The 71533-nt window shown below is 41.2% G+C and overlaps 4 protein-coding genes across 7 annotated transcripts in view; 2 read left to right on the forward strand and 2 right to left on the reverse strand.

The window, feature by feature from the left end:
• Window positions 1–10586: 10586 nt before the first annotated feature.
• zmp:0000000529 (WD repeat-containing protein 20) lies at window positions 10587–16848 on the reverse strand. Its single transcript, XM_020938672.2, has 4 exons — window positions 16191–16848; window positions 15443–15625; window positions 12199–13572; window positions 10587–11749 (listed from the first exon to the last, which is right to left on the reverse strand). The coding sequence occupies exons 1-4, from the start codon at window positions 16572–16574 to the stop codon at window positions 11702–11704; spliced, it is 1989 nt and encodes a 662-aa protein (XP_020794331.1). The 5' UTR covers window positions 16575–16848; the 3' UTR covers window positions 10587–11701.
• A 146-nt stretch (window positions 16849–16994) lies between these two features.
• LOC110172735 (mitogen-activated protein kinase kinase kinase kinase 5-like) lies at window positions 16995–56439 on the reverse strand. The gene is made up of 31 exons (XM_055147827.1): window positions 56225–56439; window positions 49424–49481; window positions 48875–48965; window positions 48746–48810; window positions 44236–44291; window positions 42985–43032; window positions 42422–42464; window positions 41223–41295; window positions 40408–40539; window positions 40151–40213; window positions 39466–39547; window positions 38689–38805; window positions 38532–38610; window positions 38401–38453; window positions 38286–38329; window positions 38171–38215; window positions 37877–37994; window positions 37684–37753; window positions 37479–37564; window positions 33008–33049; window positions 31284–31362; window positions 30981–31057; window positions 30744–30804; window positions 29743–29836; window positions 29555–29613; window positions 21343–21443; window positions 19763–19940; window positions 17937–18005; window positions 17721–17795; window positions 17511–17637; window positions 16995–17413 (listed from the first exon to the last, which is right to left on the reverse strand). The coding sequence occupies exons 1-31, from the start codon at window positions 56330–56332 to the stop codon at window positions 17323–17325; spliced, it is 2484 nt and encodes an 827-aa protein (XP_055003802.1). The 5' UTR covers window positions 56333–56439; the 3' UTR covers window positions 16995–17322.
• Window positions 56440–58761: 2322 nt separating this feature from the next.
• Window positions 58762–69046, forward strand: eif3k (eukaryotic translation initiation factor 3, subunit K). Of its 2 annotated transcripts, none has more exons than XM_020938614.2 (8): window positions 58762–58949; window positions 60551–60649; window positions 61419–61539; window positions 64508–64585; window positions 64670–64736; window positions 64805–64882; window positions 64952–65077; window positions 68935–69046. In XM_020938614.2, exons 1-8 carry the CDS (start codon window positions 58888–58890, stop codon window positions 68964–68966), a joined length of 663 nt encoding a protein of 220 aa, XP_020794273.1. In that variant the 5' UTR covers window positions 58762–58887; the 3' UTR covers window positions 68967–69046. The 2 variants fall into 2 exon arrangements, with proteins under 2 accessions (XP_020794273.1, XP_020794274.1); XM_020938615.2 differs by having other exon boundaries at window positions 64511–64585.
• Window positions 69047–70899: 1853 nt separating this feature from the next.
• Window positions 70900–71533, forward strand: part of zgc:85932 (uncharacterized protein LOC405875 homolog) — a 20930-nt gene continuing 20296 nt past the window's right edge. For all 3 annotated transcript variants that reach the window (XR_002319131.2, XM_020938616.2, XM_055147942.1), the window contains exon 1: window positions 70900–71209. Coding sequence is in view for 2 of the 3 variants with exons in the window: in XM_020938616.2 (XP_020794275.1) it covers window positions 70928–71209 (282 nt within the window). In the remaining variant the exon portion in view is untranslated. The remainder of the gene's footprint in view (window positions 71210–71533) is intronic.

Raw genomic sequence — 71533 nt, forward strand, 5'->3', positions numbered from 1 at the left:
CTGAACCCCCTGCCAGCCAGGTTAAGGGTAAGAAATACTGTCCCTACTGTGACAACAGGAAACACTCCCTCAATAACTGTGCCTTTACTGTAACTTTAGTCAGCTCACCACAGTCAAGCACCAGAGCTACATTAAAGGTTGTATGGAGGATTTTTTTTTGTTTTGTTTCAAATTGTCAATGATAGCATTATAGAGGTGCAGTAGCCTTGTAATTATGATGACCAAAAAAAGGAGAATAAAAATTCATCAACTCTGGACGTGGTGGGGCCAGCTAAACATTTGAAAATAGATAACGACACTGCCTCGTTATCTGTTAGCTGACAGGCTGTCAATCAAACTCCCTACGTTTCTAGCGTAACTGACTTGCCTGCGCGCTGCCGTTACGTGGTTTGCGTACGCCTGTCACGCAGTCCACAGACGCACAGACGCAAGACGCACAGACGCTGTTTATTCCACCAACGCAACAGTTCTTAGCGGCTTTTTTGACCTATATCTTCCTCGCAGTTAGCACAAAGTTTGTTGCAATGGCGACAAGAATCCAGGAGCAGTTAGCCACAAAAGAAGTCAATTTTTGAGATTGCTGAAAGAAGAAGACAAGGGGAAAAGCAGCGAAACCAAATCTGTACAGCCTGCAACAGGCGCCACTTGCTGCCACTCCATAGTGTCAATGCATAGAATGAAGGATTTGCCTCTGAGCACTGTGAGGCAAGACTTTCAGTTACTTCACAGGGCAGGAGTGTCCCTTATGTTGGCTACCCAGCCACACAAGGTCTACCACATCAAAGGTGCCTTCACTGCCAAGAAGCTGGGACTAGCAGAGCACATCCAGTTGATGTGCTCATGATAAAGTAGACCTTCGAGGTCTGCTGATACAGGAACTAGACAGAGCTCATCCTGTGCTCCTCATTGGGTCTGACTACCCCCATCTTGTCACCCCCATTGAGCCTGTACGTCTCGGTCTCCCTGGCAGCCCAGCTGCTGTCAGGACCCACTAGCGGTGGACACTGCAGGGTCCTGCTCAGAAGTTATGGAACTGGAGTACAGATCCTCAGTGTTACCTCACAATGATTCAAGCTGCAGCAAGTAACCTTTCTGTCCCAGCAGAGCAGAAGGAAATATTTCAATGGTGCAGCCCCAAGGCCAATGCAAGTCCCCAGCATGACCAGTTTGCCCTGGACTGTCCCAGTGGGTCAGCAGTCCTGCAGTCCTCCAGAACTGACTACAAGCAGACCATTGCGACACAGTTAGTTAACAATATAATCACCATACCACTGCATGATGTTCTTCTGGGGACAGAGTCAGCCCCAGAAATCACAGACAGTGTTGTTGCACCAAGTGACAGAACAGAGCTGCCCAGACATCCCACCTGCAGCTCACCTTGATGGTGCTGAGTTAATGACTCCACACCACTGCACCAGTCCAAGCCCACCGGCACCTGCCACGAGTGCCTACAAGCCCTTGACAGAGCCCACCGAGGCATTCCACCAAGGTCTTCACGGGGTGGCTAATAGCTCTTCATGTGCCTTCATCTACAGGGAGACAGAACCCGCAGCAGGCATACAATGTCTAAAATAGAGTAGAGTAGTAAAGTAGTAAAGTAGAAAAGTAGAAATTTGTCTTGGGACAGGGGACCACATGCTTTATCACAAAGACAGAACAACACAATTGTGCACCTCTTTAAAACAATCAGTGACTTTGGGCCATTCTCTGGATATAAAATGAAAGAGTGAAACTGTCTCACTCATCCGGGGGCCCCACTTGCGGTCCCACTGCCAGAGGGTAAAATGTGCTGATTATCGTTCATATTGCTCAAAAAGACTGGAAACAGATTATGCTTCGTGTTAGAAATCATGCCTTCGGACACTAAGTCAACTGTGAACACAGTCGCGGATCTGAGATGCAAAGTGAACCAGTTAGCACCCAAGGGAACGGGGAAGCTACCAATCCTACCGGTAACGCTAAACCTGGGCTGTCACAGTTGCAGAGGCCACTGGGGTGCTTCCTGATTTTAAATAAACACACAGAAAATCCACAGCACCCTAATCGCAACCTCGTTAAGGCCACTTCGTCACTTCTGTAGCTGGACCCACCATTCCTGCTATTTTGTATTGACGGCTGACAGGCAAAAAAGTGCCTGCCCCGCTGTTCCTCCTCCCATTCTTTTTGCCATTTATTAATCAGATGTTGTTTACAGACACTGGCATTCCTGCTTCGCCAGTGTAACGACAAGGTCTATATTCTCATTCTGAAGTGCCTTTTTGGCCAGGACATCAGCTTCCTCGTTCCCCAATATACCAGCATGTCCTGGGATCCAAACAAATAATACTCTCGATCCCGAGTTATCGATACGCTTTAGACAGCATAGAATCTCAAATATTAGATCAGGGCAAGTCTCAGATGACCTGTGACTAAGGGCAGATAAAGCTGCCGCAGAATCAGAACACACTATATAGTACGCAGGGGGGAGTTCTCCAATCCACTGTAATGCCCACAAAATAGCAAGAAGCTCAGCTGAGAACACTGAGAGGTCATCTGACACACGCACACTTTGCCTAACCTGCGCCTCAGCAACATACATTCCAAAGCCCACCTTCTGCCCCTTTTAGACCCGTCAGTAAAAATATGAACAGCTTCACTCTCACTGCTCAAAAATTCCTTAAAGCACAAGCTGTTCTTTTGTCAAGCCAGAGTAACTCGGTGCTAACCTCTGGCTCAGGTAAGTTCCACAAAGGTACAGGAGGCCACACCAGACTCACTACCTGAGTTTTCCGCAACCCCATAGCTTCTGGCACTTTTGCACTGTGGGCAAAAAAACAGGCTTTGTCTGGCCTCTTTTCAAACTCCCAACAATGATCAAACCGACACGTAGATGCTAAATTGCTGTGTGATCCTGCCACCCTAGCCCAATAATGGACCCCTAACTTGTCCCGTCTAAGCCTCAGAGGACATTCACCCATTTCAACCAGTAAAGCTGGGCTAGTGGTTAACCTAAAGGCACCACAGCAGACCTGAAGCGCTTTTGACTGTACCCCATCTAGTATTTTTAACGCAGATTGAGAAGCAGCCCCAAATACTACACACCCGTAGTCAAGAACTGGTCTAACCATGGCTCTGTAGATCATTTGAAGAGTGACCCGCTCTGCACCCCAGTCACTCCCTGACAGGCTCCTCATAATGTTTAACTGTCAAAAATAGGTCATCACCTCTCAGACATTATTTATCGAGCAGTAGAAACATCGATCAAGATCAAGACTGCGCATGTTTAAGTTTGTAGAAGAGGGTAAAAACAGAGTAATGGCACAACAAGGAGCTACAACAGCGATCAACAAGTGGGTTTATTAAAATGTATTGTAAAAATGTCTTGTCTTGCCACATTGAATTTGTATGGAGTAAGAAAGCTTTCAAAAATATTTGTGCGCATAGAATAGAAATCCGTGCGTATTTGGTAAATCTATGCATATATGGCTGTAGTTGCGCATAAAATAAATATTTGTTAACTCTCAAATGAGTTCAGTCATCCAGTCCAGTGGGTATTTTAGTGGAGGATTTTTAACTTAGTTTTATAAAGCTAAGGTTATTTTACATCCCTTGGAGTTTTAATGGTTTTATCCAGTGGTATATAAGGCGCCTGATCGTACCATTCTATATTCTGCTGCTGGAGTGACCTGCTGCTCCCTGCACACCCTGCACCTTTTGGTTTTGCACTACACTTTTTTGCACTGGCACTTTTGGAGAATTGGAAAAAAAAATATATTAAATTGTGGACTACGCCAACCCTGCCTCCATCATCTGTACCGTGTTTCTCACTGCAGTCCAGCCTCTACCCATCTTGGTCACACACATGTTCTTCAGAAGTTTAAGGACTGAAGCCAACCTCCCTGGCCGCGGCTGCAAGAGGATAATTTATGACAGAATTGAAGAGATGGATCATATGAATGGAACCAAAGTGCCCAGAACAACCTCCAAAGAAATTTAATGTGAACTTGAAGGGCAAAGTACATCAGTGTCAGATCACACCATCCATCAGTGTTTGAACCAAAGTGGACTTCATGTGAGGACACCACTGCTGAGAGTAAATCATAAAAAAGTGAGACTGGAATTTGTCACAATGCATATTAACAAGCCTCAAAGCTTTGGGGAGAATATCCTTTGGACAGATGAGACAAAACTGAATCACTTTGGCAAGACACATCAGCTCTATGTTCACAGATGCAAAAATGAAACACACCAAGAAAAGAACACTGTTCCTACTGTGAAACATGGAGGAGACTTGGTTTTGTTCTGGGGCTGTTTTGCTGCATCTGGCACAGGGTGTCTTGAATCTGTGCAAGGTACAACAAAATCTCAAAACTATCAAGGTATTTTGGACCGAAATGTGTTGCCTAGTGTCAGAAAGCTTGGTCTCAGTTGTAGGTCATGGTTCTTCCAACAGGATAATGACCCAAAACACACAACTAAAAACACACAAGAATGTCTAAAAACCAAAACCAAACATTGGACTGTTCTGGAGTGTTCTTCTGTGAGTCCAGATCTCAATTCTACTGAACATCTGTGAAAGGAGCTGAAACATGCTGTCTGGAGAAGGAACCCTTCAAACCTGAGACAACTAGAGCAGTTTGCTCACGTGCAGTGGGTCAAAATACATGTTGACCAGAGCAGAAGTCTCACTGACATTTATAGAAATCATTACTTTGCAGAGTTTGCATCAAAAGGTTGTGCAACAAATTATTACGTTAAGGGTAGTGTCAGTTGTTGTCAGTTTCAAGTTATTTCAGTGATGATTGTTGATTTTTCTTTAATTGCCAGAGGGAACCAACAATTTTATCCACGACTGTATATAATTGTTCATTACTATTTAGTATCATCATTATTGTTTGCATTGTTTTTTATTGTATTTATTTATTTTTTTCTTTTATGTACTTTTTACATTTATATACATTTTATGTGTGGAAGAAAAGACTGGGCATATATACTGTGACTTATGTGGACAAAAAAGAAAAAAAAAAAAAGCACTGAATAAATTGCAAAAAGACTGTTCTTTCTCTTTTCATAAATCCTTATGAAATTTCAATGAAATTAACAGTTTACAATTTTACAAAAAGACCTAAGATCAACCTCAGGAAACTTTATTCCTAGAAGGAGCGGCGGAATGGGCATCCCTGATATATTCTTACTACCTCTCCCTTCGTGTCCACTAAGAGACAAAGACAATACTCAAAAAGGTGGAGCTGGTTAGGGGAAAAATTGTAACAAACACATGTAAAAATATTAATATCTCATCCTTTGGTATAATCCAAAATATGCCAAAAGGGTTAAAAAAAATAAAATAAATAAAAACCTAACCTCTTGTGGAATTGCAAAATCAGAGACTCAAAATTCAGGGTCATTCTCTCGAATTTTGTCCCATCTGGAACAACCCTTTATTTACAGCTCTTATTCACTTATTAATGAGTCATAGAAAAACAAAACCATGACTACACTGGGTCAATTACTACATGAGGGAGAGAGAGAGATATTGCCATTCAACAGCTAAATAGTTTGTTTATACAATAAGCATTAAAATCAAATTTCTATAGACTTTAATTTAACTATAATTAAAACTATACAAGTTGCTCTTATGATTTTTTTTTTTTTTTTTTTTTACTGTGATAGAACAATTATGGAATAATGTGACAGTGACCAAGACTAACAAAAGAGCAGTGGGAGTCAATCAAGCTGTATTTCAAAATGTATTAGATATAAATTGATATAACTCAAAATTCTATTTAGATCATACACCATTTAAAGAAAATACACAAGATGAATTGTAATATTCCAGATTCATATTGGCACGGCTGTGGCTGACTGACTCTGCCTTCAAAAACTTCTGTACTGGGGTAAAAGACTATCTGTGTGTGTAGCGGTCAAAACTTGCCCTGTGCAAGGTCCGCTATGGCTGCAGCGTGTGTGGCGTCTCGGACGCGTGTCTTCCATAAAAAGAGTCCAAATACCATGTTCCTCAATTAGTTTATTGGCATACCTTCTAGCCACCCAACAATACACAGAGTCAGCATTCAATAGATCACGACGATGACGACGGTCAAAAAACTGTATACCTTCACGGTGCAACCCCTGTGTGCGCAATTTCCTCCTCTTTTATAGGGCAGGTACTTGCATAAATTAGAAATAGCGCCTCACAGTGGCAGGAGGTACAGACAAGGCTCCAACAGTGTAAATTATTGAAGGTTAACTTTCAGCTCAGACCAGCTTTAGCCTTATTGGGGGAAAACACGAGCAATCCGTATGAACTGGAAAGTGCGTAAATCAAATTATTATCAACTGGATAAATGGAAGTCAGAATATCAAGGGCAAGTTTCCATGCAGCACTTGCTCTGGGTGACCTAGTGCGATGGTGTGGGGTCGGAATGCCCGCGTGTATGCCGATAAAAGGGCACCGCTTTAGTATTTCCGTCCCTCTACCTGAGCACAGCCGGGCCGTCCTGGAGCCAGACCATAGCCCAAGATACGAGAAAACTATAGGCCTCACCTCCCGATTAGGCGCACCAGAGCCCCCGTGGAATGACGTCAAGCCCAGCGACTGGAGAAGGTGTGCGGACGTGGTCGGTTAGGTCAGTGAGCGTCTTTGCCCTGTTTATTTAACCTATTGGGCGTGCGTCTGTAGAATGCCGGCTCGGTGATGGATCCCCCTCGTGTGGGTGTCCCGTGTCAGTGCAGGAGCGGTGCACCTGTGCACCACCTACAATTGTTCTGAAGGTTTGTAAATTCTCGTCCATATCAGTGACCCATATCCTCCTGACTACCCATAGAGCCAGTGGACACCAAAAATATACTCCCTGCACATTACCTAACCACCTCTCTGTGATAAAGAAGACATTCAGAGCTTTCAAAGATACCAAATTTATAAGGGTGGAGCTTTGAAAAGACCCTCCTCCTTTACAAGGAAAATGGCTGCCATCAACACAACCACATTTTATGGAAAAAAGAACAGTAAGTGGTAAACTTTTTTATTAAGCAAATTTTGATCAAAGTTGCATTGTTATATTTTTCTGAATGTCTAATGAACACATTAAAACCATTTTTAAAGTAAAGTAGCAATATTTTACAATGAAATTTGAGTTTAACAAATGTCCTCCGAAGTGGACATTTGGAGTCATTTATTTTTTTTCCAATTTGAAGGAATTGGTTCTAGGTCAGAGGCAGAGAAAATATTACTACAAATGGGAGAAAACTCAGATATTGAGTTGTCTGATGATGACCAGGATCTATTGTTTGAGGGAGAGGCTGAGAATCAGAGAGCTCTGAGATGAGGATGAGGTTGAGGAAGAAGAGTCAGTGTCCAGTCGCCGTCCGTGGAGCAAGACCACAGTGTACATCTTGATCTTGTACTCTCTTAGTATTATGTATTTTACAATGTATTTTATATATTTAGTTCATTCAAATCATTTTGCAAAAAAAAAAAACTATTCAGAATAATTCAGTTTTGTAATAGTTTACTATAACAATCTTTCATCTTTAAAATGATATTGATATTTTCCTTAAGATTCAACCCCCAACTGGATGATCTTCCAATTATTCTAAGCAGTGATGCCACAACACGCCAAAACTGGACCCCACTTTGTTATTTTGAACAGCATATTGATGACACTGTGTTTGAAAAAATGGCTATGTGCACAAACCAACGTGAAGTCCTTCATTCTGGAACATCACTAAACACTACCCCTGAAGAGGGGGACTTTCTTTGGGTGCTCCACCTACATGGCCTGTTTGGGTTATCCAAACATTCAAATGATTGGGCTCAAAGACACTATGGAGTGCTACATCTCGCAAAAATGGTGGATGAACCACATGCATCAAGGTGTCGTAGATCTGGCTGTGCAAAACCTATGGGATGTGCACTAAGTGCAGTCTTTCTGTGCGGAATTGCTTCCTCTCACACAAAGTAAACCAGAGCAAAGTTCAATGTTCCAAAATAATGCACTACAGATCTGAAGGTGGTTGACATAAATCCTGACACTTACTCTCAATTGAATTCTATGAAATTGTTTGTACAAAAATTCTCAAGTCCATATCAGTGACCCATATCTGTGCAAACTGCGGTTTATGAATATGCAAAAAAAATATATATATATAAAAAAAAAATAATTTTAAAAAGCAAGTGAGGTTGCTCCTCTTGACTGGTGACTTTTAGTTATTAATATGTGTTGAGTCTAAACTGGTCAATTAAGCCCTTCTGTGATATGTGCACAAACGACCAGGAAAGTGGAGATGACAGTCATGGTGTGGTCCAGAGGTCCACTGGTTTGAAGGTCTGAAGTTCTCAAGGTGTCAAGAATCAGATGAGCTGAGCCAGACAGAAGCCACATGATCTAAACAGTAACTCCAGGTTCAGACAGTTTCCGGCTGAAGGAATGCTGTCTGAACTTGGAGTTACTGTTGATGAAGGAATGCTGTGCTGCTCATCACACACTGTCTGATGTCACAGATTAAGGCCAATTAAATCAAACGTCTACTGAAAGTTTACTAAAAATGCAAATATTTTTATTTGGAAAAAACACGAAAGCCTCGCTTTGCCAGTGCTCTGAATGGAGAAGGGTGACATTAAGTATTGACTTCAAGATTGTAATTTATGGTGTGATGTGTAATTGTACATGAACTAAAATTAATGTATACATGCATGTGCAGCTGTGCATACATTTATGTGTATGTTACACTGACAAACTACAAACTACACATGTACATGTGCACATACATCCACAGTTTCGAACTACTGATGTTTGTGTAATGTCTGTGTCTTTGTCGTTGTATAAAAGTCTGTCCATAGCGCCCGTTTAGTCTCGTTACATTATTACATTATTGAGTTGTTGTTCATTTTCATACCTTTTTGCACCACAAAGGGGCGCGCTTGCACACCAAGTGAGTCACGAACACTTTAGTCAATATGGATGCATGACGCTTCGTACATCGACTATGAACAAATCCACATTAGCCATCCGTGTGTGTGTGTGCGTCTGTGTGTGCGTGGTGCGTGTGTGCGTATTTCCCACTGTATTAAAACTGGGTAGGTCCTAATTTAATTTAGGTCCATTTCTGTTACAACTGTACTGTACATACAGGCTCCCTATCGGCCACTTTGTAAATGTGCAGCCTTATGTAAATAAACACACGGTCGTTTGTTGTGTAATTACCATTTTAATTTATTATTAATAATATTATTTGTCTTTGTTTATTCTTTCTCTTGTAGATAACCACACACGTATGTACGCACACAGACATTAACGAAACGTTCTACTTTCACCTGGATGTGGACTCCCTCATTCTTCAAACTCATCAGAACATCTATTATTGCTGTCCTGACTCGACACCCTGTAGTGATTACTGGCCAGCACTCAAGTTTTCAAACATTACAGTCCTCATTACAGTCGTTGCACGTTGTAAGTCTGGCAATAAGGCACAATTCAGACTTAAAATACATCAGTACTGACAAACTCTAAAGCAGAAGGAGGCCCATACGTCTTTGAGCTTTTTGTGATCACATTCAATATAAACCTTTTTTTTTTTTAATGTTTTAAAATAGTCCTAGCAAACCCAAAATCTATGTTAGCCCCAGTGCCATATAGACAAGACCAGCGGACTTTCTTTTACATTAACAAGCAGTTACACACTTGAAAAGCTTCCCATCTCTGGCTAATTTTTCACCAACATTTACTTGGAAATTATACTTCACAGCCTAAAAAAGGAGAGTTATGAGTACAATATGAGGAAATGTATTTAAAATCAAACTACTATGACTACAAATTACCATACAAAGTTGACAAGCTGACAGTAAGCTATAACCAACCCTTAAAATAAGATAATAGATGTGCTAGAGACTTACCCATCTCTTTCCTGCATTTTCTGTCTGCTTCTGAACTTGAGGCTGTTGACAATTCCTAGCTATTCTTGAAGGATTTTGGTGCCACATTGAAATATAACATTGTTTTTAGTGTTGATTCAACATCTCATTTTCAGTGCTTGAATGGTTCAAAGATTCAAAGTCAAAATGTCAATCTTTAAATTGAGTTCTATAATACAACATTGGTTCTATCATGTTTTCAATGGTATTTAGTGATAGTGATCAATATTAATTGAATATTGAATCATTGTTGCCCAATGTGTGCTACTTCAGATATGTACTGTTATGGTTTTAATCCTTCTTTTACTTTTGTATTTGTGTAATTCTCTTAGCCTGACTCAGACTGTCTGGTGGAACCAGGGCACCGTTTGTGCACTTGACCTCTTTATGATCATACTGCTGTTACATTTTGTGACATATGACATGTATGGGAGTCTAATATAATAAATAAAATCTAATATAGTAAACTAGTAGCTCCACACTGCCTGAGCACAGCACATGAATCATATCAGTGGATGATTGTGGCAGTTCCTTCGTGCTCCCTAAGGAATGAATAGGCCTACACACTTTCTGAGGGAGTGAATAGGTCTACATGCTGTGAGGGAATGAATAGGTCAACATACGCTAAGGGAGTAGGCCTACACGTTTTCTACATGCTTTGAATGAGTGAATAATCCAACACTGAGGGAACGAGTCTCTGTATGACCCAAACACAAGCTGTATGGGGTGCACTTTTATTGTGTTTAAGCAGAACCTCTGTTCATCAGAATGATGAGGCTGTGGTATTTCCTGTTTTCGGATTGAACACTGAAAAAAACATCAAAACCAAATTCATTTCAATGAAGACCATGACTCCAGATGGTGCTCTGCACATAAACTGTAAGGGTCTGGAGCAGTGTTCTAGAGGTTCAGTGGTATTTCAACAGTCCAAAGTCTCATCTCTAACACAGTGAATGATCCCTCCAGTGGCTGTCCAGTGTATCGTCTGTGGACTGTGGGTTTGGATGTGCAAAATCCAGCCAGCTCCTTAAGCGTGCAAGAAGAGCAAGTGAGGACTGCTCCACACACCTGCACTTTTACCCAGTGTCTCCGTGCTATCCTGTCACCAAGACATTTCTGTACGTACATCGTATGTCCTTTGAGTATTTATTAGTTACTTTGCACTTTACAATATAAATTACTATAGAGTCCTTTCAAATAAATAAGATGGAGTGGGGCTTCAGTCTCTTTTGCCTAACCAGAGACTCTCTCAGAACCAAAAACACAAGCTTCAAATATCCCCACCAACCAGGGCTGCAACAAGCCACCCTTCTCTACTGACTCTGCTCTTTATTACTAATCTGATGTTTTTGGGCAAGAGCAGTTCACCTCCTTTGTGAATGGGCAGAGTGACGGAAAGTTCATAGGTTGTTGGTGCAGATTACCACAGCCCTTGGGCAGCTGTGGCTACAGCAGTTTAAGATCTAGTGTGGAATGTGAATAAATGTATTTAAAATGTGACCAGTTACACACACACAAAAGGGAAATTGTTTTGGACTTTGGCCGTGTTTTCTGTTGTTGACAAGAGCTCTTCTGTCGGGACCTGTAGTTACTGAATTGGTGGTAATTATTTCAAAAACTGATGAATCACAATGAGTGCAGTTGGGTATTGCAACCCCCCCTCTAACCCAGCACAAACATCAGTAATCAGCCCACATGTGGCCTGTTTCTGTCCATGTGCAATGATTGGACCTGCGGTCCCTTGCAGGGGGGGCCATAGGGGCCCCAGGGGTCAGTGGCGTTCCAGTGGTGTCCTAGAGAGTCCATCAGCTATACTACCGTCCCACTTGGAGAGCTCCCGTTTTGTGCTGTCACGTTCTGCAAATGAGAAAAAGCAAAAACATGTAACAATTTATAATCCTCTTTTTCTAATACCTGAAAAGGGATATCTCAACGTCATCACATTTAGTGAAGAAACTTCTTTTAAAGAGGACATACCATTGAAAATATACTTGCATACTATGAGCTTTTCACCATAACTGTGCTCCATCATCAAGCAGAGCCAGATTTGTACTCCTAATTGATTCATGCATGTTTGAATAATCGTGAATTGTTCTGGATTTAAGGCTTGAGTGCTCTGAAGATTGCTGTTTTTGACAACGGCTCTCTTTATATTTCAATTCAGTTGTCAAATATTGTACCATTACCATTCCTTAAGTATGTGGCCAACTTTATCAAATAAACTTACTAAATAAGAAAAAAAAATTTACATTAAAATTGAATGTGAAAATGTCCACGTCTCCTCTGCTGTGTGCTGAGGGACATACCGTCTTCCCAGGCCGGGCCCATGTGCAGATGAGTCCCTCCTGACAGGCTGTGATGATGCAGTCGTCCATGAAGACGAGGACAGTCAGCCTCTCGTGGGCGATCTTCTTGCACACCAGAGGCTCAAGCAGAGGCACCTCATGCATTCGCGGGCACAGGGTGGTGCCCAGAACCTTGGCGGCGTCCAGCCGCTGGCTCCTGGGGGCCACGTTGATCTTGTCATTGCTCTTGCTGATGTTGCCGAGGCTGTGGTAGCGCTTGTGCTCCTTCTCCACACTGGACTTGTCGGACTTGCGTTCTTGTAGGGACAATGTGGCGAATCGGCCGATGCTGAAAGGGGTGGAGTTACCAGCCCCACTGCCACCGCCGCCCCCGCACACCCCTCCCTCAGAGCTGCCCTGGCTCTTGGAGGCATTGGCCACAGCAGGATGGGGTAAAGAGTTCGAGCGGGACAGGGAGCGAGGCAGTGGCAGCGTGGGGGGGTTGGTATTGGGAGGATGGTGATGACCTTCCACGCCCCCAGCCCCCCCCCCTGTGGAGACGCTGTTGACCGCGCCACTGCCCGAGTTGGACAGTGAGGGTCCAAACGTGTTTGTGAAGGCTCGGGACAGGGGCAGGCGCGGGTACAGTACGTCGTCTGTGAGGTCCCACAGGCAGAACTGAGTGTCCTGTCCCACAGAGCCAAAGCGGTAGGTAACAGAAGCCGAGCCCCCTCCTCTGGAGCTGTGGCGGGACAGATGTGACAGGGTGCTGCTTGTTCGAACGCGTCCAAAGTGTGTGGTGGAGGAGTTAGGCGTGCCCTGGTGCAGGTCCTCCTCACTGCCGCTGAGCTCCATGGGCTCCTCATCCTCCAGGGATGTAGTGAAGGGGTCAAATGCCACCACGTTGACCCAGGACTTATGCCCATGGCCCCGGGCCACAACGCGGCTCTCAGCGAAGGACCACACGGTCACCAGGTCGTCCTCTCCGCCCGTAGCCAAGTATTTTCCATCTGGACTCCAGGACACGCACAGAAGACCTCCAAAGTAGCTCTTCATCACCCCCTGCAGCTCCATAGAGTCAAAGTGAAAGACACGCAAGCAGCCGTCCTGCCCCACACAGGCCACATGTACACCATCAGGGGAGAAGGAGAACTCGTTCAGACCTCCCTCCCCAACAGCCCAGCGGAGCAGAGGGTTTCGTGGGGTCTTGGATTTGCAGGCATAGACTGCAAAGCCCTCCCCCTGCCTCAGCAGAGAGTACTGGGGTGGGGTGGTGCCACATGAGTGATCCACATTGTACAGGTACAGGTGCCCACTGGCATGGGAAGCCAGAAACAAATTCTCCGACTTGGGAAGCCACTTGAGACAGGTGACCTTGGATTTGTCTATCAGCCTCTGGAAGAAAAAGAAACAGTAAGCAGACAGCAGCAGAGTAACTCATACAAAAGGCATCAGACTTAAGTAACACAGAGTGGAGAGAAGGACTACAGTACAGGTTTACAGGTATAGAGTATAGTGTATGTATGTACTTGTGTATTTTCTTCCATCTCTCCTAACGCCCTAATAAAGGACACATATCCCATAACATAAACATATTAGTTAGTAGTTTGCTAAGTTTATTCCCACTGCTACCAGCAGAGGGCTCACCAGCACCCAAAAGACATGCTTATAACTGCAGGTAAGTCTTAAAGGAACTGTATCCTGTGCTCTTAAGCTGTGTTGCCAAAGCCTTAACCTACAGATAGAAACACATCCAAGTTTGTCTCATTCTCAGTATACTGGCAGGCTAAGACTCATGTGAAAGCTCAGAACCTCCAGAATTCCCTGACTGAGCTACAGAGGCTGCACTAGCACTGATCCATGACTGGATGCAGGTGCTGGGGTTTAGGTAGTGACCATTCAGATCTGAGAGAGGCATTTTAGGGATTTCAGCATTGAAACTGGCAACCCAAATGAGAAACACATGAGGCTCATTCTGATTGGATACTTGTCTTGAGAATAAAAACACCAAATCATAATATAAACAGAACCTAGCGAAATGTGGTCCTGTAAAAACGTGGCAATTATTTTTGTTGCTTTTGTGTTTATTATTGTTGCTTGTATGTTTGTTATTATTGTTACTTTTGTATTTGTTATTGTTGTTTGTGAGTTTGTTATTGTTGTTGCTTTTGTCTTTGTTATTGTTGTTTGTGTGTTTGTTATTATTGTTATTGTGTTTGTTATTGTTGTTGCTTTTGTTATTGTTGCTTGTGTGTTTGTTATTATTCTTACTTTTGTATTTGTTATTGTTGTTTGCGTTTTGGTTATTGTTGTTGCTTTTGTATTTGTTATTGTTGTTTGTGTGTTTGTTATTGTTGTTGCTTTTGTATTTGTTATTGTTGTTTGTGTGTTTGTTATTGTTGTTGCTTTTGTATTTGTTATTGTTGTTTGTGTGTTTGTTATTGTTGTTGCTTTTGTATTTGTTATTGTTGTTTGTGTGTTTGTTATTGTTGTTGCTTTTGTATTTGTTATTGTTGTTTGTGTGTTTGTTATTGTTGTTGCTTTTGTATTTGTTATTGTTGTTTGTGTGTTTGTTATTGTTGTTGCTTTTGTATTTGTTATAGTTGTTTGTGAGTTTGTTATTGTTGTTTGTGAGTTTGTTATTGTTGTTTGTGTGTTTGTTATTGTTGTTGCTTTTGTATTTGTTATTGTTGTTTGTGAGTTTGTTATTATTGTTATTGCTTGTGTGTTTGTTATTATTGTTGTTGCTTTTGTGTTTGTTATTGTTGCTTGTGTGTTTGTTATTGTTGCTTGTGTGTTTCTTATTATTATTATTCTCTTGTGAACGCTTTGATTTTGGGTCGGAGTTGCTCTGATTTTGGGATGATGATTACGTAGCCCCCCCCCCATGTTGACAATATGAAATCTGAACATTTGTGTTTCTTGCACCACTTCTTGTGATCGAGTTTGTCTCATTTCTGTGTCTCTTCTTTCAAAATACCAGATTTTGTGCTTATTTCATGTTTGTCCTCAAAATTACATTAACTTCAATTATAGTGTCTCAAATTCTTTTGTACTCTTACTTTTTTTGTACTTCTTCTTTGAGTAATACTATTTTGAGGTGAGGTTAAATTTTTTTTAGCTACTCTACCCACATACACATATCAAACTGTTGAAATGAGCCGTCATCGTTTGTCACAGTGATTATGTTTTTACACACTGAATCAAATGTGAGCGCTTGTTTGAAAGGTGGGTGAGTTTGGGACAGCAGCTGGTGAGCCGTTACCTCCTCATTGAAAAGTTTGCTGGTCTCCTTCTTGATGGGGTCCAGGTACTGCACCTGTCCGGCAGAGAAGCCCACAATGAGGGCCACACTGTCGGCGCTGGCAGAGTACTGGTTGAAGTCGTGGCAGGTGGGCTGCGTGCCCTTGTAGATGCGCTTGTCGATGGGCTTGCTCAGGTCTACAGCCTACACACAAAGACACAGAGACAGAATCAGTAGTGGCTAATAGGCCTCAGTATATCAGCATAGGCCTCATGTGTATTAAAAGGACTACACTGTTTCAGGCTCTTCAAGGGAACTATCCACTGTGCCTATAGTCTATGGCTTGGCGGTAGGCCATCAAAGCTTGTATTATTTATTTATTTTAAACATTTCATCACATTATGCAGATGTTATATTTTATGTTAAAATTTCTATCATTTACACCAAGCTACCTTTGCACGGGATATAGGCCAAGCTAAGCAACTGAAGTAACCCTGAGCTCCCTCACAGCGGTGTGGGGCTGGTGCATCTGCCTGATCTGCTCTCCCCGCCCCGGCACCCCTCTTCTCCTGCCGCTGCCCCGGCACCCCTCTTCTCCTGCCGCTTCCCCGGCACCCCTCTCCCTGTGGCCCTGCTGCTGCCCCGGCACCCCTCTCCCTGTGGCCCTGCTGCTGCCCCAGATCTCCGGCGGAAAGGAATAGCATCACAGAGTAGGGCTAGCTCGCTAAGCTAACAGGATGTCTATGGGCTAAGTCTGGCGCAGGCTCACCTTCTTGATGTTGGTGTATGTGTAGAAGTAGAGCTCCCGGCCGATATTGAAGCACACCCGCTCGGACTCCTCGCCCGGGTCCTCGGGCTGCAGCTTGACCATGGAGACCCTGACAGGGGGCAGGAAGCCCGCTGTAGACGAGCTTGCGCCGGCGTTAGAAGAGGACGCGGTGGTCCCTGGCCCCTGCAGCAGCCCGACCCCTCCGCCAGGGATGGCCCCGGCCCCCGCCACTGGCCCCAGCGTCGTTCCCGCAGACACTCCCCGAGGCAAGCCTCCTCGCTGCTGAGAATCTGAGAGGGTGAGCAGCTTGTAGAACCCCTCTCTGGTGCGGAACTGTGATTTAATCTCATTGATATCCTTTAGTCCGCCGCCATCTCCGGCCATTTTTAGCAGCTACAAACAAGCCGCACAGGAAACCGAGATTTGACCTGGAAATGATCAAAAAACAAATGGGAGAAACAGATTAATGTGGCGTGCTCAGCTGGGCTGCCGTCCACAAGCGCTCCGCCACAGCGCATCTTTCTCCTGCCGTCTCCAGACAACCGACCCGGGGATGAGGTTTCTATGAACCAGAGTCAGCATCCTCTCCTCAGCCTTCGCGCATCCTCCGCGCAGCCATCACAGCCACTGTACGTAATGGGGACATGCGTTACTGCGTAATCTTACGTGCCGAGCTTTTGTGAATGTCCCGTGTTCATCATTTTCTTAGAGAGAACTTATTTATTCAAAACGCACTAACCACGAAGTGGGGTTAGTGTTGTTACTGTCATGACCTTGTCATTAATAGGCTAATGAGTTATTAAGTCCGTTTTCCTTGTTTTATTATGTTTTATTGGGCCTATTTTCAACCTTCATATAAAACATTGCAACCTATTGTGAAATAAGCAGTTCACATTAATGATGGAAATTCCACCAACAACACCCTCTAGTGTCTACAGTTTACTGAAAGGCTCCTCCGGCACTCCTCACTCAAGTTCTTCAGTGAGATCAAGTCCTTTAGAGGGCCCTGTAATGATGGACAGTAAAGGAGCCACATTCACAGCTCAGCCTTCACACCAGAGCTCCTCTTTCTGTGCTTCTCAGAATACTCCTGATCTTCCGTAACTCAAGCAGAGATGGGTGTCCATCATGGTCAGGGCAGCAGGACAAAGCGCTCAGCGTCCTCCAGGAGGTAGAGATTGGACAGGTGTTCTTCTGTTCGCCGAGTCTCTAACAGCACGAGCCTGTGAGCAGAGGAACATTCATTCCACTCCATGTCAACATTTCTACACCAGATGCCCTTCCTGACATGGAATGCATGAGGTTTTGGTGTGGCAGTACCTGTCAGAGGGCAGTAAGCAATAGGTCTTCTTGTAGTCTGTGATCTCTTGAAGCAGCTCACCAGGGTCCAATCCTCTCCTCTGCCAACCGTGGTCCCACACCGCCAGCAAAGACTCCCCCAAATGCACTGCACACAGATGTTTAGGTCAGCACCCAGTGGGTGAGCCTGCATAGTCTGTATGTTTATATATCTGTACACCATGTGCTCACCCACTGACTTCACTTCTGTAGAGAGGCCACTCTGACTCTTCAACTCCCCCTCCAGGCCAACAATATAAACTGACTCTGAGAAGAGGAGTATAGTCACTTGGGACAGAATGCACAAACATAATCCAGACCTGAGCAGGAGGAGCTAAAGGAAACACACTGTCTCTCCTTGCATGTTGATCACCATAGTCAATAGAATAGAACAGCAAAGGGACTCACTGTCGAGGAGCACGAGCAGCATGCTGCTGTCCATTTGCTTCACCTGCACCACATCAGGAGACGGCTTCTCTGTGACAGACACCACTATTAGCATGGACTTAAGCATGAAATGCTAAAGCTACAGAGCATAAAGACATTTGTAAATGTGCAAGCTTGTTTTTGTTTAAGTTCAGTCTCAGGTCTGCCACTGCATGCTCCATTGTGAGGGCCCGTCTTGTCCAACTCCAGTTCAGAAGTATCTCTAGAGGTCATATTCATGAAGACAGCAGGAGCAGGTTTTAGGGCCACCGTCTGTCAGCTCTCTCAATGTGCACCAAGTCTTCTACACTCTCTCAAAATGTCTTGGAAAAATGTTTTTTAAATCATAATTGGAATTCACTGAAAATGAAATCTAAAGGAACTCTACATACTGGAGTCTTTATTGCATATTTTTTCTATGGACTGTGGTGTGAATTTCTATTCAAGTGAATACACTTGCATTTTATAGTACTCAAGGTAAACTTGTCTTCAGAGTCTCTCAAAATAAATGAAATGAATGAATAAATAAATAAATAAACTAGAAAAGCACTCAGAGAGCGCAGACCTCCGCCAAGGACTACCCCCATTTTTTATATAAATTGCGATAAAATCCGTCTTCTGGATCAGATCTGGATCAGCCTTTGGAATATGAAAGAGGATCCCATTGTCCATCCCTGAGTCAAATTTCATGGGGTTTGGTCAATAATTAACCGAGATATTGAGAAACAAAATTTTTGGCCCCATTTACCACAATGTTAACTAAAATTTCAAAGTGATCCAGAATCCAGGAATTCTTCCGGATCACCCCCAAAATGAAATCAGTTCTTCCTTTTCACATTTCCAACAAATCCTGAAAATTTCATCAAAATCGGTCCATAACTTTTTGAGTTATGTTGCTAACAGACAAACAAACAAACAAACAAACAGACAAATGCCGGCAAAAACATAACCTCCTTGGCAGAGGTAACAAATAAATAAATCAGCTGATCAAGTATTTTAAAATGATCAGGTTTGTGTAGTATGGTCAGTGTAAAACCTGTAGCATACTGTATATTTTCAGTGGAATGGAAACACTTTTGATAGTGATTTATTTTGATTTGAAAAAATATTAGGCTACAAATAAATGCAAAAAAGTATACATATTCTAGATCATTGGAAAGGGAAGCAATTCTAAGCATAGCCAAACTTGCTGCAGGTACAAAATGTGTACAATATTGATCAAATATAGAAAATAAGTACTGACTTAAATTTTCCTCATAGACACTCCAGCAGCTATTACCCTGCTGGTCAGCAACACCTGTGTGAAGCTTCAGAGCTCTATGTCCAGATATGTTCATGCAAATGATTATTATTATGATTATTATTATTATATTTTTGTTAGGGTAATTGAGCACAAATGCTCCCAAAATAACAATTGCAATAAAGACAAACATTTCTTCAAACATTTCAAATAAAGAGTGAAAGTTTCTACTAAAATTGACAAAAAAGCTTTATTTGAACTCTTTATTTGAATACTCAGATGCAAATAGATAACTGCTCAAAACATGACTACTCGGCTCTCTTCAAGTTTTGTGGTAAAAAAGGGCTGTGGGTGAGTGCCATGAATTAAAATTACAAAATTTGGCAAAAATAATCAAAATTATGCCTAAATATTGTCTCAAAAATATTGTCAAGCTTATCATCGGTTTCTCTGGATTATAAACAATCTGCATTCGCTATGAAAGAAACTCTATTTCCTGATCTCTAAATGAGAGAGAGAGAAAGAGAAAGAGAGTGTAGAGATGGAGAGGCTGTAGTGTTTGTTGTACCCAGGCCGGTGTTGGTGAACCAGGATGTGTTGGAGTTCAGGTTGATGTATTGAACAGAGACTGGCAGAAGAGGGCTGGGCCCCTGGGACACCCCGATGCACACCAGAGGGTACTCCTGCTGAGGCACCACGACCATCTGAAAGACCCTGAGCGGACTGGGCAGCGGAAAGTCAAACGTCTGTGGGCACACAGTGTTACTGCCAGAGCACAGCTTCACCTGTTCACAACTTTTACATTCAAGTGGAGCAAAACAATAAATCAGCTACTAATTTGCTACTAAGCTTTTTATATGATGTTTGAGTAGCATTGTCTACTGTTCCTAGTGCTTTTTTTTTTTTTTTTTTGGCAACTGGTCAAAAACAGTTAAAAACTGAGTATGCACTGTCTTCAGTGGCTACTGCGATTGATTGCAGCATGTGTTTCTGATTATACCTGGGTCAAGGGGCAGAGTTTCAAGTGTGGATACCTGTTAGACCACTGACACCCCAGACCCTGCCTCTCCTCCCCCCTCACACTGCCCGTTAGTGCTCCAGATACTGCCGAGTTTAGCTGATCTTTTTGATATGTGGTCATGGGAGAAGTTTAGATGTTAATTTACACTTAAACGGGGCACAAGGTACATGTTTGGGTGGAGGGTTCGAAACCTTATTTTCTCTGGATGTGTTATTATTTTGCCAGGAATATTCCACAGAATGACATAAACTATGTAATCTCAGACTCACATGACTCACATAGGTAATGGATGTGTTCTAGTGCACTTGTCATCACTTGACTGGTTTTCTGTAAGACTCGCATGGTTCATGGCTTGCCACTCTTTAACCATTTTGAAGCCCCTGAGCAGATTTGTCTGCAGATATCTGCTGTGGGTGCTAACCCTGTGAATGCTAGTTCAGCAGACAAAATTGGTGAGTTATATAGGGCCATGTTCCAATAGATGTGGATTTTAATAATGTGTCTTATGAATATATAGACAAAAGTACCATCCATCACCTTCTGCTTATCAGTGGCGAGGTGGCCGTGGTTCAGCAGCTCTACTCTCCTCCCGTGTGACTGAGCTCCTCACCCTATCTCTAAGGGAGAAGCCACTCTGTGGAGGAAACTCATTTCAGCCGCTTGCGTCCAGGGTCTTATCCTTTTGGTCATTATGCAAAGCTCATGCCCATAGATGAGGGTAGGAACAGAGACTAAATGGAGAACTTTGCCTTTCGACTCTTTGCCTTTCGGCACTTTCTTTATCACAACAGTCCGATATAGTGACCACATCACTGCAGATGCTGCACAACTAGACCCTGAAATACTTAAACTCCTCCACTTGAGGTAGGGAAGTAGCACTATTGTAAATACTCTTGAGAAGGATATTTGCTTAGTGGATATTCTGTGATTTGTCCAAGCAATGTAACTGAAGACTAGCCAGGCTGGTGCCACCTAGTGCCTCCCCTCAATTTCATTTCTCTCCAGTGACTAGGTCAGGAATCGGAATACACTAGACAGTTCGCAAAAACCCCGGAAGTGTGAATTCGGCCACCAGACTTTTGTGTGTGTGCGAGAGTGGGGAATTACAGTATTGAAGTACAGCTCACCTTGACGAGCATGAACTTGCTCATGGGCTCGTACCACTGCAGCAGGACCACACTGGTGTCGAGAGCGCAGCACAGGAACACACAGCCGCTCTGCAGGCTCCCTGTGCACACAGCAATAAAACAGAATACCTACTTTAAAAATTTTACTTTTCAGGGTACTACTATGATTACATTTTATTAAAATAACAGTACTCTTGAGTAAAAGTGTTACTCTTTCCACTGTGACTAAGTGTACAGGTGACAAAAGCTTTATGTTGAACAATATGAAATGATTTGAACATTTATTTTTCTTGCAGCTCCTTCAGATATGATTTGTATAATAATTTGTCTAATTTTTGTGACTGTCCTTTGTAAAAGAATGTACTTGATTTAATGATTGGTCCTTTAAATTACATTAACTTCAAATTATAAATAAGATGTTACTCTTTAAGTTACTTTTACTTGTAGGTTTTGGTTAGGTATAAAATAATCCAAGATCTTATCTGAAATGCTATGACCACATGACCTCTCGCTGCTCAGCCCTACCCTCCTAGAACACCGTGCGGCAGAGAGACAGAATCTAATTGAACTTTAACACCTTGTTTAGATGGATATAGCCTTTTAAAACTAACAAAAGGTAACATGGTGATTTAAATGTCATGTATTAGCAAATAAGCAATTGTAACCCCCGCTTTTATGATTATGTACAATTTTATTTCAGTTCTTGGGGTCAAAATAACTCAGCTGTGTACTCAGCTGTGTAACTCAGTACTATGTGCATCTACTTAAAAAGCATTTTATTGTCTGATAATCAGATAAAAAGTTGTGAAAATTGCTCATCGAATTATTGAGTGAATTATTAGGATGCTCCGAATGCATTTGGTAAAAGAGGATTAACTTTGAGTAAGAGAATTTAAGCAGTTTATCCTCCACGTACATCTGTCAGTTTAACATTGACTCATAGGAGCTTACACTCACACAACACGATCATCTTCCTTTGGCATACCATTGGCATATCATTATCTAAATAGCGGCATATTGCTGTCTAACTGGTGCCTACTGGCCTTCATAGTCTTACCACTTGCTTTGTAAAGCTCCTCCTTTGGAAGCACAGTGAAGGGTCTTGAACACTCAAAGATCATACTATCTTCACTTTTGAAATCACCTATCAACCACCTGAATTTTTGTCTATGACAAAGTAGATTTTTTTCAGGTATAGCCCTAAGCACAATGTATTTTGATTTTGCAGGGGGCGCTATCAGGCTTTTTTTTTTTTTGAGTTTTTTTTTTTTTTTTTTGAGTTTTTTTAGTTTTTTGATGTGGAGTATTTGTGAATTCCTATTTTGGCATTCTTGAATGTTGTGCAAAATTTTTGTTTTTGAGTTTTCGTCAGTGACAAGTCACCGAACTGTGCTTGGGGGGAGGATATTAATAAGAAGAAAAAATAGAACAATAACAATATAGGCACATATTGGCAAATATATATGTCATTGGAATGTGCTCGCGTCCAGTAACGCACCTGTGGGCTCCATTCTCTTTGATTACTCACATGCCCAATGCATGTTTTTAGAGTTTACGAGACAGGCAATGCCAGTCTGTGCAATTGGAAGCCATGAGTGTCACTACTGAGTGGCATTGAGTGTTTGATAAGGGCAGGGCGCACTTGACATCGTGCACATTTTGGGGTGAACAATAACAATTAGGACGCTGTCGCGGCCATGGGTGATGCCACCGTGCCATGTCAGCGGGCACCAGTCACTAACATGAGTGACAGTGTGTGTTTGGGGAGAGCGCTTCACGCTCTGTAGACGCTCGGGCCTAATTAGGCCACATAAATGATTACTAAGGCAGGAAATTTTAGAGGGTTTTATTTCACAGTTAGTGAACTGTGATCACAGGCTGGTGTGAAAACCTAGGTAGAACTGACCTATTTTAGTGGTCATAAAAGTTTGTGGTGTAATATGCAGCTGTGCGCTATTCAGACTAGCTGTAGATGCTGTAGTAGAGCAGTGCAGAAAAAGGGTTCATGAGTTTAGGGAAGAGCCTAGGAAAGTATCGGACTCTAAAACAAACTGTAGAACTCCAGAGTCAGCGGAGAAGCATTAAGATTGTGTTCTAAAATTAAAATAAAATAAAATCAGGATGTACATCTGGATGCAGTAGTAGCAGTTTATGTGTAATTGTGTTAAAGTGTAATTTTTCTGCTTTGCAAACATGGGCACTGCTCAGTCCAAAGACAGGTTTGATGAGATGAAATACCTTGATATGCACAACAGGGCACTCAGAGAGATAAGAATGTGAGCACTCCAGACTCTGTGGGTTATACTGTCTCCCCAGACAATAATAGTGCAGTTGATAGAATTGAATGTGAATTGAACTTTTCTCCCCTCGAATGCCAGCTGGCATTGTAGAGCGTGAGAGTGGCTGGAATTTTGTATTCCGGTTTACTGCTATGATGTGTGAGGAGACACACAGTCTCTGGCCATATCAAGGCACATTTAACTTTGATTTAATGGAAGTCACACAAACGTATGTGAATGAGCTGAAGCTAGATAGGCACTATGTCACAAAATATTTACACAACAGCCAAGAAAAGGAGCTTGGTGCTAAACAAAAGCTAAAGTTACATACACAGAACAAGACCACGATAGATAAGAGGGCAAAGGTGAAATGTTTTGGATGTGGGCAATATGGGCATTACAAAAGGGTGTGTCCTAATAGACAGCCAAAATCAAATTGGCATGCCATCACATATTCACAAAAAAATTTACCCTGCTTGCCCACCACAGAGGAAGCACAAGACTAGGGAGGCTGTGAGGGGACAGGATCAGATAACAACCAATCATTTTCCATCCAGATCAAGAAGTTGCAATTCACAATGACATTATGAATGAAGCCATTAAAAACCAAATTTCTAAATCACCTGCTGTAGACCCTGTTATACCAGTTGAAATTAATTAAATAAGGGTTAATGTTTTAGTTGATAATGGGGCTACTCTATCAGCAGTCAACAATGAGAATGTGTGCAGTCCAACAAATGAGTATGTAGCTACAGTGGGAGTTGCAGGAGTACCAATGAACCAGTGTCAGACACCTTGGATGTTTTTGTTGCCAACAAAGATGTTCAGCATGACTTATTGTGTAAGTAACATGCTAGTATTCAATGCACTCCAGATGATGAGGTAATCCAGGCTGCACAACTGATACCATCAAGTACAAATGTACATTTGTGCTGGATTTTGCAAAATTTTAATTTAATCATTCTCTTTTCTAATTCCAAAATTCAAACACTGGCTAAAACCTTTCCAGCAAGTGCGGACTTGATGTCTGCTACTAGACCGGTTTCATCAACTTTCTGTACTAGAGCTGTAAACCCGTTGGATGAGTATGTACACAGAGCACAGAACATGCTAAACTCACAACAGTGACTGGAAGGTGAGGGTGTGCAATGCATTTAAGGTTAACAGAAACACAAAATGCCTTCATGCAAGCTCAGAAGATATACCATTTGTTGTGATGGCCTTGACACCAGGAAGTGATTTGGGACACATCAGAGACATGGCTAAACAATGTCACTCTGTTTCACAATTAGAAACTTCACTGCAACCAGCACAGAATCTTGGTAATGACTGCTATCAGCTAAAACTTGAACAACCTATTAACAGAATATCTGCCATTTTCACTAAACAGAATACACCTTTCAAAATTTAATTTGGTCCTTGCTCAGAACTTTCTGAAGTGCCCCCCACATTGTGAGCAAAACTAAAAATCACGTGGGCACCTCCTTATAGAGTGACTCTCAAGGCCAGTGCTCAGTTGCCTAGAATAAGGCAATATAGGCTTTCTCCAAGAGCTGTCAAAGGCATAGAAGGTGTTATAGAATCACTTTTAGAGCAAGTTGTGCTTGTCAAAATGTTCAGCCCATGTAATACACCTATTCTGCCTCTAGAGAAGGCCGGTCGACCTGATGATTGGCATTTTGTTCAAGATTTAACAGCAATCAATGATATTGTCACTCCAGCTGCACCAGCTGTTACGGATGTCAATTCAGTCCTAGTTTCTTTACCATTTAAATCTAGCCACTACACAATCATTGATCTATGTTTGGCCATTTTCTCAATTCTGTTGCACCCAGACATTGCATTTATTTTGAAGGAGGCCCAACAAAGCAGGACTAGAACCCCTCGAGGTTACTGTGAGAGTACTGCACTGTATGCAACAGCAGTTAAGCATGATTTTGATGACCTGGCCTCCCAGGGGGGTCCACACTTCTGCAGTATGCTGACAATCTGTTGATAGCCTCATTGTCAGAGGAGGCTTGTCGAGTTGACTCTGTTGCACTCATGAAACACTTGGCAGAGCGTGGGGACAGAGCATCATCGGCCAAACTACAATTTTATCAACCACAGATAAAATATTTAGGACATTTACTCAATAAAGGTCACAGACTTTTGTCACCAGACAGAGTGAAACCATTGCTCAATATGGATCCAACAAAGACAAAGAAAGACTTGTTATCATTTTTGGGTATGGCTAACTGGCTGACTATGCTCTGCTCAGCCACTTTACAAGCTCCACCAAAGAATGTTGTATAAACAAATTAATGGTGTAAAGCACTTGAGGATATTAAACATGCTCTCTTCTCTGCTGCAGCGATTGGTCTGCTAGAGTATATGCAGCCATTCCACCTCCCCGTCAGTGAGAGCGAAGGCTTTGCCTCAGAGGTCCTAATTAATTAATTAATTAATTAATCATTGCATTTATATAGCGCCTTTCTAGTTGCCCAAAGCGCTTTACTGCTCATTGTTCGTTCACTCCACACTTGGTGGTGATAAGCTACTATTGGAGCCACACCTGCCCTGGGGCAGACTGACGGAAGCAAGGCTTCCAATCTGGGCCCTTCTGACCACCATCATCACTCACGCACACTCCACTTTCATACTTGCCTACGGACACAATGACAGTTTTTGCCACTGGCACCCCACTGTGGCACCTGATTTTTCCAGTGGTCTCTCATCCAAGTACTAACCAGGCCCAGCCCTGCTTAGCTTCTGAGATCTGATCAGCCTTTGACAAGCTGGTATGGCCACTTAAAAGGTCATCATTAAGCTTAAACGCTCACCTCCCCTTAACCCCGCCACTCTTTTACCAGTTTCAGCAACTGATGATGAACATAATTTTGTAGGAGTAATTGAAAAATGTGAAGCTCACACTAATGGTACTGAGCCTGACGCACGTGGAAATACGCTAACTGAAAATACAGCTAAACAAGCAACAAGCAGCCATTTTCTCTTCCCTCACTGTAATCCAGTGTACCAGCGTACAGCCGCCCGAACCATTTGCTTTGCCTTCCATTAATGATGTTGTGTATTTACAAAACGGTGCTGATAAAAAGGAGAAAAGGATTTGGATATGGAGTGCCTGTAAAAGTGATGAGGAGTTGGGCTTGTGGCCCAGTCCAGACAGCCGGCCTGTCTGTCCTCCGTATATTGGTTTGTGTAGCTCACGGACCTTTACATGCAGGAAAATCTGCAATTTCACAGAACATCTTAGCACAATGGCTTGCACCAGGACAATCAAAAATGCCACAGGATCTTGTACAGAGATGCATGATTTGCCTTCTAAACAAGAAAGGCATGACACAACCATCTTCCTATGCCAAGAGGACCATTCACAAGCCTGCAGATAGACTTCACACACATACCACCCTGTCAGGGATTCAAATACTTGTTAGTAATCACTGACGCTTTTTCTAAATGGGTGGAAGCGTTTTCAGTACGCAAGGAGGATGCAGTGACAGTGCTAAAGTGTCTCATGAAAGAAGTTATCCCCCGGTTTGGAGTGCCACAATACATTAATAGTGACAGAGGACCAGCCTTTGGCTCAAAAGTAACTCGGCCTTTGTCAAAGGTTTTGGGTTTTGAATGGGCTTTGCATGTTCCATGGTACCCACTAAGTTCAACTTATGTTGAGAGAATGACTGTCACAATTTAAGAGCACAATTAAATGGCCAGATGCATTGCCCATTGTGTTTTATTCTATTAGAAGCTCACCCAACAGAACAACAGGGCTGAGTCCACATGAGGTCTTGTTGGGAGACCCATGTCCACTGAGGTAAGTCCTTCACTTTCACCTCATAAAATCACCTTGTTATGGACTGAGGAGTACCTTGCTGACTATGTCAAAGCACTTGTTGATGTAACCAGGAGATTTCATTTACAGGCTCAAAATAGGGTCCTGAGGCCTTCTGAGGAGAAGACATACACTTGTGTACCAGGTTATTTTGTACTAATTAAAACATTGGAGAATTGTTCTCTTCTTCCCAGGTGGAAGGGGCCATACCTGCTGTCACTGACCACACGGACAGCTGTTAAGATGCAGGGGAGGCTAGAATGGATATACACCACGCGATGCCAAAAGGTCCCGGTGCCAGAGAAGGGAGAGGGGGAAAGACAAAACCCTCCTGCTCCTCTGCCAGAGGGCCCAAGCATGAGTGTGCAGTAGAATGGTGATCCTACTACTACTTGCACTCCTCCTACTTGGTGGAGTGGTGTACTGGTCACACACCGACCAGTCCAATTAGTTGGGAAAACATCCAGCTCAACTCCAGGGCCACCACACAGATCCTATCCAAGGTAAATAATGACCTGGCCAATCAAGAACTGGTTTTATTTTTATTTAACTTTTTTTTTTTTTTCACTTTATTATTATTTACTTTAATATTTATTTTACATAATTTTATTTGTTTTAATTTTACTTATTTACTTCATTTAATTATTTACTTAATCTATTAATTTATTTAAATTAAAATTTTAAGTTTTGCTTTTACATTTTAATATTTACTTATTTCACTTTAAGTTTCAGCATTTTGATTTTACTGATTTGGTCTAGTCTCAATTTCATTTTACTCATTGAATATTTTGACTTGTTTATTCAGTAAATTTCAGTTATCGATTTGCTTAAGAAAACTTTAATATTACTTATTTTATCTTGTGTTTTGATGTGTTTTATTTTGTTTTATGTTGAATGTCTGAACAATAAAGGCTTTGTCTGTCTCAATAAAGAGTATTGTGATGTGACAAGCTAAATTAAGAAGCTAAGCTAATGCTACATACCCATTGTCAATAAACCATTACTTGAGGTGTTCTAAGAAGATTGTTTAAAAATGAAGAAAATCGTTTCTTGGGATTATACCTGTTAGGGAACTTGTGGTGTGGGTAGAATAATCCCACAAGATCCGTGACATAAGGGCATGACCCTCGTGACCCTTGAGATAATAGACCCGAATTATTTCTAATGCAATACATTGCAATGGACTTTATTGCTGGCATGCACTGATGCAGTCATCTGTTCAATGAGAAGAACACGGACCTGAACATGGACCTGAGTCTTAGACTTTTACTGTTCCCTGACAGTTGGCTCTTAGGTTTGCGAACTGAGGTTTGGCTCTCAGTGTCCCCTTCTATAGTATCTCTTTAGCAGTTGATACATGTTTTTTTTTTGTTAATGACAGTATTCACACGGATTGGGTGGTTGGTGTAGCTAATGAAGAACATGTCTCGGTGCTTTTGGGGCCCCTGGGAGGGGGTCATTCAAATTCATCATGGGCCACAATGTTGATGTTGTAATGTTGATGTTGATTTTGCTATGGCTATTCAATTATTGCTATTTGTTTATGTGGCTGATTGAGTGTTCCAGTCTGAGTATGCTTCTAAGATAGATATTCATTTCAGTGTTTAGTTGAAACCAGTAGAAAGGGTTTCAAAAGGGAGGAACAGTAAGAGAATTTAAGTAATTTATCCTCCATGTACATTTCTCAGTTTCACCCTGGCTCACCCGAACTATAGTAACAGAATCATCTTCCACCGGCATACCATTGGCATACCTTCAACTGTGGCACATTGCTGTCTAACCGGTATCTACTGGCCTTCATAGTCTCACCACACTCACTTTATAAAGCTCCTCCTGTGGAAACACAGTGAAGGGTCTTGAACACTCAAAGATCATACTATGTTCACTTTTGAATCATACTATGTTGACTTTTCAAGTCCCCCGGGCCTGTATTATTGATGGTAAATAAACTTCTGCTGCTTAAGAAGTCCAGTTGGTCTCTAGCCTTTTACTTCCACCCTTTCTTGGAAAAGCTGAAAACTTCTACAACACTTTGGACCACTGCAAACATTTAAAATTAACAAGTCCTGTTTTTCAAGTGGTCAGTAAAGTAAAGTCTTACCAGCAGAGCATGTCCGGCATCCTTTGGTATCAGGGATTTTAGTGGTCACTGCAAGCTTCCTGAGGATACAAACAGGACAGAAGAGCATGAGAACACTATGAGGACATGGGAAACATTGAGACTATTGTGGGAGACAGAGAATACAATGAGGACACAGGGGGACAGAGGGGGCAGGTTGGGGTAAGTACCTGGGCAGCAGGCGGTGAGTGGGTATGCGCTGGTCTCGGCGTGCCTGCTCGTACAGCTCTTTGAGAGAGTGTGAGTGAAGCTGTGAGGACTTACCTAAAACATGCATGACCAAATGTCACACACTTTATAGTAAATGTGCATTGTTTAAAGGTCCTATGTTAAACATTCACATACGTTAGAAATAAGCCTTTATTATTAGTCTGTGTGCTTCTCCAAAGCTCAAAATGGTCTTCTTCCAAATGATTTTAATGAAGGTGTATGGAGTTTAAAAACATATTGGAGCACTTCCTGTATTATCTTATGACATCACAAGGTGGAACAGAGGGTTTTCTGTTTGAGAGAAGAACTCGGCCTAAATATGCAGGGCTTGTGTTTTAAACGTGTGAATGAAACAAAACACAACTCCAGGTCTGTTTGTGATGAGGAAACAACACTATTACATAAATCAGAAAATAGTGTAATAAATAGAGAAATCATGACAGTTGGCCCACCAAGCATATTGTGTTCTTCTCTCAAAGTGAAGACATCCAGTTCCACCTTGTGATATCATCAAGATGTAATACAGGAAGTGCTCCACTGTGTTTTTAAACTCAATACACCTTCACTAAAATAATAAAAAATGTGCAGCACTGGAGTTGAAAATCTTTCAAATAACAGCTATTGTTTGAACCTTGTTGATAGTTCTTTGTGTCTTGGTGAGTCGGAAGATACTGTAAAATTTCTGTGGCGATCTCAAATGAACAGAAGATAAAATACAAATATTTTTAAAAAGGCAATAACTTAAGTTTTCTTGTCACACCTGTTATTTTACCACATCAGAGCTTGAGGTGGAACAGAGCATTTTGAGCTTTTGGAGATTACTCAAACATGAATAAAATTAAACAAATTGTGAATGAAACAAAACACAATTCCAGGAATTTAGGCACCTGAGTAGCATTTAGTGCTAGGTTTTCCACTTGAGTAGGTTTGTATAAAGCAGAACATGAGCTCCATATGTTACCTGACACGGACATGAGGACGTTGTTGATGTGGTAGACCCAGGTGCACTTCCCTGGATACAGCTGAGAGACAGAGAAGCGGTTAATTCAGAAACTCGACATATGAGCTGGTTTTACACTTGTTTTAGTCCAGCTCCTGCACCATAATTCCATCCTTCCATAAATGATGAACTGAATATGATGCCTAAGACCAACACACCCACTACACTATAGTACACTTTAAACACTGTTCTAGTTACCAGCTCCATGGTGGCCTCAGCGCTGTTCAGGTTGAGTGTGTAAATACCCTCCTCAGCCCCCAGGATCAAGTGCTGGTCTGGAGAACAATAAAGTCAAACCGAAAGAACACAGGAGAGCAGGCGCACTCACACACATACGCACACGCACACACACGCACGCACACACACGCACACACGCAAGCGCGCACACATGCGTACACACATGAACGCGTGCACACACACGTACGCACGCACACACGCGCGCGCGCGCACACACACAAACAGAAAGAGGGAGACAAGGCAGCAGGTTTGAGGGAAGTGTACCTTTGTTGGCTGGGTGTTCCCATGTGCTTGAGCAGTGGATCTTCAGAGGACACCCGTGGAAGACCTTCTTAAAGTGGACCTGGGCAGGAAACACAAATACAGTATGACCAAATTCTTTTGTAGTGAGTGTGGTGCCCAATCTTGTATAAGTGGTGCTCTTGTCGGGAGTGTAGCGCTCTTGTTGGGAGTGTAGCGCTCTTGTTGGGAGTGCAGCGCTCTTGTTGGGAGTGCAGCGCTCTTGTCGGGAGTGTAGCGCTCTTGTCGGGAGTGTAGCGCTCTTGTGAGTGTAGCGCTCTTGCTGGGAGTGTAGCGCTCTTGTTGTGAGTGTAGCGCTCTTGTCGGGAGTGTAGCGCTCTTGTTGTGAGTGTAATGCTCTTGTCGGGAGTGTAGTGCTCTTGTCGGGAGTGTAGTGCTCTTGTCGGGAGTGTAGTGCTCTTGTCGGGAGTGTAGTGCTCTTGTCGGGAGTGTAGTGCTCTTGTCGGGAGTGTAGCGCTCTTGTGAGTGTAGCACTCTTGTTGTGAATGTAGCGCTCTTGTGAGTGTAGTGCTCTTGCTGTGAGTGTAGTGCTCTTGTCGGGAGTGTAGTGCTCTTGTCGGGAGTGTAGTGCTCTTGTTGTGAGTGTAGTGCTCTTGTCGGGAGTGTAGTGCTCTTGTTGTGAGTGTAATGCTCTTGTCGGGAGTGTAGTGCTCTTGTCGGGAGTGTAGTGCTCTTGTCGGGGGTGTAGTGCTCTTGTCGGGAGTGTAGTGCTCTTGTTGTGAGTGTAGCGCTCTTGTGAGTGTAGCACTCTTGTTGTGAATGTAGCGCTCTTGTGAGTGTAGTGCTCTTGCTGTGAGTGTAGTGCTCTTGTCGGGAGTGTAGTGCTCTTGTCGGGAGTGTAGTGCTCTTGTCGGGAGTGTAGTGCTCTTGTCGGGAGTGTAGTGCTCTTGTCGGGAGTGTAGTGCTCTTGTTGTGAGTGTAGCGCTCTTGTGAGTGTAGCACTCTTGTTGTGAATGTAGCGCTCTTGTGAGTGTAGTGCTCTTGCTGTGAGTGTAGTGCTCTTGTCGGGAGTGTAGTGCTCTTGTCGGGAGTGTAGTGCTCTTGTTGTGAGTGTAGTGCTCTTGTCGGGGGTGTAGTGCTCTTGTTGGGAGTGTAGTGCTCTTGTTGTTAGTGTAGTGCTCTTGTTGTGAGTGTAGTGCTCTTGCTGTGAGTGTAGCGCTCTTGTCGGGAGTGTAGCGCTCTTGTCGGGAGTGTAGTGCTCTTGCTGTGAGTGTAGTGCTCTTGTCGGGAGTGTAGTGCTCTTGTCGGGAGTGTAGCGCTCTTGTCGGGAGCGTAGCGCCCTTATCGGGAGCGTAGTGCTCTTGTTGTGAGTGTAGCGCTCTTGTCGTGAGTGTAGCGCTCTTGTCGTGAGTGTAGCGCTCTTGTCGTGAGTGTAGCGCTCTTGTCGGGAGTGTAGCGCTCTTGTCGTGAGTGTAGCGCTCTTGTCGGGAGTGTAGCGCTCTTGTTGTGAGTGTAGTGCTCTTGTTGTGAGTGTAGTGCTCTTGTTGAGAGTGTAGTGCTCTTGTTGTGAGTGTAGTGCTCTTGTCGGGAGTGTAGTGCTCTTGTCGGGAGTGTAGTGCTCTTGTTGTGAGTGTAGTGCTCTTGTTGTGAGTGTAGTGCTCTTGTCGGGAGTGTAGTGCTCTTGTCGGGAGTGTAGTGCTCTTGTTGTGAGTGTAGTGCTCTTGTTGAGAGTGTACTGATTCACTCACCGGACGTTTCTTAATGACAGGGCTAACACACTCCACAGCATCCTGAAATAAATAAGCACTTCAAATGGAGTAAATGTAGGTATTAAATGACATGACAAGTCTGCTGTGAGTGTAGTGTCAGTGTAAATGCTAAATTGAAGGTATGACCTGCAGAACTCCAGGTCATACATGTATGGATAAAAACAGTCTTGCAGCCATTTTTCAACAATAAAAGCAAGTACATCTCAATTCTTTTCACAAAAACCTGTGGGAAAATGAATGAGGAAGTTGTGGGTCAGTCAAGCTCCATTAGTTAAGCACTAAACTATGTTCATCTGAGGGGAGGAAAGTTGGATTTTGTTCTAAATGATCCCATCTCTTTCCCTTATGTCACTAAAACAAACCAACAAACTTCAGATTACCCTGAGTTTAGCCCAAGACTGCACCAGAGTGGGTGATAATTCTCTGTATATAAAATATAGAGCACCAGTAAGGATGCCAGGCTCATGCAGTAGGTCTAGGCTTTCTTATGTCCATTTTTCCACAAAGTCACTTCAGTTAGAATTTCTAATGTATTTATCTGATCAGGGATAATGCAAAAAGACATTAACCTTGATGGGTTGTTGATGGAGACCTTATTTAAATTGATTTATCAGAATTGAATTGAATTTTATATTAAAGGATCAGTAAAAAAATTTAAATAAAAAATTAAAGTCGCGTGTAGCGATGGTGGCCCTCACCCCGGCGCGCACCCCCCTCCCACGTGACCGCGGGGGACTCGCGACCACCTCGGCTTGACACTCTCTCTTCCCGACAGCTGCCCAGACCAACAGCTCATCTGTTACAAAAATTACATAATGCACCTTTAAATGTTTCTGAGGAGTCATTGCGCCCCTACTGGCCAACCGTGAAAAATGCCCAATATCCGTAATATACTTTTTTGCTCACAATCATGCATAGAATATAATCCCTGAATTTGGTACAAGTCCGAAAATGTTGACATTAATGTTTATGCTAGGGGGCGCTATAGTGTAAATTTTTCATATAGTTTATAGTGTATTATAATCAGACCAAAATCACGAATTAGTGATTCAAATTTCAGCACATTTGGATTAAGCCTGTGGGTGTAATAATTTTTTAACTATTTTTGGGGGGAGTCTTGGTGCCCCTGCTGGCCAACAGTGGAAAATGCCCCATGTCCATAATATAATTTTTTGCTAGTAGTCATGCGTAGAACTTAATCCCTGAATTTGGTACAAATTGTTGACGTTTCATGTCTATGGTAGGGGGCGCTATGGAGTTCAGTTTTCATATGTTTTACAGTGTATTATATTCAGACCTTAATCACGCATTAATGATTCAAATTTCAGCATGTTCGCACTAAGCCTGTGTGTGTAATTATTTTTAAAGTATTTTTAATTTTTTTTCTTTGTGCCCCTGCTGGCCAAATGTGAAAAATGTACCATGTCCGTAATAGACTTTTTTGCTTGTAATCGTGCATAGAATTTAATCCCCGAATTTGGTACAAATCCGATAATGTTGATGTTTCATGTCTATGCAAGGGGGCGCTATAGAGTTCAGTTTTATTAGATTTCATATTTCATTACATTCAGGCCTGGATCACGCAATTGTGATTTGAATTTGAGCTCTCTAGGCCAATGCCTGTGGCCGTGACAGGTCACAGAAGAAACAGGAAATGAAGGTGTTTTTCGCCAGCGTGCTACGGGCAAACCGTAAGAAGTATCAAAAAACCTTCTGATGCATTTTTGTGAGTTTATGGCCCCGTTTACACGTACCTGGGTATTTTTAAAAACGGAGACATTTCCCTTCTACACAGCTTTTACACGCAAATGGCGAATTCACCTCTGAAAACTAATCTTTCTAAAAACTCCGGCTAGAGTGGAGATTTTGGAAAACTCCGGTTTCACGTTTGTGTGTAAACTGAGATAAACTGAGTTTTAGGAGCTGACGCGCTGACAGTGCGACCGACGCATTTCTTCTGATTGTGCACAGGAGCACTCATAAAACAGCAACATCAGCACATCAGCCCGGAGCAGAAGCTCTGAGCTCGGGCAGCAGCGCCAAACACACGGGAGCATCACTGCAGCGCGCAGCTCCTCAAGATGGGGCTTTGGGTCCAGTGTTGGTCAGATTGTCTGGAGGCTTCGTCCTCCATGTCCTGGTTCCAGACGGGGGCGAGCAAGACCAGCGCACAAAGGACTGGGTCCGAGTGCTTCAGTGCAGTCATCTGTGCGCTGGTTCCGTGCGGGAAAAGCGAGAATGTGCTGTGGACCACAGGTCCGGACGGGCTGCTCCGGTCCTCCAAGCTCGATTGCGGCTGGTTCCGAGGTGGTGCAGCATCCGGACAGAAGCATGAGTCCCGTTTGATTCGTTATATGTTGTTCTGAGTGGTCCGTCCACCCACGTGATTTTTTTTTTCCAGGGAAAGCGCTTCTCAGGTGGAGGACACCACCCCCCACTTCAGTTCATCTGTTTGTTCTGCTGAAATACTTTTCATGTGTTTGCATTTGCACACACAGCTGATGGATGAGATCCATGACTAGAGATGAACAAGGGCTCGGAGGTCAGTGATTTTGACACTTCTTTAACCGATCTCCGGAGAAGCGAGCCCACTCACTAATGCACATTTTTCAAGGTATTTGTGAGTAATAGCCTACTTACAACTGGGTCCGGTCAAGTGGTAACGGAGGGAAACAGGGGCAGATTTTTTACATTCAAATACCTCTTATTCAGAAACTAGAGGGACTATTGAAATAAGTAAGGTATTAGAATGTAGGAAAGAGTTAACACTCCAACAGGGTAAAGTTAAACCTATGATATTCTTTCAAGTTGTTGACAAAAAATTAAAAACTCATGTCGGTAATGGAGGGAATGAAATATGCAGCACGTTTTGGGCAATAAATATAAAAACAGTGATAACTAGCGGTTCTCACTTACATATCCTTAACAAACTGGTTTGAATATTTGCTTCATATAGTTTTCTACCATATGGTACAAGATTAGGTTGAAAAACCTCTTACTTTTTGAGTAATGACATTTTTTATTAAGAAAGGTCATGGTAACGGAGGGAAAAGTAACAGAGGGAAAATTGTGCAAGCAAGTAGAAGGTGCATGATTTTGCATAATTTGTCAGCTTTTTTCTTCCGAATACTTTAATATTACTTCAAAATGAAAGGAAACTATTTCTATAAAATATGTCAGTCCTTCCAAGCTAATTTTTATCATTTTAAATAATTTTTTTTTGAAAAATCATGTACCTTCATCAACAGTTCAAAGATGGAATAACACAAGATATGATGAAATACATCAATTTATTGACATGATTTGCAGGTCTTTGAAATTTGGGAAATAATTTTTGTTCCATGTTTCATACATGGTCTGATTAAAACACATGTAACTTTAGAACCAAAAATGCTACAGAAAAAAGGTAAACAGTTTCATAAACTAGAGTACGCTATCTGTAGTATGCTATCTGTTGAATACATTTTTATATCAGATGCATTAATTTGAATTTTTAGCCTTGCTGTATACTTCTGCTTGACCAGGCCCAGCTGTAATGAAATAAATGCTACAGGTTTGAGTCTAATCCAGGTGTCGCCCAGAGGCTCGGTGTAGTTCTAACAGTGTTCGATGTCGTATTTATCTGGGTTGATGTAAACGGAAACTTTTTTGAAAACGATGCTGTGTGCACGATGTTATTTTGGAAAACGGAGGGAGGGAAATATTCGTTTCTCAAAATACCCAGCTACATGTAAACGTTGCCTATGTCTGAAGATGTAACATGTCAAATCTGAGCTCATTTGGGACTTGAATCTTTTTGTAGACACCCAAGTCAAAACGGCAGCGAATGTTTGATCCAATATGGCTGACTTCCTGTTTGTCATAGGGTCATGCTCCAGTTCATCTTTTGGCTTGTCTCATTGTTCTGTATCACTGTCCCGAATTTCATTTCCCTGCGACAAATTTTGCCTGTCCCTATTCCCATAGGGGTCCAATTCTAGGCGGCGCTGTTGAGTCAGGTCACTTCAGTCATTGTCGCGATGCCCATTTTATAAAATTTTTCGATGGGCCGGTCGATCTGATACCCAGTTTGGGGACTTTTCGTCAATGTTCAGGGGGTCAAAAATGCGAATATTTGGTCAGAAAAAGAATAATAATAAAAAGAAACCGACGAAGAACAATAGCCCTCACCAGTTACTACGTTACTGGCTCGGGCCAATAATAATAATGCCTAATTGTACACAGAGGCAACAGAAAAATTAACTTTCCCTATCTGGAAGGGCACCAGCTACTACGTGCCCATGACCCAAGACAAGTAAGACATTCAATGGATACAGTTTTCCCAGTAATAAGTTTGACACCTTTACACAAATATTATATTACTATTCAGCAGAGGAATAATCGATGAATTTGAGATAAGCACTACTTCACTGAGGTTCAGCAAAGACTACAGGAGTGCAGTTGGGGTTACCTTGGCTGTGAGCTGATGTCGACGTCCTTTGGGAGGCAGTTCAGGAGGCCGAAGGACTGCCGGAGAGCTGAGCTGTGCACTCAGACCTGTGCAAAAAGAAGAAATGAAAGATACATTTGATTGAACAGGCTGGACAGGCCGCTGAACAGTTCCTCTGATTATGTTTATGAACACAGTGTTTACGGATTGGAGGAAATGTTCAAACCTGAGTGGTTGACGTGGCGAGGGGGGGATAGGGGGTGATCTGCTAGAGAAGGAAGCAGGTCTGGAGTGCTCTTCAGTCAGGCTGTCCTCAGAGCCGCTGCTCAGTTTGCTCTGTAAAGACAACAGGAAGATCAAGAATAGTCCCAAATATGAAGCCAGCTTTAATGTGAGTGCAGCAAATGTGTGGGACCTTAGGAGGGAGTGGGGGGTCTAGTGGTGTATGCTGTGTCAAAGATCAGGGATCTGCTGTCTGAAGGTGGAGACATGGGGAGTTGGCTGTTGTGTGGGGATCTGTGGGGTTGTAAGGTTGGCCTGAAAGGGTCAGAAGCACACGGCAACATTGTCATTAATGCACATATGCAAATTATAACACCAGTGAGAGTTAATGCTGGCTACAGGTCAGGAAAATCAACTTTTCAGGTCTAGATGGAACAAAATGATTTGACTGATGCCTTCATATTCTTAAGAATGTAGTATATATTCCGTACACGTCAATATCATCATAATCGTCGTCTGAGTCCGAATCCTGGGTCCTGCAGACAGACAGTGCATTAGTGTGTTAGCTTACTGGTTGTGTTGGGTGTGGTGAGCAAGCTCATTTACCTGGTAGAAGTCTGGTTACAGCGGCTCAGCTCTAAAGGCTGCACCTGTGGAGACATGCTGGTAAATTCCAAACTGACACTATTGAATTGGGCTTGCACAGTGTACAGAATCTTACTGTGGCACGATGGTCAGAGCCACGTTTGATGGGCCTCTGGGTGGTGCAGTCCACTGCCAGGCACATGCAAATGGAGTTACACATTATCTACCAGTTCAAATGTTGGAACAGCTCATGTGGTGTGCACTCACTGTGTGTGTCTGAGCTGGTGCGCTCTGCTAGCCTGTGTTTGTGAAAAGACTGGATCCTCCTTAAAGAGCCAGGGACCACCTTCATTTGGAAAAACAGTGAATGACAATTAGTTCATCTGTTTATGTTACTGCTATCCTACAGGCGAGGAGCATGTACCTCTATATCATCATCATCAGTTGCCACACAGGTTTTCAGTTTTTCTGGATGCCGATAACAATCCAGGAGCTCCAGGGTAAGTTCTTGGTTCAGACCACGCTGTATCACAAATGGGTTCTGACAGAAACCACAGAGAGAGACTTTAGAGCAGTCTGGAGTACAACAAAACAACTTCAAATCCTCCCCTGCAAGTGGTCCTTATCCCAATATTCTGATTATATACTATCTGCCCTGGGAGTACACCAATCTGTGTTCTGTGATTTCTCCAGCGCCTTAAACACTATCCAGACGCTGATCTACCTCACTTTGTGAGAGACTCTCTGTCCTCTTAAGAACCATCAAGAGCTATATCAGAACAAGTATAAGAACACATAGACTAGTTTATGTATACCCATGGACCACTATGGACCCTACCTGGACCATTGAGAGATTACACAGGTATAAAGCCACATGCTAATAAAAAAGAAAGTACTACAATGTAATCTTGAAAATTACATTCTATTGTCTTAAAAGTTTGTTTCTTATTATCATTGTGGTATTGGAATTGGTATTCAGTATCAAGTCACCTATCCACTTATTACAGCCATATTATTATTCTACTTGCATGGTGCCGTATAAAAGTATTTTAAGTTCTTTAAAGACAGTTTATTCTTGATTTACTTCTAGTTTAATAAAACTGGGTTCAAATTAGCATTTACCCAAAAAACTAGTCCTTCTTCCTCAGAGATCTACATGAGCTCCTAGGAGACATGAGTGGGAAATGAGGGCCATACTCACTGTGAGCATCTTGGAAGCACTGGGTCTCTTACTGGGCTTCTTCACCAACATGGCCTTCACAAAGTTATAGAATGTAGAAGACCTGAAAACAGAGAATGTGAAACCAGAGTCTGCTCCTAGCACACTGTCACAACATGAGAAACAGTCAACAGTACACTGGAACTACATTAGTGCTATCGTGCTGTCTGGTCTTCACTTGCAGTTTGGAGCTAAAATGCATCCCATAAAAATTGTACTATGACCACAGACTGCATAAAGAAGTGGACTAAGGGTCTGTGACTTCACCCAGTTAAATGAAGCTTGTTGAGCCTAGTGGTTAAAAGGGAGAATTTGGAGCCAATTTCCATATTTGCTATCTGCTAACTGCAAATATGTGAGGCTGCTGAAGACAACTCTGTCAATCAAACCTGTTTTCTAACTCTAGTGGAAGTGACCTTGGGGAAAAAAGGAATTTGTCTGTTATATTCATATCTTGATTCACAAATAAAATACCAAAATAAACCCCAGGATCATGTAGAGCAGGTTAATATGAACATTTTAAGAACAAAATGACAAATCTGACAGCAGCAGTTAAAGAGAAAGGGAAAAAGTTTTTCTGAATAGAAAGTGAAGAGCCGATTGAGCTGGAAGCGTACCCTTGCTCAGTCATGACTATGACAAAACATAATGCCAATGTAGTGTTTACCATTTGGATTTGTCCTTGAGTTTTGGAGGCTGGTATCCGCTCTTGGACATGAGGAACAAGACCCTGTAAAGAGAGTGTGCTTACAGTTATCCAGGGCTGAAGACACGTAAGAAGTGTGGACGAAGACGTGTGTGTGGAAGTTGTTGTGGGGTGCGTGCATGTGTGTGTGTGAGTGTGGGGAGTTGCATATGTGTGTGTTTTGGAGGTGTGTGTGTGTGTGTGTTGAAAGTTGCATGTGTGTGTGCTTGGGGCTGTACCTGAGTGGGTGCAGGTCAAACAGAGGGGGCTGTAGCTCGGCGAGCTCGATGGCAGTGATCCCTAGAGACCAGATGTCACACAGCTCATTGTAGCCTCCTTTAATCTCCACTGCAGCCACCTCTGGAGCCATCCTAACACAGGCACAAGGAAGACACTTTTACTACATACTCTGGAGCCGAGCTGACAGACTATTTATGAGGCTATCAAATAAACAGTACATCAGCAGGTAGTATAAGATGTATTAGATACATGTTTAGCTTAAAGAGGGGGTATTTTCTATGGGGCGCTAACACATAATATCACCATGTTAACTTTAGTTAGTTTGCAAATTGCTGAAAACAGTCACTCCCCCTTCAGAGCACTATCACAACACAATCAGTGTGCATCCCGCTAATGAAACTACTGCACATCACATCAGGTTTGTAAAGTTATTGTGTATAGTTTTGCATCATGAATTTGTATATTTATGGAAAATTGTCATGTGGCATAGGTTTATAGGCTGAGCTCTGGACAGGATACATCGATCTATCTCTACAGATAACCATAACAAGAGTTCAAATAGGGCCTCAGAGAGATAGCTAAACTACTGAAACATAGATGACATATACCTTTTGTTTTTGATGAGGGAACAACGGAATAACATGTTAGAAACCTCAAGTTGATTTTGTATCATAACCCCCTACAACCCCATAATACCCCTTTAACAGCTTCAAATGCATCTTGAAAATGTGGCTCCCAGTCACTTTATCCCATGGCATATTCACACACACAGCATAAAGCAGGTGCAGGAACTGCACCAGGTCTTAGAACCCACCAGTATGGAGTTCCAATGAAGGACATGCGGCGGGCTAGAGTGGCAGTGATCTGCGCCGAAATCCCAAAATCAGCTGCACACAAACATAACAGGTTTACATAAGGCTGATGACATGGTGAACAAAAATTCAGCTATTCTTTAAATGTAGGGCAAATCGCCATACTGTGATTTCACACTGTAGACACTTTTCCCACCCACCTCTCCAGCTGGCCAGCCTTTACATGGCTGACTTTAACCTATTTATAATCAGTTTTATTGCCATTGTCTGTGAACAAGTTTCACACTCGTGCTTTAGAGTTATGCTGTAAATGGCCATACCAGCTTGTCAAACCCTGATCCCATCAGATCTCAGAAGCTAAGCAAGGCTGAGCCTGGTTAGTATTTGGATGAGAGACTACTGGGAAAATCAGGTGCCACAGTGGGGCGCCAGATGTAAAAACTGTGTCCTTAGGCAAGGCACTTCACCCACATTGCCTAATATGAAAGTAGTGCATGTGTGATAGTGGTGGTCGGAGGAGTCGATGGTGCAGATTGGCAGCCATGCTTCCATCACTTTACTCCAGGGCAGCTGTGGCTACAATATTAGCTTACCACCACCGGGTACGGAGTGAATGACTAATGCTCTGTAAAGCGTCTTTGAGTGTCCAAAAAAACACTATATAAAACTGATGCATTATTATTATTATTATTATTATTACTGAAAATATTTCACTGTTCATCCAAGCAGCTTCTTCATTTCTGGTCGGACTGCATAATCGTTCAGGCCTCTTAATGTTAATATGACTCAGGCACAATTAACACTTTGTGAAGCTCAACAGAGCTAGCTGATAAACTATAAAGAAATAGTGTGTTATTCTCTGTTTTTCAGTTTCTTTTGCAGTAGATCCTGCCTGGATGACTGAGAGATTACACATAAACTATGATAAAATAAAAAATAAGGGCATGCATTAAAATAAAGGAAACTAGAATTTGATACACAATTTACACTATGGGCAGATCAACAGTGCACTGTAAGCAATGAAGCTTCAATGAAGTTGCCTCTTAAAGTCAAAACACATGTGTTTACCTGAACTGTGTGTGAGTGTGTGTGCGTGCGTGTGCATGTGTGTGTGTGTGTGTGTGTGTGTGTGTGTGTGTGTGTGTGTGCGTGTGCGCGTGTGTGCCCCCGCACACAAGCACACAAGCACACAATCACATACCTAGTTTGACCTGGCCCATGTCGTTGAGCAGGACGTTGGCTCCCTGCAGCACAAACACAGTTCAGATCTACTCTGAAAACTGAAAGGATCCATATTACACTATTTTCTGATCTACTGTATATATTAATCCACCACATACCTGGGGTTGATTTGTTTCATTCACACATGTTTGACACACAAATCCAGCAAATTTAGGCTGTGTTTTTCTCGCTAACATCTTTCTCGCTAATACCTTGTGATGTCATGTGGTAATAGAGGAAGTGCTCTGCTGTGTTTTAAACTCCACACACCTTCACTAGAATCATTTGGATGATTTCAGCCCTGGAATATCCAATCTTTACTGAACAAAAGGTAAAAGGTAGCTGTTAACTTGAGAACAGAGCATTTTGAGTTTTGGAGATGTAGACAAACTAATAATAAACAATACTCAAATGTGTGAATGAAACAAAACACAAGTCCAGGTCTGTTAACAGACAAGGTAACAATATTATAACTTGGTTTAAAGTTCACAAGAGTCAATATCAAGTAATTCAGGACCTTGAAGGCAGAATGTAGAAAAGTACCTTTATGTCTCTGTGCATCTTCTTCTGAGCGTGCAAGTAGTCCAGGCCCTGAGTTCAGCACAGTTCAGTTCAAACCTCTCTCCAATTGAACAGCGTGTATATTTCAGCTTCTTTTATCAGAACCAATAACTAGACTAGCACTGTACCAAGTGGGCTTTTTTTTATCCCATATCTTCTGGTGTCTAAAACTGACTGTTTTGCAAAAATGCCAAAGACAAAAAGGATAGCTTTATAATTGCCTGACACAATTAAAGGTCAGTGGAAAACAGATGTAAAGTCTGATATAACTGTAGGCGGGGGACTTTTACATGTTTCAGTAGTTTCTTTTTTGTGTGTGTGATGCTGCCATGTAACTTTCTATAGTTCTCGTCCAAGACCCACACAGCAATATCTGTCATTAGTAGATTCAAGAAGACATATTGTGCTTTTTTGTCGGTAGCTAATATTAAAGTATAAAATACATAAATCATAATTTTCACATACACACAACCACAATATCAATCTGAATGACTTAATAACAGTGACAGGCCTCTGCATAGGGACATTTCCTCATAGCAAGTAGCCTAGCAGATTTTTATTCACTCATTCATGATTTTTTAAGAATGGACAGTAAGTACAAGTGTGTGGGGGGAGATAGGGGGTACGTGAAACCAGAGATGCATGAATCAATCAATATATAACTAAGTAGGCTAATGATGAGGGTTGTTGTTAAAAACACACACAAGTATGATAAATAATAGGCCGGGAGCCAGGTCCACCCCTCAGGATGTTTTTTGCTACCTTTTTTTCACTATTATTTCCTGTTATCTTATATCTTGGGCCATCACGAGTTGATAGGGACCAACCCCAACTCGGCCCCGTTTGGTCTCCGGGCCCAAAAAACACACTTTTTAAGAAAAGCTATTTGCGAAATTATGTAACTGTAAATATTAAGGTACTGTAACTGCATACATGGTTAAATAACCCTAAAATTTGGCATGGTGTATCCTGACACATGGGGGAAACTAGCAGAAAACTATTTTGGGGCTTGCTACCTTTCTACTGTAAAATATCTCCCTCAACATATCCTAAAAGACCCAAAAATGTCTGTCCGCCTGACAAATTGTCATCAAAAGTGGTCATTTTCAAGCATTTTATTGCATTTATCACTGCCTCAAATGTACATAAAAAACAATACTACTACTATAATGTTTGTCCTTTAGTTTGATACTGTAGAGGAGCTGTGTGTGTGGTGGTGTGGTGAGTCAGTACCTGGAGCATCTCTCTGCAGATGAAGGCGATCTGTGGCTCCGATAAGGCCCCTGTCACTGCACAAACACAGCATAACTTCACTAAGGTCATTTTCACACATTACTATCTGCAATCTCTGGACGCACTAGCTTTAGTTCACTCTACTTGTTTACTTTTGCTTCGGCCTTGTTCACATACACTTTGCCACCCTAAATGTGCACCATCAGTCACGTAAGAGTTCGTCATCTGATCGCCGAACATATCCTCATGACAACGCACTGCAAGAGTGCAGAGCCTAGTGTCTACATGCTTTTCTTTCACCTGAGGCTACATCGTGAGGACTTTACGCACTGTTGAATGTGCATCCCCATAAGATAGAATTATAAATATAAATAATGGAACAAGAGAATAGGATACCACCTTTTTCTGCATTGTCACCTGTCAAATCAATCAATCAATAATACTTCATATCAAGTTAAGTGGCATGGGTATTACTTAGAGTGAAACTAAACCAACAGTTACCAGCACACCCTTGATCTTGTTTTAACATATGGTATAGAGATTAGTCACCACACATGTACTCTCTACACCCTGTCTTATCGGATCATTTTCCAATTACGCTTCAATTTACCCTTAAAGATTACTGAAACTATAATGAGAAGAATGATGTATAATCAAATAAATAATTAAACACATTTTAAAGTAACACGGTGTAACTTTCTGGAGGTATCACAAAACCTACATGATTCCATGGACATAGAAAGTCCTATTTCACACAAATTCTCCAATTCAGAATAATCTCCGATCCTCCTGGTCTCTATTTCAAATGTTTAAAAGAATTAGTGATAAGGTGGAAGAAGCAGTATTAATCTTTCCACTGTGTAGGAAACACTAAAACTAAAAGTAATGATAAATGGTCACATACAGTACTTTTCCACCTTCAAGGCATTCAAAGCGCTTTACAACAAGGAACCACCTACCTATTCACACACACCAGTGTACACAGACACAGGGGGCAAGGTGGGTTAAATATGTTGCCCAAGGACACAACAACAGCATTCAGCTAGAATCACACCAGCCAAATGATTGCTGATTTATGTAGAGCGGGATTCGAACCACAAACCTTCAATGGACAAACGCTGAGCTACTGTCATACAGAAGTAATCTTCTGAACTGTATTTAGACCATAGACTGTATATATAAATGGACATTGCTACCTGCTAGCCGCCGCAATCCAAATAGGAACTGAGTGTGGGGGCACTTCCAGCACCATTGACTCTGGCTCTGATTCACTTAACATGGAAAAATGGTCACCCTTCTCTCTGTAACTGCTGCTGCGAGTCTCCTCATCTTGGTTTTAAGATGTTTGTATTAACATGATCCTGGTGTTTCTATTTTGCTATTTGGTCTGTAAATAAGTTCCTATTCCTAATATGGGTGACAATCACACTCCCTTAGTCCACTTCTTTATAAAATCTATGATTCAGACAGAAAGGTGTGACAATGCACATGCTGAAACCTTTCATATAAGGTGTCTCTAAGTTTATTATATTCACTTGAATAAAAAAGTTTCAATCTTTCCGTCATCTAATGATTGGGACATGCTCTTCAGTGATAGATAGATGACAGTCTAGATAGATGATATTGCAGAGAGCCATTCATGGTTGGTCTATATGCTTCCATAATTCCTTTACAGGGTCAGTCTGTGAGAAATCAGACATTTTCATGGAATCTCCCCTATGAGCCACCTCAGATTTGGCTGAAAAAAAAATAAAAAATTCTAAAATCACCAAATGAAAGAATCTCAACTTTTAGCTCAATCCCTTGAGTCAAGTTATGGCCCATTGAAATTTTGAGGCCATGCTCACTTTTTCGGAAACCTTAATTTATAAGCGTGTTTGAGAGACCATAGCTTCATAAAAAATTGAGCTAGGAAGATGAAAATTTGAATTATTGAAGATTATTGGTCATAGATTCTGAATCTGATGTCAAATATTGTGTATCTTTATTAAGGGGGCGCTGTGGGCCCCAAAAATCTCACATTTGGTTGCCACTCAATTTTTTTTTTCAATTTTTGAGGTTCAGGATCTATTTTCTCCAAGCAGATATTTACAAACTAACTGTTGAACCTGAATATTTGAGAGAATGACCATTTCTGGCAACAATCTCACACTTTTCTGAGCTTTCATGTGGATGGTGTAGAGTCCCAAATATGGTCACAGACCAGATTTGACCTTTTTGGACCCTTCTTTGGACCCTCAGTTCCCCACGTGGGCACAGTTAGACATTGATAAACATTTTAACCGGAGAAACTTTGGCATATTCTGATTAGTTTAAAGTAATAAAAACATCTACTATTAACTTCCTTCATTTCAAACAGAATTTTTGAAAATGAGCTCTCACAGGTCATTTTTGGTGGACCTTAGGGACTTTTCCACCTGCAGAAAGGTTCATTTACCTCTAATAGACTTAAACACTATTTGCTTGTTATAAGGGAAGACAATTGGAGATTATTTGTGGTACATTGTTTGGAAAAGTGTCATTAATCCTTTGAGAAAATTCAACTATTAACTCTGTCCAAAATTATGAAAAAAAGTTTGTTTGCATTTTTTATTCTATTTTTATTTGAGAAAAATAATTTGTTATCTCTCAAAGAAACAGCTTTTCATGGTGTATAAGTAAAGCAACAAAAGTTAAGATAGCATTGATAAATACTATAATATAAATTACATTTGGAATATCCATTGCCTGAATCTCTGATTCAGTACCACCATATGTATATTATTTTTGCACAAAAACATTACAAGAAGGCAGTAGCATTAACAAGAAAAAAAATGATACTGACACAAAAGTTACCAAAATACAATAATCTAGTCTGTTATTTGTTCAGATGCTAGAAATTACATTTAAAAACTTCAGTGTGAAAAACAACCTCAGTGGAAAATACCAACATACTGGAAAAATCTGCCCATTCTGGTCCCTTTGCCGCCTCCATGTAGATCTGTGTTGGGATCTTGCACACTAAGTGTTCCTAACTACTAATGAACTTCAGAAGTAACATTTGGATCCTGTCATAATCTGCAGTGTCAAGGCGATAATCTCATGCTCTTCTCTGAATTTCTGGAACCTTAATACAACAGATTATGTGCTGAAACTGGACCCAACATGGTTCTGCCGATGTTCAGGAGGCCAGATGAGAGTTCTGTTACCTCGTTTCATGAATCTCACATAGACATCACCATGTATATTTAAAAATAAATCTGAAATATTCCCAATGAACCACCTGTTGTCATAAATACAAACACTGTATTGACCTGCTGGTACAGAGAGCTATCTGACACAATCTCATTTTGGATTTCAGAAACTGACACTTCAGTACATATGAGATCTTGAGATATTCTCCTTGTTTCTAATTTACCATTTGACACGGGAATGAAACTGTGGTGTGATCTAGTACCATTCACAGTCTTTGCCTTGCTGTAGCTCTTCTAGTTTGGAAGTAAGTTCATGATTTGTAATGTATTTAGAGCTTGTCAAGAAAAACTTTACATTCTTTATGTTTTGTGAAGCCCACTCAAACATCTGGAGTGTGGTCAACATTTGATTCCTGTCAGGTCCCTGAAGACTGGCCCTTGCAGCCGATCGGTTTACAGTGCCACCAAAACCATCACAAACAATGTACCACAAATAATCTCCAATTGTCTTCCCTTATAACAAGCAAATAGTGTTTAAATCTATTAGAGGTAAATTAACCTTTCTGCAGGTGGAAAAGTCCCTAAGCTCCACCAAAAATGACGTGTGAGAGCTCATTTTCAAAAATTCAGTTTAAAATGAATGACGTTAATAGTAGATGTTTTTATTACTTTAAACTAATCAGCATATGTCAAAGTTTCTCTCATAAATTTTTTTTATCAACATCGGGTACCTGTGCCCACGTGGGGAACGACTCTACACAGTCCACTTAGCTCAGAAAAGTGTGAGATTGTTGTCAGAAATGGTCATTCTCTCAAATATTCATGTTCAACAGTTAGTTTGTAAATATCTGCTTTGAGTAAATAGATCTTGGACCTCAAAAAAAAAAAAAAAAAGAGTGGCAACCAAATGTGAGATTTTGGGGGCCCACAGCGCCCCCCTTAATAACGATACACAATATTTTACAACAGATTCAGAATCGATAACCAATAATCTACAATAATACAAATTTTCATCTTCCTAGCTCGATTTTTTATGAAGTTTTGGTCTCTCAAACATGCTTATAAATTAAGACTTCCAAAAGAGGGCATGGCCCCAAAATTTCAACAGGCCATAACTCAGGAGCGACTCAAGGGATTGAGCTAAAATTTGAGATTCTTTCATTTGATGATTTTAGAAATGTTTTGGAAATTTTTTCAGCCAAATCTGAGATGGCTCATAAGGGAGGGGGGCTTATTTCATATGGACTGACCCTATATGCTTTATAACTGCTTTATCATTGTGGTCATTTGTTCTGTTGTGTGAGGTTTGTACTGTAACAGTGTGATTAGTGTCTGACCGTGGTAGATGTCCTGAAGTGAACCTCCTCCACAGAACTCCATACAGATCCACAGCTCATTGTCTCTGTGGGGAAAGCACAGGCTCAGTTACAGATGAAACTCAGACACAAGGACAAGGAGACACTCACTGTATGTAGCTGCCGTAGTAGGCCACGATGTTAGCATGTTTGCAGCTCTTCACGATCACGATCTCTTGTTGGATGACAGAGAAGTCGTCCTCTGCACAGACAAACAGGGGTTTAAGGCAATTCAAACACACAGAGCCTGAAAATAGTAGACCAGAAAAGACCTTGGCCTTGAAAAAGAGATGGCGAGACATCTCAAGGGGCTTATCCTCCAAACTAATACATTCAAAACATCTTATCTTAATTATATTATCCTTGTTGTTGCTACAGTCAGTTCTGTTTCACCACATGGCTAATCAGAGTTGTTTCTGAGGATCTGATGAGCCTGGCCAAACAAACCAGGCTTTGGCTTAATCTGGCTTCATGGAAGATCTCCCTAGTCCATCCCAATCATTTGTAGCTATGGTGCTGTTTTTCTGATTCTGTATTATGAGAACATTTTTACTTCTTCTTACATTTTATTTGATCAGTGTTGTTTATTTGTGATTTACTGGGACACAAAAGGCCTGGTTTGGTGAAATTACCCTTCTACATAGAAGAGAAGACTCCCACCTGGCTCCATCTTGATGCGTTTGAGGGCCGTGAGATCTTGAGTTTGCTTGTTCCGGGCCTAAAAGAAAACCAGATGAAAATAAAGTGAATCACATGTTCTGTCTGAATGTTTTGACATTTATCATTTAATGTCAAGTGTGACCCACTCAGGGAGGTGTTTGTAGTACAAGAGAATGCTTTTGACACCTCAGCAGTGTGTCTGAGGGGGACAGGGAATATATTAACAGTCAGACGAGTGAAACAGAACATGAAGTGTCAGGTGTGAGCCGAGGATGCAAAGGAGGTTAGTGTCACTTGCCTCAAAGACCTCACACAGAACAGACTAAAACAATATGATTCTATCATTAAAGGCTGGTGTGTTAACACACAAATCCTATATTTAGGCTAAGTTCAATTACATCACTAGCTGGAAACATTGTGATGTCATTGAGTGGTGTACATTAAGCTCTCCCCTGTGTTTTTAACACCATACATCTTTATAATCATTTGCATAATTTCTGCCTTTGAATATCTACATCTGCTGTTTTAGCCTTGCTGAAACCTCTGCATTTCTCACATGAGTGAGTTATACAGCCTTAGGTTTAAGCAGACAGTTATACAAACAATAAAGCATGTCACTCCCGTCATTCTTCTTCCACATGAACACTTCAGAGACACAACAGCATCTCCATCTGTTCAGTATAGAGCTTTAAAACTATTCAAAAGTAAATGTCATATTTTCACACTCTCTTCTTTGATATTACCACAAATACACACTCTGAAGTGATTGTGGCAAAAAATAAGCCATAAAATGAAAAAAAAATCTGAAAAACAAATTGAAAGAGAAAAAGAATCAGGTCTGGATATCGCCTAAAAGTGGCTCTGACTAAGTCTAGACCTGTTTTGGAGTTGATAATGTCTTACCATGCAAAGTTTCAAAATAACAGTGCGTAGCTTGTGCTCTTACTGTTTTTATGGTTTTCAGTGTCTTAATCTGCATAAAGGACACATACATGTTATTCCTCATTCTCAGTCCCTCCAGGACCCAAATGAGAAACTCATGTCAGGTTCATTTTATGATTGGATATTGTCTTGAGAACCAAAACACCAAATTATAACATAAACAACAGACGCTGGTGGGCACTTCCTTATATCTGCCTGCAGGGAGGACCTAACTACACTGAAACTATTCAGTATTCATCTGTACTGAGTATTATATATACATATTAGCATCATTCAGGCCCATAATGAGTGCTTTCACACCCCTGGCCCTAACCTGGCTCCCCCTATTGTTCTCTTTGTTTTAGGTTTGAGGATGGGGTTGTAGATCAGAAACAGACAGATGTCTGAGGTCTCCATTTCCGTTCAAGGAAGGATTAACTCTCTTTAACTCTCCTCATTTTTCTCTGGCTAAGATCAGTATGTCACTATCCACAAAAAAGTGGTCCATGGCTTTTAGATGGAGATGTACAGCAGACTGACTCGTCTGTGTTGGTACATCCTCTTGTGTGTGTGTGTGACTGTTTTGTTTCTCCAATGTAACACTCACTGCAAGTCTTGCAATGAGCAATGATGTTTGCATACATTTTTCATGGCTTGAAAATCAGCTACAGCTATAATTATTAGTAAAAGATTTTAACATGTTTACCTCATATTTGGGGACAAAGAAATGTTCATATTTATTGAATTTGCATTAAAATTTTACATACCGTTCCTTTAACCTATATTCACCCACAGCTTTTAAGGAGGAAGTATTTTACTTTTATGGGGTATTAACTGCTAACACTTAACATATTTGTTATATATTCTCTGAAAACAACATTTAACATTTTCATAAATTTCGCTTTAATTTTTGATGCCCTCACTTTGCTCTCTACATTAAGTCAGTCCCCTTCAGAACACTAGCACAACATAATCAACGTGCCTTCTGCTAATGAAACAGCTGCACATCGCATCAAGTTTGTGAAGTTGTTGTGTTTGTATATTTATGGAGCATTGTCGTGCAGGAGAATGCGTGATGTAAGCTTGACATAGGCATAGCCTTGTACAGAATCTTACAGCTAATTGAAAGGGGGGTTTGAGTAAGGTCCAGGAGAAATTGCTAAAATACTCAGACATGAATGGATGACATCTAAAACCTCTTCAGGCATGTTTTTGATGAGGGAACGATGTTATAAAATGGTAAAAGCTAAAAACAGTAATAGTACGGGACTGACCTCATAGGGCCCTGACGTTTGTCTCCATAAGAAAGGAATGTTCTAAGTAAATGTAAATTTAGTCCTGATGTGATAAACACCGCCCACACACATGCACATGAACATGCACACAAAAACACAAACACACATGCACACACACACACACTTCAAATCTCACTTCTTCTTTCTGAGAGCAGGTGTCTCTACAGCAGCACACTCCTAAAACAAGGCAGTTGGGTTCACTCCTGGTTCAGTCCTGATTCAGTCCTAATTCAAGGGCTCTGTCTGTTAACTACAACAGATAATCTATTCATACATAACCTGTCCATTCGTATTCCATTGGTTATTATGCAAAATTCATTTTTGAACTTTCTACCATGTCATAACAAAACATCTGAAGAGGTTTTAGATGTCATCCATGCATGTTTCATTAATCTAGTGACCTCTCCTATTCAAAGCCTTCTTATGGTGAGTTGTAAGACCCTTGACAATGCTCAGAGCATACATCACCCATGGTCCTACATGACAGTTTTCCATAAATATACAAAAACATGATACACAAACAGTTCAATACAACGTGACAAACCTGATGCGATGTGCAGTAGTTTCATTAGCAGGATGGATGCTAATTGTGTGGTTCTAGTGCTCTGACAGGGGAGTCATGGGGGAAGGGAGAACTCAGAGTGTCAAAAACAAAAATGAAATTTAATAGTTTTTAGAGAATATTGCTTTTTCATAACAATAAAAGGTGACATGGTGATCATGGTAATATGTTATGTGTTAGCAATTAATACCCCATAGAAGTGAAATAACCTCTCTTTAAATGAACAATTTTGTGTGTGTGTGTGATTGTGTGCTGGAGCTGTGTGTTAGTGTGTGGGTTGGACTGTTTTGTGCTGCATCTCTCTGGGACAGGTTGGTCCAGCTCTGAAATGCAGCCCTACACTCCAAAGTTCTAGTGACAAGATCTGTAGATCTGACTAGTTTATCTGTTTTACAAAAGTAGTGATTCTACCGGGCACTACTATAAAATAAACATTTGGCATTCCAAATACCACCATGTCTGAAGGACTTTTCAAAGAGTAAAAGAGGAGGAGGAGTATAGTAACTAATTGAGTAATTAGAAGCCACAGTATGTAACTTTTGAACAAACATAGACAGAAAATAAATGTATGTTAATAACACTGAGAAACTTTGAAAACATCCTATCCGAGAGGGCTTGCATCTCCACAAATCTCCCGTTAGACTCTTGTTTTATCTAGAAGAGGGCCTCTGATTGCTTGTTTCCATGGAAATGTTGTTCCTTTGGCTATACTCGTCTACAGTATGGCATAAAACTATGCCATGGAGAATGTTAAAAGTATGGTTTTAACTTGGTTTCCATGGACATATGCAGATGACAGGCCACCTCCAAAAGGGTATAACAGTGCCTTTAATTATTTGTTCTAACATAATGATACTAATAATGCAGATGATTCGTAAACTACAAGAATGTGTCAGGAGCTCTTGTTCTTTTGCTCTTGTGAGTGTGTCAGGAGCTCTGGTTCTTGAGCTCTTGCGGTGGATTGATTGCAGTGAAACAAGTGTTTGTGCAGTGCAGAGACGCGCTGCATGAGTGGGCTCTGTAACCATCCACTGTGACTGTGGGCAGTCCTATAGCACACATGCTGGGCCTGCTGCAGGAGCTCTTTTATTTAGTGTTAACTTACATCTATAATGCAAATGAACAATACCTATTTGAATGTATAGGACTTCCATTTAGATCAATCTTTGAGCTGTTTTTTACTATCGATTATGTATACATGACAAGATAAGAAAAAAAGAAAGTACTATAAGCATACTAGGAAGTACTCTGTCTCTGGGGACTGCAGATGGAAAGTAGCTTTAGCTAAATCTACCATATGATGATAAAATAATAAACTAAACTACTATATTGAAATTAGTATCTAACAAGAAAATCATGCCCTAATAAAAAGTACTTTGAAATCATGATTAATATTGTGAATTCAAATAAATGTAAATAAATGTACACATGGACCAGGCAGAACTGGGCAGTTAGTCACATTTTAGAGATTCTGGCATTTCTAATTTTTTAATGGAGAGTAAAATGAGTAGAATGATTAGAAGACTGTATTGTTAATGTTCATATGTATGAACAAATGCATATTAAAAGCCAGATTTGTTTCTTTTTAATAAGTTAAACATTTAATTTAAAATGAAAACTGGTTAATATGAGGAGAAAAACTTTGGTCCAATAAGGCAATGAGGCAATGAGGCTTATATTAAAAAAAAAAAAAAAAAAAAAAAAAACTGAACTCATCTTTTGTAAGTTAACTTCTTTTGCACTATACCATACATACTTTCACTTCTGATCCAACCACTTCCTCCTCCACAGGGCCTCAGAGGGGACGCCCTGCACTGCTCACACTTATGAATCTCTGACGGTAATTTCACCAACACATCTTTGAAGGAGACTTATCAGCTCGACTTTGAAATGTTTGAAGAGCCACGTGCCATCAGTCTTCTCTGCTCTCACATGTCTTTGGAACCTTAACAGTAGCGCTCTCCCCTCAATGACCTAAAACTACCAATAAAGTATTAATCAAAATTGCAATATGAATGGATGCAATAAGCAAATCACAAAGGCTGCAATTTTTGAAGCACCTTAATTTCCTCCACAAAAAAAAATGTCCTCTCTTATTCTATCTAGCAACTACTAATTCCCATTTTACATCTGTATAAACTAGGATTGCCAAAAGTATTGAAAATCAGTTACTAAAGCTAGTATTGAAACTAGAAACTCATTGGAGCAGGTATTGATACTAAAAACACCACATTCACAGGACATAAATTATCCTTTTGAGAATGTTTTTAGAATGATGTTGAGCTGTATCAGAACAAGCAGAAGAGCACATAGACTAGTATACACACATGGACACTATGAACCTACTGGAACATTGAGGATTACACACATATAAGGCCACAAAGTAATAGTTATTTTAATGCTGAAAATCATAGTCTATAATCTAGATAAAGGTTGTTTATTTATATCATCGTGGTATCAGAATCAGTATTGAGAATTGAGTCCATTCCTTAGCCTTGAAATTAAATTGAAATTTTAGTATCGTGACAACACTAATATGTTCTGAAATGTGATTCTTGTATTAGTTTGTCAGTTCAGGTTTTTGTCCAGTCAAATTACAAATCTAATCACAATTGCAATGCTTGCCAGAAACATCACAATTAATTTATTTCCCAAAATGTGCATCTTATCTGTCTCCATGGAGACAAGCATGTGACACCACCATGCCAAGTTACAGGTCAGATCTGTGGAGAGGCGATAATGCATGTTTTCCCAAGATATTTTGATAATAGAAATATGGGCACTCCAAAGAACTGCTGTGCGGATCTGCTTTTCCACTGAACAGCTATATTTTTACCTTTAGCTCAGTTAAGATAGGTAATTCCAGGTCTAAAATCTTTCAAATGATTCTAGTGAAGGTATATGGAGTTTAAAACACAGTGGAGCACTTCCTGTATTACTACATGACATAAAAATATGGAACAGAGTGTTCGGTTTTTGATGAGGAAACAACATAACATAGAGCAGAAAATATCGTAACATGGGCCCTTTGACAATAAGTCCACATAGCAGTTACTGTGCTATATGACCTTACTCACTAGCTTTCCCGATGTCTGGACAGCAGTTGTGTATTTTGGTCTCTGTAACTGATATTCAACAGTACTAACATCTTTATAAGTTTAATTTGCTAGAAGTGTTGCACATGTTAACATATGTAAGCAATATGTAAATGTGAAATCTACTTTTATGAATCAATGTAATTAGATAAATATAATATAGAGGTACCAGATCTATCTTTTCACACTTGTAGACACATATTTCAATTGTCATGAATGTTTAAGACTCTAACATTAACTTCTGCCTAAATGTAATCACGTTATACTATATTTCAAACAAAGACACATGTCGGACACATCCCTTTTCATTTGACTACTAATAATTGTATTGTCATTTCAAAATCTAACAGTTTCAAGTAGGGTTGTCAAAAGTATCAAAAATCAGATACTAATTAATATTAAAACTAGTATCCAAACTAGATACTCATGTGTATCAATACTAAGTCACAAGTCAAAGTATCAATACTAAAAAGGTCACATTTATAAGGACAGAAATGACCCTTTCCTCTCTAGCTTTAGAATGATGTTGAGCTATATCAGAACAAGTATAAGAGCACACAGACTAGTATACACCCTTTGACCACTCTGGAATCTATCTGGACCACTAATAAGGCCACAGTGTAATATAAAAGAAATAATTTAATGTTGAAAATCACATTCTATTGACAGTGTTTTTTAAACTTTTATCATGGTATTGGAATTGGTATTGAATATTGACCCTATTCTTTAGTAATAACACTGAGTTTGAAATTTCAGTATGATGTCAACATTATTCCAAATATAGGCACTTACGCAAAATTTTCATTTGACTTTTCATAATTATGTTGTCATTCCAGCTATACAAACGTCTACAAAATGAGTTGACAGTTACGACTTTACATGTAGCTGAATAAAATTGCACTTGCTGGGTGCTTTGATGGGTACACACCTTGTAGACATCTCCATAGGTTCCCCCTCCCACTCTGTGCAGGATGTGGTAGTCGTCTTGGGGGTTCCTGGTGCAGATGTGTAGGGCTGTGCGGTGCTGGAGGTCCATGTCCGCTCCGGTCAGCTCATCCTCGAATCAGTGCCGCTGCAGTCTGGCCTCTCTTCCTGTTTCTCAGCCAGTGCTCTGTGCTCTGAGCTCTGTGTTCTCTGCTCTGAGACTGGTTTCCTGTGGGTGGAAGTGTCTGACATGTGGGTGGGGTTAAGCAGGTGCACACAGCTACCAAGTGTGTTTCTGCAGATATTTGCCTCTGATGTTTGCTTACTTCAGATGTTTGACTAGAGAAAGAGACATAACTGTCCTATGAGCCAATTGGTTAATGTCAGGGTTAAGTTCTTCTGGATCCAAATGAATTCACTACAAGCTGCTCCAAGGATTTGAACAATGTGGTTTTAAAATGTTTCTCCACAATAGTACTCTGGAATGTACTATTAGTCGGTCTTTCTATGGATTTTAAAAGCTAAATATCAGTTATCTGCCACAACAGCAGCCAATTGGTATAGGCTATAAAACAAAAAAAATTGAAATAGAAAGGATCTTTGTGCCTTTATGCTCATAAAGGCACAAAGATCCTTTCTATTTCATTTGAAGGAGAGGTTGATTGAGTACCCAAAAAAATGTAAACAAGTAAAAGTAACTTCAAAATAATATAACTTAAGTAAAAGTACAAAGTAGTGAAAACATAGACCTACTGAAGTAAGAGTAAAAAGGTACCTGGGAAAACTGTACTCAAATAAGAGTAACTGTCACGATGTAACATCTCATTTATAATTTAAGTGTAGGTGGGCCTAAACAATAGATGGACAAAACATTAAATAATGCATAAAATCTGGTATTAGTTTGTCAAAAATTAAAGCTTTTGTCACTGGTTAACTTCCTCACTGTGGGTTAGTAGTAAATGAAAAGTGTTTTGCATTTTACATTTGTAAGTGAATCATCCCACAACAACACCTTCTGCAGTCACAGGACAGATAGGAAATACATCTGATATTTGAATCTGCTGCTAACCACAATGAGTGAAGGAGCGATAAATTTACTGTATTTTTTCTTTTTTTTTTTATATGGACAGGAATATTTGAAATAGAAGGATCATCAAATATATTTACAAACTGTCTTAGTTATTTCACAGTGACATGTGGCATCTGTCACCTTGTCTCCTACCTCCTCTCCATCATTGGTTACATGTTGCCAGTTTTCTTCTGCATTATGGGATGTAGGTGTTCTACAAGCTGCTGAAAAACATGAAATAAATAATAACTTGGATTAAAAAAACAAAAAACATAAACTGCAATATGGATTCAAGTGTGTTTGAAGTCACTAGGTGAAGGTAGATCACAGCTATATGCTGTTAAGCTTTTAAAAACTTGTACATTTTGTAGTCAGTTTTGTGAGTCAGTTTAGTTATAATTTCTTTATTTTTTAAATATATAATTTCTTTCGTGGTGTGGGTAAGGCTTAGCTCTAGCTGTAGAACAGTCTTTAGAAAATATGTTGGGTTGCTCTAAGTGACAAGGGGTATAATCATAGCAAACAGATTATAGAATGTTTACTTAGCAAATGAAATGAGCTGGAATAGGTGGGAATAAGAAGCTCTCATCATTGCTTGCTCTAGTGAAGAAAAATAAAACAATTAATCAATTTTACATCACTGTGATAGACTCAATTATCAACTAACAGCACTAATAATTTCATATTGTTGTCTAGGTGTGACTAATATACAGTATGTTTATATGGAACACAGTTAACATTAGAGTTTGTAAAGTTGATTGAGTTTCAGGGTTAATTTGTAAAAAAAAAAAAAAAAAAAAAAAAAAAAACTCATTCACTTAATGCAATCTAAAAATTACTCGTCCAAAAGTTGCCGTTTACGCTCGCGTAGGGCCAAATACGCGTGCAGTGGAGCCTTAGGGCCTGATATGGCACAGGCTGGTCACCTCAAACGCAAGGATTTCCACAGTAAATTTGAAAGCACAAATTAAGCGTATTTCTCAATCTGGTCTCCTTCAGACATACATAACTGCCCCAGCGACAGCGTGTGCTGATAGTAACAGGCCAGATACAACAAGAAATGCATGTTTTGTATTCTGAGGAAACGCGCCCTGCCCTCGCGTAGGGCGTCAAAATCATAGAACTATAGCATGGTCAAAATTTACCGGATTCCATTTTCTGAAAACTATGCGCGCAGGACAACAATATTTTCAAACAATAAAACAGGTCAAAATTTTTAAAAAAGCTATTAAAATATACAGTGTCTACAAGAGTACTCCTCTCCTCTGTAAGTACTCCTCTACACTTTGTTACATTTTTTGAATTTGATTTAACCACCCCCGTACCGTAAGTGTTATCTATGTGACTGTGTGTATTTCAACATATCGACTTATCAAAAAAAAAAAAAAAAAAAAAGGACGTGTTGCTCTGAACGCGGACCGTAGAGGGCAGTACCACTTGTCTGCGCTGGTCCGTCACTATTTGTCCTCCCCCGGTCTTCCTCTCTTTTCTGGGCTGCCCATCAGCTCTATCCGCTCGGCTCCTGATGCTCTTAGCACACGTGTGGCGCTAATCGGTACATTTGCGGACATCAAAAAAGAAAAAAAAACACTAATCGAATGGCGTCGTCTTTTGAGCAAATGAGAGCAAATGTGGGGAGACTGCTCCGAGGCATCGACAGGTGATCCTCTGCCGTTTGCACTGGTGCTAGGCTAATGTTATGCTAAAGCTAGGCTAACACGCGGCTAATGTGTCTGTGGGGCGCACGATCTGCATAAATTATCCATAAAAGTTACAAATTGTGCCTCTGTGCTACCGTCATCCAATGTCGACAACTTCGTAGAGTAAGACTGTTCAAAATAGTCTCATGCTGTTAAATGTCCTAAAGCTGCTGTGTCTTGGTTTATTGTTCTTTGTAATTCTCCCTTTTGTCAAATTAAAGGTCCTGTATTGCACAAAATTTACTCTTATGAGCTTTAAGCTATGTTATGTGTTGTTACCTTTTCACAAAAACATATCTGGAGTTGTGTTTTTTTCATTCACTCATGTTTGAGTAACCCTGTCTACATCTCCAAAGCTCAAAATGCTCTGTTCCAACTTGTGATGTCATTAAGCATTAGTTTTCAACTTAATGGCTCCTTTTACTTTTAGATCAGAAGAGATTGGCAATTCCAGGGTAAAATTTATCCAAGGAGGACCCGAGTTTTTCACTTTTGAGACAAGAACACAGCTTAAATATGCAGGGTTTCTGATTTAAACATGTGGCTGGAAAAAAAAAACACACAACTCCAGGTCTGTTTGTGACGGGGAAACTACATTATAACATATGTAGATCAGGTAATAGTGCAATATATGCAAATACTTATAATACAAATATTGAATAGCTAAGATCATTTTTGTGAATTGAGATCCAGATCTGTGTTTATACTTTGCAGCTGATATATCAACATTCCCTGGAGGTGATATGCTACCTTTGTCAAAAATGAGACAAACTAACTCATGTCTGAAAGAGGGATGCAAGAAACACATGTGTTCAAATCAAATACTGTCATCTTAAAGCTTTTGTCACTGGTTAACTTCCTCACTGTGGGTTAGTAGTAAATGAAAAGTGTTTTGTATTTTACATTTGTAAGTGAATCATCCCACAACAACACCTTCTGCAGTCACAGGACAGATACGAAATACATCTGACATTTGAATCTGCTGCTGTCCTCAATGAGTGAAGGAGCGATGAATTTACTGTATTTTTTCATATGGACATGAATATTTGAAATAGATATGCTAACAGTAGGCACTGTTCTGTCTGAAGCTTTGTTACTCAAGTTAGACTCTGATATGATCTTTAACACAATCTGACCATAAATAACTGATTTAGCTGGAGCTACAACATGTGAGCTGATCTGTTCTGTACAGCTAGTCTCTTGATTCTCTTGATGAGAGTCACTAACTGAAAAACTGTTAATTTGAGAGACACTTGTTTAACAGTGTGTTTTAGTCCCAGCTAAATCAGTTCTTTATGGTCAGATCTTATTTCTTATTTTATTTATTTGTAAAGGGACAATACATATTAATGAACATTAAAAATGTAAAGATCAAATAGAGCAAATATCAAATTAGACGTACATGTACAGACCTACTTTTTAATTTGTCCTCTTTTGGTAGCAGTACTTGCACTGTAACTATTAGTATGACTGTACTTTTGCTTGAGTACACATTTTCAGTAATCTTGCAACCATGGGTAAAATATAAATATTCAAATGTAAATCTGTGTGTCATCTTTAGGTACAACCCAGAAAATCTAGCGACCCTGGAGCGTTATGTGGATACGCAGGCCCGAGAGAATGCCTATGACCTGGAAGCCAACCTGGCTGTTCTTAAACTGTATGTCTGCCCTTTTGTATATACACATGTACACATATACACACAAGACAAGTGTGTGTGTGTGCACTTGATGCGAACAAACCTGGATTATGAATGCACATGATAGACTCATGGATGGCCTCTTTACTACTCTCTGCTACTCACCCTTGATTATGATTAGGTTTAACATACCATTTTTCCAAGAATTTTAAATTTTCTATACATATGCCAATTTTTTTTTTCCATTTTATTGCTGTGTGTGTGGGTTTGGGTTGTGTCAATACCTGGTGAACATTTCACATCAATAGCACCATAAAATTGTCTAAAATATTATTATATTATATTTATTTATTCTTTTTGTGCCCTGAATAACTATTATCAATTAACTGTATGACTTGACACCCTTATACAAATGCTCTTTTGGCGATGTCTAACCATTTTCTGTGAGTTCTACTTGCCTGACCAGCCAATCCCTTCTACATTCTGTTTGAATCCAGAAGTGTCTGGAACCGGACAATAGAGGGTGAAAATTTTCTGTCCTAATTTGCGTTGATCCTTCTGTCTTTGTAAGGATTTGTCAAAGCACGTGGCTCCGGCTAGCCAGGCAAGAGTCCTACAGTATAAAAGAAGAAACATGTTTTTGTCCTTTTATAATAGAATGAGGAATCTCTATTGTTTCTTTCAGTAATACTACATATAAACGGAGTGCTTTTGTTTACCAAATAATGAATTGTGTTTGTACATGTTTGAAGTGCAATTGAGTAATTAGACACTAAACATGTGCATGCAGGTACCAGTTTAACCCTGCCTACTTCCAGACCCAAGTGACATCACAGATCCTGTTGAAAGCTCTGACCAACCTGCCCCACACAGACTTCACCCTGTGCAAGTGCATGATCGACCAGACACACGTATCCTTCTGGTGCTCCGCTCTCTCACTGTTAAGCTGTGCAGTAGTGTTACTTTATTATTTTACCAATGATACATTTCCAGAGTGCGCTCCTTAACAGCGTTTAATAGAGCTAACCTGCCAGATTGTTTTTTTGTGAGCCTTATCAAAAGCTAAACCTTTTTCTTGTTTATTTAATGATACTTCAGTAATTACTTAAACAGTTGGCCTTGTTATTTCTTGTGCAAATCTGATTAGGATAGCTGTACACTTCTAAATGGGAGGGTGAGTGTCCACTGATCCAAAGGTTGGCAGGTTGAATCCTGCTCTTGACATTAACATCATTGGTTGAGCTCTCAGATCCACTGACCTACAGATTGGCTGTTTGATTCCAGATGAATGCTGTCATTTATATTGGCACCATGTGCTTATTTTTTCTGCCAAAAAGCCTGGAGACACTCCGTTGACATTGAAAAATTTGAACTCCAATCTAATTTGAGAGGCGCGTAGCATAATGACGGCCGTTGGACGTGCGTATTACACTGCTGGTGTCAATTGTCCGACTGGTTAAAATGGAAAGCAATACCTGCACACATGCTGCACGTAACATGACCAGATGAGACTGGCTGAAATTCAGGACAGTGTTTTTTCCCCAAAACCTGTCACAAACATAATGATCAATATGATTGCTAGTGGGTCACACAGTGGAACATGGAGGTCAGCTCAGCAGCAGTAATTTTATCGTACATAGAATCCTGTTTCTAAAAGGTGGACGAGACCAATGTGTCGGTCTGCACTGCTGTTTGTACAGTGTCATTTGCTGCTAGCATGTCTAGCATAGTCTTAACATCTGCTTCCCCTCCATGAGAAACGCCAAACTCTTTTCTACAAACTTTACAGAATTGAGTCATTTCATTCCTTAGGGCTTTGGCACTCCACAGGTACTTCCCCACCCACTCCTCCCGACCCACTCCTCCCGGTACTTGCATTGACACTTTTTGCTTTTCAGCAGTGTGTTGGGGGTCTGGTACACCAGCCATGTCGAATGAATGAAAATTTTCAGTGCGCCTAATTGTAGAACATCAAAAAATAAACAAAATAGATGCTAGATTGTAACCGGGACTGTACACAGTCACTTAGGCCCCTGACCGCTGACGGCAGTCGACCTCTCTACAAACACTTTTCAATGTTTATCAGAAAATAACTACTCAGTATGAGTGTAATTTTCAGGACAAGAGCTTAGATTTTGGGAGTGTAGCAAATTTTTCAAGACATCTGGTCACCCTAGCTGCGCGTATGCTGTGCTGCAGCACTTACGCTCTGTTACAGCTTTGGTGTAAATTGGGGATTAGTCAAAGAGCTCAAATGTTCAAAGAGGGGGTATTAACAGCTAAACATATAATAAGGGAGAAAAATGCTATGCTAAATAGATTATGTATAACTGCAATAAATAACACTTGAATAAAAATTTGATCACAAAAAAATTAGTGCAGACTTGTGATGTGAGGAGGAGCCTGTGTGAGCGGTGAGTGTTGGAAATCTGTCGACTTTGAAGCTAGTTTTGTTTTTTTTTGTTATTGGTTAGCGATTAGCTGCTGTAGCTCCCACACATAAACAGACTGTTTTCTATTGGCCTGTTGTAAAGTGACTACATTGTCCGTATATTTGTTACTGGACCTGCACTGATATGTAAATGAGCTGTGAATAGACGTGTGAATGATGAGATTTACACATATAATTAATTACCGAGGTGCGCAGCATTTATGGCTAACTGCTAATAGAGGTAGTTTCTTTACTAGCTAGTAGTGATGGGTCGGTCGCGAACGAAGCGGCTCTTTGAAGCAAACAAAGGGAGCCTGCTCCTTATTGGAAGCCGTGTTTTCTCTTTCTCTCACTGTTTTTCTCTTCACGTTGCGTGCAGACCCGTGGGAGTTTGACAGCGGCAGCGACTGAAAATGAAACTTTTAGAAATCTGCGTGTGTATAGGAGAGAAAAAACGTGCATATTTGGTTGTAGTTCAGCATAAAATAAATAAACCTGGACTAATCTTGGGCTCGCGAGACGGAGAGAGATGGAGACAGAGTCCCGACACTCAGTCCTGGTTCAGTTCTGGTTTAGTCCTGTTTTACACATGGTTTAGATCTGGTTTAGACTGCTTTAGTCCTGCTTTAGTCCTGCTTTAGTCCTGCTTTAGTCCTGCTTTAGTCCTCCTTGCAACAAAACAACCTGAAGAGCCGCTTGGGAGCTGAAAGAGCCAGCTGCTTTTAGTGAGCCGAGCCAAAAAAGCCGGTTCTCTAACAAGAACTGAAATACCCATCACTAGCTGCTAGAATGTGATGCACAAATGCCATTAGGCCGACCTAGTCTGTAAATATGACGTGAAGAGGCAAAATAACAATAAATGTTGCATAAATAAACCAAATTTAAAATCCACTAGAGCCAAACCTAAGTTTTTTAAACATTTCAAGATTTACAGTGAATTTTTACATCACTAAATATATCGGCGATTATATCAGCAGCTCCAACTCCCATTTAATCGGTATCATATCGGCCACAACAAAATCCATATCAGTCGGGCCCTAGTGATGAGTAGTCAAACCTGTTGGAAAAGTTAATCCCATAGTAACTCTCTTGAGAGTCTTTGAGAGAACACTTGGACTTGCATGCTCTTTTTCTTAGTGCTGTGGACAGTTACCGTTCTGTTAGTACTGTACTGTCAGGTCAAACAGTAGTTTATAGTGTCAATAAATGATGCTAGAACACTCACAAAACTCATTTTAGATTGTCTAACTTAAAGTGGGTTTACATATGGGTATTTGTTGCTTGATGCAGTCGTTAGAGCTGCCTCCCTAACAGAAACTACTGAGTCCGTGTCATGGTCTATGTACAGACAAGACTAATATCTTGTAATATAGTTTGTATGTAATGTGATTTTTTGTATTAATGTTTGGCTTGTGGAGTGGGGATGCATTTCCTTGACTACAGTGTCGCAGCAGGAGGAGCGGCCCATCAGACAGATCCTGTACCTGGGGAACCTGTTGGAGACTTGCCACTTTCAGAGCTTCTGGGTAAGGCATTGTTGTTGCGTGCTGTGTTGTGTGGAGCATTGTGTGCAGTATTGTGTGAGTTTGACCCAGGCTTTGTGTGTGCAGACAAGTCTGGAGGAGAACAGAGAGCTGATTGATGGCATTGCTGGCTTTGAGGACTCTGTTCGTAAATGTGAGTATGTGCACTGTGCAGCTCGAGGAGACCACATGTCCCTTTAACCCCCATACTTCTCTGTGCAGTCATCTGCCACGTAGTGGGCATCACGTACCAGACCATCGATCGGCGCCTTTTGGCAGAGATGCTGGGGGATCCGCTAGGTGAGACTGGCCTCTGTACAAAACTGTCAAGTGCCCTCTGAAGATTCCTAATAATCCTGCGGTGTTCAGACACACAGGTGAAGGCTTGGATGAACAAGTATGGTTGGACAGAGGACGAAGATGGACAGGTGTTCATCTTCAACCAAGAGGAGAGCGTCAAACCTAAGAACATTGTGGAGAAGATCGACTTTGAAAGTGAGTGTCCTTATGACCTGCACCTGATTCTTTCAGTCACCCTTTAGGGTAGAGCCGGGCGATATGGAAAAAAAAAAACGCTGATGCTTGACAGCCTCTACTGTCAGCAATAAACTTATACCGGTGTGCGGGAGCGGGCTAGCATATCACTGCAGCCTGTGTGCTCGTCTGGTGTCAGTGGGTACTTTGCAGTCTATCACAAACACATGCCCCCAGTGTGCAGCTTGTCCACAACATTGTGTCCACTCGTGTACCAGCATTTTTAAAATATCCTACCTCCTCCCCACATAGTGCACATCTACTAAGTCGCGCTGATAAGAAGAGCAAGACGAAATGTGAAGCAAAAACTAATCTATATGCTACCGTGTCAGCATAACAGGCGTACTGTGATATGTGGGCTGAAGTTTGCCTAATAAAATTGCAAATAAATCTGTGTGTGTCATGATGCGCGTTTGACTTGGTAAATGTGTAGAGGCTGAATACCACTGTAAAACCAATAAGAGAATGTAACTCCAGTTAGGAATTTGAAAAAACAAGTTTAATTAAAGCCGCGCGCGGCGATGGTGGCAGGGGCGCGCAGTCGCTCCCCAGGCAACCGCCGGGGACTCGCGACCTCCCCAACACGCCACTCTTTCTTCCCGACAGCCGCCCAGGTCGACAGCTCGTCCATTAGACACATTACATAATGCACCTTTAAATATTTTAAGGAGTCATTGCGCCCCTGCTGGCCAACAGTAGAAAATGCACCATGACCATAATAGAATTTCTGACTTGTAATCATGCATAGAATTTAATTCCCGAATGTGGTACAAATCCAATAATGTTGATGGGTCATGTGTATGCTAGGGGGCGCTATAGAGTTCACTTTTCATATACTTTATAGTGTATTATATTCAGGCCGTGATCATGCCTTAGTGATTAAAATTTCAGCACGTTCGGACAAAACCTGTTTCTGTAATAAAGTTGTTTACTATTTTTGCGCCCCTACTGGCCAACCGTGAAAAATGTATCATGTCCGTAATAGACTTTTTTGCTTGTCATCATGCATAGAATTTAATCTCCGAATTTGGTACTAATCCGATAATGTTGATGTTTCATGTATATGCTAGGGGGCGCTATAGAGCTCACTTTTCATATGTTTTATAGTTTATTATATTCAGGCCGTGATCAGGCATTAATGATTTAAATTTCAGCACGATCGGACTAAGCCTGTGGGTGTAATAATTTTTTAACTATTTTTTGGTGGAGTCTTTGCGCCCCTGCTGGCCAATGGTGGAAAATGCATCATGTCCATAATAAACTTTTTTGCTTGTCATCATGCATAGAATTTAATCCCCGAATTTGGTACTAATCCGATAATGTTGACATTTCACGTCTATGCTAGGGGGCGCTATAGAGTTCACTTTTATTAAATTTCATATTTCATTGCATTCAGACCTGGATCACGCCATTGTGTTGTGAATTTGAGTTGTCTAGGACAATGCCTGTGGCCGTGACAGGTCACCGAAAAAACTGGAAATGAAAGCATTTTTCGGCGGCGTGCTACGGGCGAACCGTAAGGAGTATCAATAAAAAAATTTATGATTTTTGTGAGTTTATGTCTCTAGATGTGACATGTGAAATTTGAGCTCATTTGGACCAAACCCTGGGGACTTGAATCTTTTTGTAGACACCCAAGTCAAAACGGCGGCGAATTTTTGATCCAATATGGCTGACTTCCTGTTGGTCATAGGGGTGCACAATGATTGACTTTTTTGTTTCTCCTTGAGTTCTATCACTGCCCCGAATTTCGTGAGCCTACGCCAAAATATATGTCTGAGCCTCCAATTCATTTTCAAAATTTGACATTTCAAGGGGGCGCTGTTGAGTGGGGGGGCTTTGGGCATTGTCACGATGCCCATTTTATCAAATTTTTCACCGGACCGGTCGATCTGATACCCGGTTTGGGGACTTTTCGTCGATGTTCAGGGGGTCAAAATCGCGATCGTTTGCAAGGAAAAATAATAATAAACAAACGTAAGAAACCAGCGAAGAACAATACCCCTCGCCTCTAACGTTGTTAGTGGCGTGGGCCAAAAATCCTACCCACTTTCTTCACTTTGAAGCAGTTTTCTGTAAAGTGCCAGTGGAAGTGGGATTAAAGAAGGGCTTCCCAAACTCTGGGTGTGAGTCCAAAAAATGGGAGCAGAGTGGTTAAGTGTAGTGCGGTTTTCTTGGCTTATTGTATGTCTAAATAAACATTAAAGGGACAGTCTGGAATTTTGGACATAGGACCTCATTTCCTAGTGAGCCACAGTGTTTGAGATGTGTGGAGACACTTTTTAAATATTCTATCCAGTCCTTGTATTTGGAGCGGTCAGCGGTGCTAGGCTAGTGCATGTCGGCCGTAGTTATCCTGCCATTAAAAAAAGTCTTACTCACTCCACAGAGCACCCGAAGCAAATCTATAATCACAACCCACTATCGATGTGAATGTCTGTGTTGATAGAATAATGTTTGAAATAAAACTATCCTTGCATCACATGAATTGTCACATGTTGAGGGACTATTTTCTCAGCAGCAGTAGAATTTTACTTTGCCGGTAAGATCGGTGCTAGGCAGTGTTGGAAAAGTTAATTTTCTACATGAACTATTTCAAAGTTCAGTTCACAAATGTCAAAATAAACTAGTTTGTTCTTAGTTCATCATTGTTTATAGTTAAGAGTTTGTTCATAGTTTCAAAAATGAACTAGTTCAGTAGTTTTTTTTTTCAATATGTTGTAGGCCAAAATCATAAATATATATTATGAATATATGTATTATATATAGGCTGTGTAATATCGTAATGAATGCCAGAAACACAGTCATTTTGGCCACTATTGGATGAACTATATCAGAGCACAACACACAGCCAAGCGCAAACTTTACGCAGCAGCACAACCTGATCCACCACTCACAACAACAACGTCAGCAAACCTTCAATAAGAGGCTACAGTCACAACACAAACAGCCGTTCCTACAGCAAACAGCAGAACAAGCAGCGCTGTTGCACCCTCAGATTTGCCCCAAACTAACGAAAGCAAGCCTCTTACCTTCTCCAGAGGACGGAAGCACAGTGTTTCCTCTATCCACTGTCCCACTGGTTCTGTCTCCAAAAGTGGATTGTTTCATATGATGAAATGAAACGGGTCCTTGTACCAGACAGGACAGCAGCTCTATCTGCAGGAGACAGGCGCAAAAGAGAGCCAGTGTTTTGTCTTGTTTCGATGACGCATGTGGCAATGCGACAGTGGTAGCTGTTGCCAGATTGAATGTTTTTCCTCTAAATAGTGAGGACTCTTAACAGTGTGTTTAGCTGGATTTTCGCCTGGAACACTAAAGAACTCTGGTACCCTATTGAACAATGTTAAATAAAAGCACATGCCGTTCACTGACACCAGAATGAACGCTTTCAGTTTGTTTGTCAGACTGTAATACAATACGTTCAGTTCACATTCGCCCAAAATATGTACGCGTTCAGGTACAAAACTGGTGCTTGGTGATATCAGTCCGCTGTTACCAAGCTTTCGATCAGGAAGTAAAACTCACTGCTGCTCAAACATAAATCCTTCAAATGCAAGGTTGGTTTAACTTCTAAAATTATTCTATCGACAGTCTGGCATAATAATTGCACCACAAACTCTTACTGCAACATGATTGGCTGTTGAGCTGGCTCTCTTTCTATAAGTCTATGGGGAAAATAAACAGAAATATTTGTCCCCTCTCACTTTTGAGATTTTTAAGGACAACTGTTAAGAACACCAACTCATAAAACAATACAATCAAACAACAATCCTTGAAGATGATTTCAGGGCACTAATGATGACTGCATGTTGCAGGTGTATCCAGTATTATGGCGACCTCCCAGTGATACTGATGCCTGCACAGACTACGCTGGATCATCACGTTTTCATCTTGTGTTTTTTGAATAAACATCTCTGTCTGACTGCATTGTCTCTTGTGTATGTGGCAGCTTTGTGGCAGCATATTTCTTTTGTTTGAAAAGGAGTGAAGATTGTTGGCTGTGTCACAACATTATTCAAGTTTATGCATTTCAGTGGGGAGGGGACGAGATCTCTTAAAGGTTGTATAGAGGATTTTCCAAGGAACGAGAAATCCAGCGACTGTTTGTCCTTTTTCAAATGTTGCGCATGCGTGAAACCACCCCCCCTCCCCTACAGCTCCCTACGTAGAAACGCCTTCTCCCGCCTCCTCTTTACGCCAGAAACAGGTTTGTTTACAGCCGGTGCTGCACATGACTTGTAAACAACTAACTACAGTGTTGGTTAGGCAAGGTGGAGAAGTGAGGAGCGGGGGGAGCGGGTGCGCGGACATTTCGTTCACGGACGAGAAGTGAGGAGCAGGGAGAAGAGCGGAGCAGGGAGAGGAGAGAGGAGAGAGGAGAGGGGAGCGGTGCGCGGAGATTCCGTGCCCGGAGAACTGAGGAGCAGGGGGAAGAGCGGAACGGGCAGCGGGGACAGGAGTAGGAAAGGGGAGCAGAGAAGGTTGCGCGGAGATTCCGTGCGAATGAACTAGCTACAACACGCAGCAGCAAGCGGACTCTTTCTTTGCCTTGAAAATTACGTTTTCAGACATAGGATATCGCTTTCGTGTCCTGAAAAACGTTTGTCTAGCTCTTGGAAATAAAGTACGTTTTCATAATAAGCAGAAGTGACCTGTCCAGGAGTAATTTGGCGACCAATGCGTCTGCTTCAGTTGCGCCATCGCTGGAATGAATCTACAAGAATCACCTTAGTTTGGCTTCGCTGCTTTTCCCCTTGTCTTCTTCTTTCAGCGACCTCAAAAACGGACTTTCTTTTGCGGCTAACTGCTCCTGGATTCTTGTCGCCATTGCAACAAACTTTGTGCTAACTGCGAGGAAGATATAGGTCAAAAAAAGCCGCTAAGAACTGTTGCGTTGGTGGAGTAAACAGCGTCTGTGCGGCTTGCGTCTGCGTGACAGGCGTACGTAAACCACGTACCGGCGGCGCGCAGGCAAGTCAGTTACGCTAGAAACTTAGGGAGATTGATTGACAGCCTGTCAGCTAACAGATAACGAGGCAGTGTCGTTATCTATTGGCAAATGTTTAGCTGGCCCCACCACGTCCAGAGTTGATGAATTTTTATTCTCTTTTTTTTGGTCATCATAATTACAAGGCTACTGCACCTCTATAATGCTATCATTGACAACTTGAAACAAAAACAAAACAAAAAAAATCCTCCATACAACCTTTAACATGAAATCTGAAAGCCTAAATGCATTTAGGCTATTAAGTGATCTAAATTTGGTCATTTGTATAACTTAATATCAATACACAGAAATACAGTCACAACACAATATTTAAGAGACTAAACTAAAAAAAAAAAATCATGTGAACAAAACTGGATTGAAGAGATTATTTCATTATATAGTAGCAGTTGTTGTCATGGACCCTATCTAATGTCTCATCCCACCCCCTACAATCCAGTGATTGGGTTCCCTCATGTTGAAAATAACCCCGGCACATGTCCCCCATGTGTTTGCTCAGATGAGGCAGATTTATGAAGTTTATGATTTAAGTTTGATATTTCATAAGAAAATTTAACTGAGTGAAAGATTTGCTCTTGACGCACGTTTGGGAATAAGAGATAATTGTGCAGTTTAAACTAAACCATTCATAATCTTCTGCATTGAACCGGATAAGCATAGGCATGCAGCCATTTCTGGTAAACAGGATCTGTGTGAAGGGCCGCCCTCAGGTGAGGACACCTGAGGCAACAGGAGTGGCTCTGGTTTTAAGCGCTCTGCTCTGCGCACTGCTCAGTACAGTGTGCGCAGGAAGAAAACTCACCATGAGCCGTTCTGCTTTAGAGCCAAGCACCGACAAGGCCGTCATGAGGAAGTCTGTGAGCCTGTCCTCAGATTGCTCTCTGCCGCAGGAGGACGACCTGGACTCGGATGAGCTCTTGGGCTCTCAGTCCCGTAGATGGCTTGCTGACCTGCTGAGCGCCGTGTCACCGATGGACATGGCGGATGATCCGAACACCGTGGGGCGGGACGGCCTCTTTGTTGACCACCACTTCCCCCTGGGCGAGTTGGAGATGCACTCCGGAGTCATGTGGAAGCGACCGAGAGTAAAGTCATTCTTCTGCAGAACTCGTCTTCTTGCCTTTTTCCTTATTATAATTAACATCACCTCTGATTCTGACATAGCTCCTCTTTCTTCACCTACAGTTTGTAGGTGAAGAAAGCTTGTTCAACTGCTACTTACTACTATATACTACTATATATACATATATTTGATCACTAGGGAAAATCTAATTTTGCTGCAGCAATATTTCCACTGCGCTTCTTAATCGCCTTTGTGTGTCAGTCAAAGATGAATGACATGAGGACTGGTCAGGAAGTTTCAGTGAGGGAAAATGGAGGCACTACTGTGGTAAGCCTCCACGGGTTGG

This window comes from Boleophthalmus pectinirostris, unplaced genomic scaffold, assembly GCF_026225935.1.
Source record: "Boleophthalmus pectinirostris isolate CB_2022bp ecotype Guang Dong unplaced genomic scaffold, ASM2622593v1 HiC_scaffold_9, whole genome shotgun sequence".
Lineage (NCBI taxonomy): Eukaryota > Metazoa > Chordata > Actinopteri > Gobiiformes > Gobiidae > Boleophthalmus > Boleophthalmus pectinirostris.

Coding starts and splice junctions, on each gene's coding strand:
- LOC110172735 (XM_055147827.1), bottom strand. CDS start 56,332: ATGGACCTCCAGCACCGCACAGCCCTACACATCTGCACCAGGAACCCC. Junction 48,811..48,874: donor TACTACGGCAGCTACATACA/GTGAGTGTCTCC, acceptor CTTTCCCCACAG/AGACAATGAGCTGTGGATCT. Junction 39,548..40,150: donor CTCAAGGACAAATCCAAATG/GTAAACACTACA, acceptor CTCTGTTTTCAG/GTCTTCTACATTCTATAACT.
- eif3k (XM_020938614.2), top strand. CDS start 58,888: ATGGCGTCGTCTTTTGAGCAAATGAGAGCAAATGTGGGGAGACTGCTC. Junction 64,586..64,669: donor GCCACTTTCAGAGCTTCTGG/GTAAGGCATTGT, acceptor TTGTGTGTGCAG/ACAAGTCTGGAGGAGAACAG. Junction 65,078..68,934: donor GGAGAAGATCGACTTTGAAA/GTGAGTGTCCTT, acceptor TGCATGTTGCAG/GTGTATCCAGTATTATGGCG.
- zmp:0000000529 (XM_020938672.2), bottom strand. CDS start 16,574: ATGGCCGGAGATGGCGGCGGACTAAAGGATATCAATGAGATTAAATCA. Junction 13,573..15,442: donor GCAAACTTTTCAATGAGGAG/GTAACGGCTCAC, acceptor TTTTTCTTCCAG/AGGCTGATAGACAAATCCAA. Junction 11,750..12,198: donor GGGCCCGGCCTGGGAAGACG/GTATGTCCCTCA, acceptor TCTCATTTGCAG/AACGTGACAGCACAAAACGG.